Source organism: Lactuca sativa, chromosome 5, assembly GCF_002870075.4.
Source record: "Lactuca sativa cultivar Salinas chromosome 5, Lsat_Salinas_v11, whole genome shotgun sequence".
NCBI classification, from domain to species: domain Eukaryota; kingdom Viridiplantae; phylum Streptophyta; class Magnoliopsida; order Asterales; family Asteraceae; genus Lactuca; species Lactuca sativa.
Window position 1 is genome coordinate 251357392 of NC_056627.2, and position 72089 is coordinate 251429480.

General features: G+C 38.7%; 1 long non-coding RNA gene and 1 other non-coding gene across 2 annotated transcripts; one reads left to right on the forward strand and one right to left on the reverse strand.

Annotated features, from left to right (window-relative positions):
* The first annotated feature begins 9586 nt into the window (after nucleotides 1-9586).
* On the forward strand, nucleotides 9587-9693 carry LOC111899587 (small nucleolar RNA R71). Its single transcript, XR_002853002.2, has one exon. It is a non-coding gene; the product is annotated as a small nucleolar RNA R71 (small nucleolar RNA).
* A 1771-nt stretch (nucleotides 9694-11464) lies between these two features.
* LOC128126287 (uncharacterized) lies at nucleotides 11465-32846 on the reverse strand. The gene is made up of 3 exons (XR_008224078.1): nucleotides 32604-32846; nucleotides 31177-31398; nucleotides 11465-11837 (listed from the first exon to the last, which is right to left on the reverse strand). It is a non-coding gene; the product is annotated as an uncharacterized LOC128126287 (long non-coding RNA).
* Between the last annotated feature and the right edge of the window lie 39243 nt (nucleotides 32847-72089).

Below are 72089 nucleotides of genomic sequence, written 5' to 3' on the forward strand. Positions count from 1 at the left end.
TATGTTGTACGAGCTGGTAGACTTGCATGCTAGTGTTGAGTAGTCAACGTTAGATTGGCCTGATATATGATGCTTGTAGCCTTGGGAATATTGGATGCAATTCTAGAATGAGAATGATTATTGGTATTAGTAACTACTAAGTGTATGCTTTTAACATTATATACGATTAGGATCTTATAGCCTTAGAAGAACTTGTTTGGCCTTATTTCCTATTCCTTGTCTAGTTGTGGTCCGAGGGTTGAGTCTATTATTCGACAGTCTATTAGATCTTGTTATGTGTATAATTTGCATGCATAAGGCAGTCGACAGTGAGGATGGATGGATGTGGATAACATGAGTGGTGGTATGTGGAATGAATGTTCTATGATAGTTCTTTAGATCGGAGTGCAATTGCACGAATTCTGCTTGCTTTGTGCTTCGTGGAACTCTTGAGTGATGGGAGTCAGCTATTAAGTGATTATGACGATATTCGGGAGGTAGATGGCTAGCATCATGAGGAGTTCTTCAACAGCCGATGGCAGGGCAAGGTTGGGAACCTAGGAAAGCCTAGGATATGCTCTAGTGAGTTAGTGTTGAGGTTGGGAACGTAGGGGGAGCCTAGGAGTTGCATTAGTGGGTATTGTGTTGATGTTTAGCGGATATTTGGTGCACCAGTGGAGTAGGTGATTTAAAGGATTCAGGAGGATTGTTGAGGAAAGTATATATAGGTGTGGAAGGTAGTATGGGCCTATACCACTGAAAGCACAAGATCCATACTCGAATCGGTGAGAGTCTTGGAGAATCTAAGAAGCTTATAGGAAGGAGATTTCTTGGTTATGCTCTGATAGTGAGGATAAATGCTTTTCCAGATGAGGATGAGCACACATGAGGAAGGACCAGGGTTTGGTCCCGAAGCCGGTGGTGAGCCAGTTAGTGGAAGGACTGCCAGGGTTTTGGGTTCTCCTAGGATTTCTTGTATCAGGTGGCAAGGATTACTTTTGCGATCTATTGCACTTTCTGGAATTGGAGACTAAGTCTTGGGGGTAGTTAGTAGCCTGTTTTAGAGCAGAGGTTGTTCCAGCTATTGCTGTTCAGCCATTGACGATTGAGCTGGTGAGTGCATCAGCGTGCGAGACCCGGAATGATATGGGTCCCAAAGCCTAAGGTCGGAAGATCAATTAGTATACCTTTATAAGAGAGGTTCAGGTCATGTGAATTTAGTGGAGGATCCCAGAAAGAGACCCACGAGCTCAGATCAGCTTGTGAGAGGCCAGCAAGGCCGGATGCAGTGCAACACTTGAGAGAAACTACACGATGGAGTTTTCGTTTCAAGGGTTTTAGTAAGTGTATCTCTAGTTTTGTTTCCCTTCTTGTGCTTGGGTTATACCTACAAACATTGTCATATTCCATTTGCATACCGTGAGTTATGGGGTGGTTAGTGAAAGGTCATTTCCCTCTTTGCTGGTTTGGAGTGTTCAATGTTATCTGGGTCTATGGTCAAGATCAGTTTAGGGACATGATGTGGAAGGTCTACGGTCAGGATTAGTGACTCATCCTTTGTACTTGGGTTGGCTTTTGGAAGCACCAGGGGAAGTGGTCTACTGTGGAGGCTTTGGTCTGGGCATCGATTATTTGGACTTCAAGATATAAGTTTGACATCATTTCATGGCGTCTGAGATTATTAGTCTCGCTAGGATTTGGGAAGTGTTCATATGATCTTTAGGAGTTGTGTGGTTGATGCGTGCAAATAGCTAAGCCTAATTTTATATTTATAACCTAACTAACTTAACTAACTAATTTGCACCTAGGCCGTGTACCTAAATGAGCAAAGTTGGCCAATTTTCTAATCCCCGTAGTTCAGAATCTTCCATAAAAGGCATCTATGTAACCCCGATTATATGACCAATCATATATAGAATTTTTTATTTTTTCATAAAAATTCTATTAGGACCCATTTTAAAATTATAGAATAGTCCGGTAAGTCGGGTGTCGATCACAAGGAATGGTTTTGACTAATTAATCTATCTACTACTAAATTAACCTAATTTTCTAGCAAAGCGGGGGGTTTTTATCTAATTTTGCAAGTTTAGATGAACTTAATTCTTTAACACAAATTCAATCAATAAACAAAACACGTCTGCTAGTTCGAATCCGCTTTCCCTCAATGGTTTATAAATTAGTTATGACAATTACTGTTGGTTACCAATTAAGATAGTATTAGCAATTCAGTTCTAAATTTACTAACATTAATTAGTTCATGTAGATCTATGTATGGTCACACAATACTTAACACAAAATCAATTATTTAATAATATTGGAGCCATGTAAGATTGATTTGGAAAACACACTTATGGTCATAATACGAGTTCTCTAGCACAACTTAATTCAATAGTTCAATTACTTATCTAAGATTGGTTCGATCTTAGCTCTAATAATCTAATGTTCACTAAATTACTAAGTGTCAAATTCATGCAAAATAATGGTCATTAACTACACAAAATAAGATGTTTAAGCAACTAAATTAACAAATCAAGCATTCCAGGTGATGTGCACAAAAGTACCCACTAATTTTAATATTTATAACCTAACAAACTTAACTAACTATGCACTTATAGGCAGTGTACCTAGTCAGATTACAGTATAGCTTAGGTAAGTCGGGTGTCGATCACAGGGAACGCTGTTCTAATTAATTTACTTACTATTAAATTAACCTAATTTATTGACAAGTTTAAAAAGGGTTTTATTTGGTTTTACAAGATCAGATGAACTTAAATCAAACTCAATAAATAAAAACACACTCTTGTTTAGTTTGAATCCACTTCTTCCTAATGGCTAGCTAATGATTACGGATTATTGAGTTGGTTTTTAGTTGTATTAGTAATTTAGTTCTAACTTACCAATAATTAACTAATTCATGTCAAACCATGTATGTTCACACATAATTAAACACATAACTAATTATGAATGTAAATATGCTATGTAAGATTTTGTTGTATAAACGCAATTATGATCACAATACACGTTCTCTAGCACAACTAAGATTTATTTAGTCTAATTACTAACTAAGATTGGTCAATCCTAGCTCTAACAATTCAATGTTCACTAAATCATTAGGTAAACAGGTTCATGCAGTTTAATGGTTACTAAGCTACACAGAACATGCAATCAAGCAATTAGATAAACAAATAATAGCATGCTAGGTTATTCAAATCAAACACAAGCAATTTTTACCAACTAAACTTAATCCATAAGCATATAACTATTCATAAGTTTAAAGCTTCATCTAGCTAAACAAGAGTAGCTAGATTCAACTTCTCATCATAGCAACTAAACCAACACAGCTAAAAATAATGAAAGACATGTTCTTATCTAACTAAAATATAAACCTTTACTCCTTTTGGTGTTGAAAACCCTCTTCCAGAACCTTTCTTTCGCTCTTAATTGTCTCCTGGAACTCTTTTCTTCTGCCAAAAGCTTCTCCTTTTCGTAATAATCAGGAGGACTTATATAATCCTCAAAACCCCGCGCCACGTCGAGGCCAGATGCGCCACGTCGTGGGCTTCAAGCAATTCGTATCCTTCAAGGAAATCCTCCGCGTCGCGATGTCTATCTTCTGGAACACCCGTGCCACGTCGTGAGCTTCATTGCCACATCGTGAATTGAGTGTTTATCGTGAATTTATTATTTTCTTGTCTTTCAAGCCTCCCATGTTCCACATTTTGGCACCTTTGGTCCCTCTCTTCACAAATCCTCTATATTGACTGAAAATAACAATTTAAAGTCATAAGTATCATTATTCTAAACATATTATCAATTTATTAATAAAAATGTACTTAAATATTGCCTAAAAATAAGTATAAATATGACAATATCAAAATGCCCCACACTTAGGCTTTGCTTGCCCTCAAGCAAATTTAAACTTAATTCTTAATTACTAACACCACATAGAACAATCAGACTCTAGTTCAACCATTATGCCAAGACCTCAACGCATGCTTTTGTGTCTAAAATTTTCCTAAAGTACCCCCCCATTCTTTAAATACTCACAATCTTCATAAACACTCGCCCACTTTTTCCGAACAATGCTCATTTTATGCAACCCTCTGAATCCATCCTCAGAAAACTTCCTTATCCTCAAGGTATTTTTAGTTGAGCAACCTAAGCATACATAATCTAGAATTACAATCATTGATACCACTATTGAGCTCTTTCGGAATTCTTCACTTCTTTGACATTTGATCTTTGATTTCTTTGAATTCACCACCTTATTTGATTTGATTTCTGGTATCTTCAACTTTTGAATTTCTTGGAATTTTGATCTTTTGATCTTCACTTTACTTGCTCCAAAATTCTTCACACTTTTCTCGTAATTCTCTCTCTTTTTTTATACATGTACCTCACTTTTATTTTCACTGAAAACCTACATGCTTAAGCAGAGGCGCTCAACCTCAACCTTTATTGGTTAATGGTAATAATTTTCCTGGATACATTTCAGGTTTAGGCTGCTAAACATATTGCATCCCTCAAACCAAGCGGGGTTATGTTTTTGTTCCATGATTTCACTAAAATAAGGGAGGCCACAAATGCACTATAACGTATATTGGCTCAACTAAACATTTGAACTTTCATCGAATCATCCCACATAATACTAGCAATTATAGCTCAAATTATTATTACTAGATTTAATTATTAAAAATTAAAAATTTTCAATTTTTACTATCAAATTCTATGATTAGCTAGCAAATTTTTACTTTTTCTACCCCTACCCCACATTTATTTCATACAATGCCCTCATTGTATTCATAAAAATAAATCAAAATTAAAGAAAAGGGAGAAAAAGGAACAGACTCCCCTGGGATAGTTGCGTGAGCATCTCCAAAAGTGTGGAAAACGTGCATTTGGACTTCCAAAAAATAGAAACTTGCTATAGAACTGGTTGAATACGTAAATAAACCACGAACATGAGTCAAAACTTCAATTCTTCAAAGTGGGTATTTGTAAGAAAAAAATGTGGGCAATGATAATCTGGAACACATCGTGGCAGGTGACTGGCCACGTCGTGATATGGGATGAAAGCGCGAACACCAAAATGCTGAATTTCTTCAAAGTGCAAGAACGCCACGACGTGGCGTAAGGATTCGACGTCGTGGAAACTGGGCATCAACAGAAAATGGCTTATTTGTTTTATTTACTCTAGCAACTTTGACCAATGGCTAACTGGTTTCAGACGCTTCTATGCAAATATAGTTCCCAAATGTAACCTCTCTCCTAATATACCCCACACTTATCTTGAATTGTGGGTTCCAACTCACGACTCTAAGCTTCCTTGACTAGACAAACACGACTCGAAAGTTAACCTTTTATGCTCCTTAGAATTCCAATGCTAATCTGAAAAATGGAACAACCCAAAAGAAAGAAAAAGTAACATCATAGTTTAAGAATGTTTTACATTACACATCAAATTCAAACACAAAACAAAAAAAAACTACTCAAAAACAAAAAGAAATAAAATCAATCATCATCTTGATCTTGTGCTCCACTTGGCCCTGCCCCGTCATTCTACGGACGCCATAGCTCCTCCTATGTCGGAAAATAGGGATACTGTGGTGGCATAGAAGGTGGTCGGGTCACACCCAAATGCGAATAAATACCCTCAGTAAGCTGGGTATGGTAAATGGCATGCCCCCGTAAATTATCCAAATACGTTCCCACCCGACTCTGAAAAGGGTCAGTGGGCACTCCCTGCACATACTGCGAAGCCGCACGTTCTCTCTCGACTTCTCCTCTAGCCCGCACATTCCGACGCCGCGGTCTGGCTGGTGGTTGCTGTCCTGGCTGCACCTCCTCTTGCTCGTCATCTATCGGCGGTATAACAAAACGACCCCCGATATTCACCACCGCTCGCATAACACCCAAGACTTGAATGGTCAAGTCTGTGTCCGGGAATCGAGTAAGATTCCACACAAAGTCATGGGTCAAAATATGATATGACCTAGCCAGGCGAGTAACCAAATGCCCCCCAGTAATCGGGCTCCCAGGCCTAGAATTGGCCGCTTTCTTCCCCATGAACCTTGCCAACATATAAGGTAAATCACAGCAAACTCCCGGGGTAATAAGAGTCCATAAATAAAATAGATTCTGAATGGGGACTTTATCACCATGATGCTTGTGATTTATTGAAAAAGTGATAAGGCGGTGCAAAAATCAGAAAACAGGATTCCGAATTTGTGACTCGCTCAAGTCACGAGTGTTGTACTCATGGTTAGAAATGCCCCGCCAGAACTGCACATCCATAGTACCAGGAGCAAAATCTCGAACACATCCAAGCAAGAACGGAATGAAAAACGGAGATTGTGTCTCCACTTCTGTATAGAGCCCCATACACCAAGCAAATTCCCGAAGACTACACTCTCGATATACACCACCCAAACGAAACACAAGTGCCCGGTTGTAGGTGAAATCAAGGGTGCGTTCCTCGAAGCATACGGTAGAGAAAAACTCTACCGATAATTCCCGGTATATAGGTTCTTGGATGGCAAACAAATTCCTCCACCCGTGACAAGTGAACGAAAATTGGTCCCCTTCGTATGTTTTCGACCAATAGCGTGTCAACTCTGCAACCATTCCCACTCCACCAAGCCATCCCCAATCGATAATTGGGGCTATTAGAAACTCCCTATTATACAGCCATCCAAGACGATTCTCGTAAGTAGTTAGCAACGGTCGGGGATTGTTTTGAGGGAACTGGTATAAGGGATGTATGCTTGCTACATCTATCGGGTTTTCCTCCTGTGGAACAACTCGTCGTGGTCCCATTTCTGCATACAAAAGCAAACCAAAGCAGCAAACAACCAACATATTAAAACAATTTAAATCTGTTTCACAGAAGTCACGACGTGGCCAGGTTACGCCACGTCGTGGGCCGCGATCGGTCACAGTTTCCAGATCGGTCTATGTGCATTCCGTTTCTACTAAAATTAATGCTTGGGGTTTGTTCCTATGGACATTTAAGGGATATTCAACCTAAAATCAACCACTAGATTCAACCAATTTCGTGAATCATACAAACCCTAACCATGAAAACTTGAAATTGAAAGAACTAACTACAAAATAATAAGTAAAACACATACCAAGTGGATTAATTGGCAAGATCTTGCAAGGAAATTGGAAGTAGATTAAAAAATTGGCTGTGGGGTTATGCTGTTCCCGTTCATGCGACAGCTTCTAAGCATGATTGGGGTTTATGGGTCAAAGGGTTTTAAGGAAATGGTCCCCCCTGATTTTTAAAGGCCACAACGTGGCTGGCTATGTTCACGTCGTAGACCTTAAATCCGCTTTATAGTCCCGTGTTTCCATTTCGACCCACGACGTGGCTGGCTATGCCCACGTCGTGGAAATTGCCAAATGCAAAATTTTAATAAAGTCTAACATATTAACTAATTACTTTGCATTTCATTCATTATTTAAAGTTCCCCACAGCTAATTCTTTACCAATTATCAGTTTTTAGATGATGAATTGATGTCTTACCTAATTAAAAGTTTGAAAAAAATTAAAAAGAAAAGGAAATGCAAACCAAGCTCGGGTTGCCTCCTGAGAAGCGCTTCTTTTTCTTGGAGTCTTGAGCTGGACTCCGTGCCTTCTACGTTGAATCTTCGGAAGAGTCTACCACCAGGATCTTTTGTTCCTTTAACCGCCGCTTGTAAGCTTGAACTCGTATTTTATATGCCTTCTTTGAATTCTCCTTTTTAGCTTTTCCATCTTCTTCAAGCTTGCGTTTTGTGCACTTCGTTTGTTCCTTGCACTCCATAGCATTCTCCTCCTCTTTCACCACCGGCCTTGTTACTCTTGAAGTGACCTCCTCTTCATCACTTGTCATTTCCTCATCCTCTTCGCTCACCCAAGAAGGCGGACTCTTGTAAGCTATGACTTCAATCAAATACGAAACAAATGCCCTCGGTTTTGTCCTTTTGACTTGATGAACTGCCTTTATCTCTTCTTCCATAAGATTTTCCAGTTCTTCTAGTTCATTCTCTTCATTAATTGTGAACACCTCTTCTTTATCTTCTTGAAAGTCATCTTTTATCCCAAAGACTTCTTGTTCATCTCCAACCCTCAAAGTGAGCTTAGACTCGCGGATATCAACAAGGGCTCCAGCAGTGTTAAGCAATGGCCGACCAAGGATTATTGGAACATCCGGATCTTCTTTCATGTCTAAGACTACAAAGTCTATTGGAAAAACAAAATTTCCAATTTTCACCAAAATATCCTCCACGATGCCACGGGATTGTGTCACCGAACGATTCGCCATGTGAATCTTTATTTTTGTAGCCTTCATCTTCTGAATCTCCAATTTTTGATAAAATGAAAAAGGCATCAGATTAATGCTAGCCCCAGAATCAGCTAAAGCATTAACCTTCATTTTATTCCCAAACTCACATGGAAGAGTGAGGCGTCCAGGATCCCCCATCTTTTCTTGTGTTTCTCCTAACACAGCTTTTGAAGTTTGTTCACTTAGAATCACTGTAGACTGCTTCTTTAATTTCCTTCGAGTGTCTATCAAGTCTTGCAGTAATTTCTGGTTCTCGGGAGCTTTGGATAAGGACTCGACAAAGGGGGTATTAATTGGGATCCCCTTCACTTGCTTTACAAACTCCAAATGCTCCTTCTCCAGTTGACTAAGTGTAGCTCGGGTGGGAAATGGCAAAGGTGGATGATAAGTTGGAACGGGCTCAAAGTATTTTTGATCAGACATGCGCCACGTCGTGGCGAGCCTGGTTCAACAATTTTTTCACTTTCGATCCTTGATTTCTTGGGTTGCTGCGGTTCTTCTTCCAATGCCTCCAGGAACTCAGATATTGCATCTTCTTTAGTATCGATGGCCATTACGTGAGATTGGGTCTTTACTTCGGGATTTTTCGGGGACAAATTTTCATGAACTAGAGTGGCTAGTTGACCAAATTTTACTTCAAGGTTATGGATGGAGGCTTGCTGGTTCTTTATCGAAGTTTGTTGTTCCAAAATGGCGGAATCAGTGGCATCGTGTCTATTTTCCGAAGCCTCCATAAACTTCATCAAAATGGTCTCTAGGTCGGGTTTCTTCTCGGCCGGTGGCTGCTCCTTTTGATAAAAGCCTCGACCTGTCTGCCTATATTTTTCTTCTTTTGCTTCTTATACTCTTCATATGGCAGCCACTCCTTCTTCGGTTTCCTCCAGTCCTAATCAAACTTATCCCCACTAGAGTAGCACACTTGAGCTTTTCTGTTCCCAAACTCATCTACATTGTAGTCCTTGGTCAAGTGTGGACCACTGCATCTCTCGCACCCTACTCTTATGGCATGTATCGACTGGTCCATTTGTGTTATCCTGCGATCCATGTTATTCAGCATGGCCATGACAGCTGCAATTTCTTCAGTTTGGGCCCCTCCACCGCCTTTGATTCCATCTTGCCTTGGGTTGTGGTATTTGCGAGAGTGTTTCGCGAATTCTTCAATTAGTTCCTTGACCTCCCTTGGATTTTTCTTTGTCAACGGTCCTTAAGAATCAAGGAGTTTTCTTGTCATCACATTGACCCCATCATAAAAGATTGACATCTCTTGCTGCATATTTAGGTCATGTTGAGGGCAATTTCTGAGCAAGCCCTTGTACCGCTCCCATGCTTCGTATAGTGAGTCCCCCGGCTGTTGCTCAAAGTTGGCTATCGCCTTCTTGAGTTTCGCTATCTCGGATGGCAGGCAAAACTGGTCCAGGAATTGCTCACGCATTTGAGCCCAAGTGGTGATTGTACCCGGTGGAAGTGCTTTCAACCACTCCTTAGCAGCTCCTTTGAAAGTGATGGGAAGCATCCTAATCATGAGTGTGTATCTGTTTACATTTGGGACATTGAAGTAATCCGCAATGTCGTTGACTTCATCTAGATGCTTAAAAGCATCCTCATGATCTTTCCCGAAAAATGGGATGTCCTTCAGTGCGGTCAATATGTGTCCCTCAGCTCGAATGTGGCAGTGGCAGGTATTGCGGGTTGGACTAAACCGGGACCCACATCTTCTCGGATCCGCTTCTTGTAAGCTCCCATGGACATTTCTTCAATCGCTTCCATCTCGTTCCTTGGCTCGTTCTCGGGTTCGCTCGTGTGTTCTTCAAATTCTGGCTCGGTATCGCTTTCGGACTCGATTTGGACGGGTGTATGGTCCAAATGCTCAGGATTGCTCTTGTGCTTTGCTGATGAACTTGACTCTCCTGTCTTTTTTCCCGACTTCCTAGAAAAAGCTGACTTCAATTCTTGCAAGGGCGTCTTTTTCTTGTGAAGTGCAGACTCGGGGTCTTCAAGTGGTGGCACAAAGTGTGGGTTTGAGCTTCTGGTCATGAACTCCTGCAACTTGCTAAACTAAAAACGTAAACTAAACTAAAATAAGAAAAACTAACTAAAAACTAAAAATTGAGTTTTCTATCTGTTCACGTCGTGGCAGGTATTACGCCACGTCGTGGACTCTGTGTCTGACATAATTTTTTTTTTTTATTTTTTTTATTTTGCTGAAAAATTAACTTTTTGTGATTTTTATTCCACAAAAAGGATCGATCAATTTAATGCAAATAAATAAGCTAAAAACTAAGCCGTTCCCCGACAACGGCGCCAAAAACTTGATGTGCACAAAAGTACCCACTAATTTTAATATTTATAACCTAACAAACTTGACCAACTATGCACTTATAGGCAGTGTACCTAGTCAGATTACAGTATAGCTTAGGTAAGTCGGGTGTCGATCACAGGGAACGATGTTCTAATTAATTTACTTACTATTAAATTAACCTAATTTATTGACAAGTTTAAAAAGGGTTTTATCTGGTTTTACAAGATCAGATGAACTTAAATCAAACTCAATAAATAAAAACACACTCTTGTTTAGTTTGAATCCACTTCTTCCTAATGGCTAGCTAATGATTACGGATTATTGAGTTGGTTTTTAGTTGTATTAGTAATTTAGTTCTAACTTACCAATAATTAACTAATTCATGTCAAACCATGTATGTTCACACATAATTAAACACATAACTAATTATGAATGTAAATATGCTATGTAAGATTTTGTTGTAGAAACGCAATTATGATCACAATACACGTTCTCTAGCACAGCTAAGATTTATTTAGTCTAATTACTAACTAAGATTGGTCAATCCTAGCTCTAACAATTCAATGTTCACTAAATCATTAGGTAAACAGGTTCATGCAGTTTAATGGTTACTAAGCTACATAGAACATGCAATCAAGCAATTAGATAAACAAATAATAGCATGCTAGGTTATTCAAATCAAACACAAGCAATTTTTACCAACTAAACTTAATCCATAAGCATATAACTATTCATAAGTTTAAAGCTTCATCTAGCTAAACAAGAGTAGCTAGATTCAGCTGCTCATCATAGCAACTAAACCAACACAGCTAAAAATAATGAAAGACATGTTCTTATCTAACTAAAATATAAACCTTTACTCCTTTTGGTGTTGAAAACCCTCTTCCAGAACCTTTCTTTCGCTCTTAATCGTCTCCTGGAACTCTTTTCTTCTGCCAAAAGCTTCTCCTTTTCGTAATAATCAGGAGGACTTATATAATCCTCAAAAACCCGCGCCACGTCGTGGCCAAATGCGCCACGTCGTGGGCTTCAAGCAATCCGTATCCTTCAAGGAAATCCTCCCCGTCGCGATGTCTATCTTCTGGAACACCCGTGCCACATCGTGAGCTTCATCGCCACGTCGTGAATTGAGTGTTTATCGTGAATTTATTATTTTCTTGTCTTTCAAGCCTCCCATGTTCCACATTTTGGCACCTTTGGTCCCTCTCTTCGAAAATCCTCTATATTGACTGAAAATAACAATTTAAAGTCATAAGTATCATTATTCTAAACATATTATCAATTTATTAATAAAAATGTACTTAAATATTGCCTAAAAATAAGTATAAATATGGCAATATCACTAGGTAAACCAATCAAACACAAGACATAACTAACAAGCATAGTCTAGTTTAACTAAAATAAAACCATGAGTTCTAGCTTCATCTAGCTAACAAAAGTACCTAGATTTAGCTAGATATGCTAACAAATAAACTAACACAAATCATATTCAAAGACATATTTAAATGTACCAAACTATTAAGCTAATTATGAACTCTTTCTTCTTCCTTGGTATGAAAACCAATTTCCATAACTTCCCCCCTTCTGATTTCTTTTCCAGGAACTCTCCAAATTAGCCAAAAGCCCCCAAGTCGTAAAGATCAAAAGTATATATAGTTTTCATAAAATTCGTGATTCACGTCGTGAATGATATATTCACGTCGTGACTTTTCAGGAACCCTTATCGGGCAAGGCTTTTTTACTTCACACGTACTTATCTTCCAAAATCTTCATGACATGTCATGAACTTGTGGTTCACGTCGTGAATATAGCTGATTTCGTGGGTTTCTTCTTCTTTTATTCTTCAAGCCTCCAAAGTTCCAAGCTTTGTTGTTTTTAGTCCCTTTTCTTAAAGAATGCTTCTATTTAGCTGTAAGTATAATTCAAGCCTATAAGTAGCGTTATTCAATACAAATAACCAAAATATTAATTAAAATGTACTCAAATATTGCCTAAAAACATGTATAAATATGGCAATATTAGTGGTCTTTAGGGTTTTGGCTAGTAATAGAACACTAGCACGGGTAAGCACAGGTAATTTGGTTATTTAAGAGTTAGAAGGATAGGGAATCCTTCAAATCTCATGTATAGTGAATAATTAGTCAAATCTAAGTAGGGGAGGATCGTGCAAGTATTCAGGACAGGATCAGACATGAGATTGGGATGAGTTTCTCATCCCCATCGAGGAAAAGGGTGGCTCAAGTGGCTATTTGGTTTAAGGGTTGTGCAACTTTGGAGTTCGGTAAAATTTCCCAGCATGTGAATCGCGTCTTTTTGGATCTTGGTGGCAGAATTTGGGGAAGCAGGTTGGGGCTCCGGTCATGAATTGAGTTCAGTTTGGGTGTTCGGTTGAGTGCGTGCTCGACTCTATATGTGTTACGAATTGGTAGATTAGGGGTAAGGCATTGGGTTGTAGTTGTGTTAGGGAAAAATGTTGTAAGACTATGGGGGAGCCGTAGCATTCACTAATGGTCAGTTAGGATGAAAGTGTTGTAAGACTACAGGGGAGCCATAGCATTCACTTATGGTGAGTAGGGTGAAAGTGTTGTAAGACTACGGCGGAGCCGTAGCATTTACTAGTAGTGAGTGGGGTAAAAGTGTTGTAAGACTACGAGGGAGCTATAGCATTCACTAGAAATCAGATAGTATGGAGAGTGTTGTAAGACTATAGGGGAACCGTAGCATTCACAAGCGGTCAGATAGTGCGGGAAGTGTAGAAGCACTGCAGGGTAGCTGTGGCATTCACATATTCATTTTGATGACTTAGGCCAGGGTGGGCCAGTTCGCAAGTTTGTGAGTAGGTCACAACATAATTGGAATCAGGAAACGGTAGGTCGAAGGAGACCGGGTATGATGTAAGGCTACAGTTATTCTGGTAGCATTCACCTTTTTGCGTCGGATTCAGTGACGACGGGTTGTCAGCCTATCATTATCGGATGAATCAAATGGATTGAAGGAGCCATGAGTGGTGGTATAGATAGGGCAGTTAATGTTAGACGATGTATCCTTCGAAGGTCGCATGGGATTGGTGCGTGTGTTTTTGGCCCAACAATCGGTTATTTGTCCGATGTTTCGAGTAGTTGATAGATAAGGTGAGATCAGAGAGGTCTCGACTACTTCGAAAACCAGCAAGTGGTAGCAAGAAGAGTTGAAGTGGTTTCAACGACTTGGGATTCGTGTGTGGATTTGCTCGTATTCGGTGTATACGCTAAGTTGTTTGCAGTTGCGTTAAATAATCTCAGAGTGGTTGATTTGACCCTGTTGCGCAACTCTCGTCTGAGTATAACCGTGCAGGGACAAGTCTCCTACTCGAAGGATTATCTGAGTTTTTTGTCGAGTATAAGTGTATTGCAGGAAAATTGGGCCTGTGACTTTGTTTTCTAGTGGGAACCTCAAGTTATCAGAAGCTGAGTAGCCATTTGAGAGATAGGTGTAGTGAACTCGACAATGATTCGATGTGGGCGGTCTGTCAGGGAGATAGACCATCTCGAGACTTCAGGTTCCAGATTAAGTAAATAGGATCATGTTGCTAGGAATTTGTTTCATCTTCGGGTTTTAGAACCCTGCGTGGTTGGTCTTGGTTGCCTTGGAAAGGCTGGGTATGCTTGTGGCTGTAGTCGTGTTGCTCAAGTTATTTGGCGTGTCAGGAGTGGTAAGGAATGATTTCGAGGACGAAATCTAATTTAAGTGGGGGAGGGTTGTAACATTCCGTTTAAAGTTAATTAAATAAATAATAAACTCAAAACCCTTAAGATGTAAATTTTATTATTATTTTATCCAAATCAATAATATTTAGCGGAGTGTTGGTTTTGGTGAGCCAAATGATATATTTTAGACTTTCGGGGGTTAAAGTGTAATTTTGGGATTTATTTTATAAAGATTTTTAGCAGACAGGGGGTGTATGGTGAGTATTGGAATTATTATGAAAGGGATTTTAGAAGGCATGGTATAAATGGTAAATTATGGACTTAGATTGAATAGATTTTTGGGGGTATGGACTAAAAGGTAAATTATCGGGCTTAGTTTGAAGAAAAACTGGTGAGGAGGGACTAGACATGATAAAAGTGAATGGAAGTTTGGAAGGAGCAGAATTAAATTGGGGCCATCCGTTCCCTCTCGCCGCACTATCTAACCCTAACCCTAAAGCATTTTCTCCAGCCACCACCACTTGAGGAGCCTTCTCACCCACTGACTTTGTTGAATCCGACCGCCGCCCAGCTCCTCCACTACCTGTCGAAGAGCACCACCACAACAACCCTACTGCTGCCAGTGATGTCGTGAACAACAAAGATCTTCACGTGCGTTGCTGTAAGCCATGAAGCGAGGTTGCTGCTGTATTGGGAGGGTTTCACACCACCATCTTCCTTCTCCATTTCTTTTCGACGTCCCATCGCTGCTGCCATTCCGAGCAAGTAATTTTCTACGCTTCAGTTGCGCTCTGCCTCTTTTTCCTCCATTGTTGCATTGAACGTGGCCACCGCCGCCAAGCGGCTGTTCCGCCGTGATCGGTATTCTTCGACCGTTGCACGCCACCAGGTGGGTGGTTCCGTTCGTATTGTCATATATAGGCATATATGCTACTGTTGCCGGTTGTGTACCTCGAAAGTGTGAAGGTTTGGCCGGAAAGACCCACCACTACCACCGTGACGTGTTGTATGTATGTTATTTGGACAGAAAACCCGAAAAAAAACTTATAACTACCACCGTGAGGTGGTGGCTGTGACCTTTTGCTGCCACCAGCCACCATGTTGGGTGGCGGTGTGCTTTTGCTTATGTTTAGATTACTTTTGGGATGCTTGGACTTTATTGGATTAGAATCATAACCACCACCACGAGGTGGTGGCCGCTGCCGTGAGCCACCGTTGACCACCACTACCCATGGTGGTAGTGGTGCCTGAGTTGTTTAACCCTTATGGACCGAATGAAGCCCTAATTAACCTAAAAACCTAATTTGGATTACTTGGTACATGATTGGGGTTGGAAACCCTAATTAGGGTTTAAAAAACCCTAATTTTGGAAATACCTATTTTGGATTAGTCGGGACCCGCGTTTGGACAGTTGAATTTAGAATTTTGAATTACACCCAACCACATTGTATGTATGGACTAGTGGAGTGGTGGGCTTAATGGATTAAGTCCTTAATGGGTTAAGTAGGAACACTTAACCCTAATCGTCATTTTATGTGAAAAACCCTAATTGGGTTTGGGTTCTTGTTGGGCCATTTATTGGAATAAGCTGCTGTAGGCTGACTGGGAACATATTTATGGACTAAGGAAATTATTGGACTTTAGGATAAGGCCCATTGGAAAGGCTTGGGTCCAATATGGAAAATTAGGCCATAAGTAGGCCATAATTGGGTCTTGATGATTATGAGATATTGGACCATCGGAATGCCAATTGTTTGGACTAGAATAAATGGTTGGGCCTCAAAATAAGTCCATGTAGAGGTTTGGGCCCAATTTGGAAAATTGGGCCATATGTTGGGCCTTGGATGATTATTGGGCTTTTGGGATTTCAGAGTGTGTGTTTGGAATTTGGTTTTGGACAAGTTAGGTTAAGGGTAAAATAGTATTTTTACCCCAAGAATGGATTTATGATTATGTATTGGAACCCAATTATTAATTGGGTGTTTTTTTTTGATGTTGATAGTTCGGGAATCTGTCAACTAGCAGCTAGAGTTTTATCCGCGAGACTTCTGCAGTGCGAGGTGAGTCTCCTCACCATACCAATGGTCTAATGCACCAAGGTTGTCCATTCAGTTAGTTGTAGTGTTTATTGTAGATTCACTACTGATATGTCTGGTATGCATGTATATGTGGTATGCTAGTGATTATGTGGCATGTATTGACTATGTGGTATGTGGTATGCTAGTTGTCTTTGTGATACTTGCGTGGAAGACCATGGGGGGAGCCCATGGCACCCGGATGTAATACCATTTGGAGAGCCCATGGCTTTCCTATTAAAGACCATAGGGGGAGCCCATGGCACTTGGATGTAACACCATGTGGAGAGCCCATGCCTTTCCTATTAAAGACCATGGATGGAGCCCATGAAACTTAGGTGTAAGACCATGTGGGGAGCCCATGGCATCCTAGAGTAAGACCCTGGGGGGGGGGGAGCTCACGACATTCATATATGTTTATATGCATGGCTTGGTGATTGATATGGTTATGTGATTGATATGGTTTATGTAGCTGTTATAGTTAATATGGATTATGTGATTTGAGTGGGGTATTGTAACACCCTGTTTATTTAATAAATAAATAAACAAATTAATGAATGAGTAGTAGCCCAAAAATCAATAATTATATAGCAGTGTGTTGGTCTCGAGGAGCTAATTGTCACATTTTTAGAAGTTGGGGTTAAAAGTGTAAGTTCCGAGATTTATTTTGTAAAGATTTTTAGAAGACAGGGGGTGTTTGGTATCATTTGGACCTAATATGAAAGGATTTATGGAAGAATGGGATAAAGAGTAAATTCTGGACAAAATATGAAAAGGATTTGTAGAAGGAGAGGTTGTTTTGTAAATTTCGGACTTAATTTGTAAAAGGTTTCAGGAGGCAGGGTTTAAATGGTAAATTATAGGCTTTATTTGAAAGGAATTGGGTTGGAGGGGCTGATAATGTAAATATGGGAAAATAGTTCATAACCAGGTACATAGCCCTCACCATGTCACAAACCCTAACCCTAATTGAACAATAGCAGCCGCCACTTACACCCTCCACCCTTCAGCCGCCACCTCCTAGCCTCGCTGGAATCAATGAAGCTACAATCGCCACTCCTTTCTTCAACTGCCAGCGCCACACCACCAGTTTCGCTCACCTTCCAACCACCCATGGCCGCCAAACGCAGCTAATTCCGACCTATGGTGCTACCGTTAACGGGAGCCTTCAACCATCCGGTCCCGACGTTCCTTCTGCCGCCGCGCTATACCTGATGAAGACGGAGCCGACGACTGTTAGGGTGCTATGGCCGCCTCTTAGTGTCATTGCCCACACTCTTCGCCTCTTCTTTCCTGTTGTATTGCCACCACTTCAATGACAGTTCCATCGCCATCTTTTGTCGTTGCTGCTACCGTGTTCGTGTTTACGAAGTGTGTGTATGTATTTGCTCGATTAGGAATCAAAAGAACTGCCGCCACCACCGTGAGGTGGTGGTTGTCATCGCAATATGTTGTCGCCGTCGTGAGCCATCGGGTGGGTGGATGGGGGTACATCTCACAAATCTATAGGGTTGTGTGTGTGTTTTGTGTGGCTGGAAAACCAAGAACAGCCACCACCACCACCACAGTGAGGTGGTGGCTGCCACCACGTACCACCACCGGCCACCACTAGGGTGGCTGTGTGTGTTTGTATTGGTATGTGTGTTATTTGGGGTTTAGCTTTGTAAATTGTAACTAGAAAGTAGAATAATGAAAATAAACTCAAAACCACCACCGTGAGGTGGTGTCTGCCGCCACCAACCACCGTGTTGGGTGGTGGTGTGCTTTAGCTTACGTGTAGTTGCTTTTTGGATGCTTGGACAAAAATGGACTAGAAACCCTAACCACCACCGTGAGCCGCTGTTGACCACCACTACCGAGGTGGTAGAGGGTGGTGCCCGATTAGTGAAACCCTTATGGGCCTAGTGAAAACCTAAAGGGCCTAATGAAACCCTAATTGTCCTAAAGATTTAGTTTTGGGCCTATTAGGATATGATTGGGTTGGAAACCCTAATTAGGGTTTAGAAAACCCTAATTTTGGAATCATGGGCTTGGACTTATCGAGACCCGCATTTTGGGCCGTTGGAATTGGACTATGTATTAAGCCTAATTACACCATATGATTTGTCTAGTAGAGTGATGGACTTAATAGATTTAGTCCTTAATGGGTTAAGTGAGAAACACTTAACCCTAATCGTTATTTTATGAGAAAACCCTAATTTCACTTGGGTTTTGAGTTGGGCCTTTCTATTAGACTTTGGTGATTGGGATATTGATGGGCCATCCAAGAACAATCATACGGACTAGAATAATTTAATGGGCTTTAGGGTAAGGCCCATGTGAATGTTTGGGCCCAATTTGGAAAATTAGGTCATAGATGTACCATAATTGGGCCTTTATGAATATGAGATATTGGACCATTAGAAATGCCAAATGTTTGGACTGTACTAAATGGTTGGGCCTTAGAATTAGACCATGTAAAGGTTTGGGCCTGATTTGGAAAATTGGGCCATATGTTGGGCTTTGACTCATAGTTAACTTTTAGGCCTTTGGATTGGGCCTTAGGCTTGAATCAAGCTAAGATAGGGGTAAAACAATCTTTTACCCCAAGCATGGACTTATGGGTATATGTTGGAACCTAATTATTTATTGGGTATTGTTTTGATGTTGACAGTTCGGGAATTTGTCATCCAGCAGTCCGAGTTTTCGTTTGCGGGACTTCAGTAGTGCGAGGTGGGTTACATTCCAGTAGAAGTGGGTCTAAGGCCACAATGTTGGCCCAATAGTAGGAGTTGTTTGTTAGATGATTGTCTTTGTGATAATTATCTGGTATGTCATTATCCGTTATGATTGTGTGCTAGGATGCTATGTGATACAAGTTAGTAGTAGTAGGGGTGAAATAGTCCTTGGATACCGGTTGAAAGATACCGAAGGGTTCATCAGAACCCATGCATGCCTAGCAATATGTTTATGCTATGTTATTATGTGGTAGTGGTAGGGGTGAAATAGTCCCCGTTATTTGGTTGAAACAGATCGAAGGGGAGGCCAACACCCAAATATGCTAGGTAGTTATCCGGTTGAAAGAGACCGAAAGGGAGGCCAACACCTAGATATGCTAGGCAGTTATCCGGTTGAAAGAGACCGAAGGGGAGGCCAGCACCCAGATATGCTTGGCAATGTATATGTTGTATGGTATGTGGTATGATGGGGGAACTCACTAAGCTTCGTGTTTACGGTTTTCAGTTTTGGTTTTAGGTACTTCGTTTTTCAAAGGAAAGGAGCCGGCTCGATCGCAACGCATCACACTATGTTTTCCGCACATGAGATCTTTGGGATTACACTCTGATATTGTTTTATCTTAATATGTTTTGATTATTTACACTTTGGTTTTGACATGGGATGTTATTATGGAGGTTACTATACTAATTAGTTTTATAATAACTTATTTAAAATCGAAATTTTTGGTCTTGATTTTTAGGATGTTACAGGTATGCCCTGGGGAACTCACTAAGCTTCGTGCTTACAATTTTGTTTATGGCTTCAGGTATCATTGTTTTGGAAAGGAAGGGCTCAGCTGGTTCGTAGCGCACACACCCGTGTTTTCCGCATTATATGATTTTGGGACGTAACTCTGATAAATGTTTTAATTCATCATGTTTTTGGGATGTTTGGATTTAGAATATATACGTGTTTGACTATAATAAAAATACACTTTTTACCCTTGATTTTTGGGTCGTTACAAAGTAAAGCTAAAAATTTAATATAAGCCTTCTTGTGGTGCTTTAAAAGGTGGTAATCCACTCTGTCAATGTAACATATTGATTTCCAGGCATTCCATTTTGACCCTTGGTTTGAGTATTGTTTGTAAAATTAGTCTCGACTGGCAATTTTGTAATTTTGAGGCTTGTATTCGTACGCTGGGCATATGTATTATATGCCCAGGTGCAAACACTAATTTTTAGGGTTTAGACCTTATTTAAGCATCATTATAGCCCCATACCCTTTCTTAACTCCAACCTTCATCCCTCTTAGCTACCATGTCGAAACCCTAATGTGTGTGAGTGTGTTTTGAAGCTTTGGAGTGTTATTTTGGTGCTCTTGGTGGTGAAGGAAGACTCTTTGTGTGGTAGTTTTTCACTCAAGCCTTTGGATCCAACAACTACTCTCCCTTGTGCATCTTTTGAAGGTATAAAGCTCCAACCTTGATGAGTATTCCTTTAGATATTGTTCTAGCTTAAAAGTTGCACTTTTTTTATCCCAAATCTTGATCCTTGTGAGTATGGAATTGTAACGCCTGTGTTTCCGGGCTTGCCATATTTAGCAATATAATAGTCTAGGTTAACCTTTGTAACCCGTTTTGAAATAATAAGAATGTATTATTTGAGTATTATGTGTTTTGTGCTTAATTGCTTAATTATGTGGTCTGATTAATTAAGAATAAAAATAAGCGTCAAAATTTAAGTGTAAAATAAACTTAATATCTTTGGTTAATGTTGTAGTAGTCGGAACGAGGTTTCCGAATATATATAGAACGCCCAAATCTGACTTCGTATGAGGAAGTTATGATTTATCGAAGTTCCGGCTTAGCGGTATACAGCCTGAAATACTCGAATTGAGATCGAGCGGTTGTTAGCCGAAGCAATCTAAATGAGAATCGAAGATCTCGTTGTTGGTATCGAAGCGATAAAAAGTTAGGCGAGAACGGACGTCAAACGAAGAAGTTATGAATTTATAACGAAAGTTTCTGTCGCGGCCTATTAAAAATAATTAATAAAAATAAAGTCAAAATTAGCCGACGGAGTCTAAACGAAAGTCGTAGAGCATGGTCTCACCTTTCCGTGGATATAAAGAACGTCGAAAACAGAGTTCGTATGAAGAAGTTATGAATTTCCGAAGTTTATTAATCATTTTGTATTTAAATTTAAATCAAAATTCGGAAGCATTATCCGAAGGAGTCACCGATCTGATCCGAGGTACGCCCCGCGTACTCTGAGGGATGTCGACACTCGTACTCGAGCACTTCGGATACGTAAGCAATGACGTTTTGGGCAGTACGCCCCGTGTAACGCAGTACGCCCCGCGTACTCCGAGGTTCCAGCCTCTATATAAAGGATCCGAAGACAGCCTCATTTCTTGTTCATTTTCTTCTCTTCTCTCTAGTCTTTTGCATCTTTTTTCGTGCCGAAGCTACCCCGAAGTCCCAGTATCATACTCTAGCCCCGAGGCAAGTCCCGAGATCCCGAAGATCCCGAGAAGCGCAGTTCCCGAGTCGAAGCTCTGCCCGCGAGAAGTTCGATTTTCGAGGAGATCTTCCAGATCTGCTGTGGATTACTACTTCTATAAGCCGTAGTGCTGTCGGATCGTCTTCTGATCAAGTGAGTGTGTAGTTATTTCTTCTAATACAATAATACGAAGTATTTTATATAAAAATACGTGCTATGTGTATATATTTGGTTGTGTTATGTGTGAATGAGTATTCACTCTCTTCTATCTTATAGATCTGCTTATTTCTTTATGAGATATGTGTTATGTGTGTGTGTGCCTCATCTGTTATGTGATATATGTGTTGATTAAAGCATGCTATACAGGTTTTCTTTAAACTACGTATGAGAATATATATTTTATCTACTAATATGTTGGGTAGAACATGGGTAGATAGTTGGTGTGTAATAAACAGATGAGAGGCCTCGATGTTGTTGTTGTTGTTGTTGATCTAGTTATTCAGCAGAGTATGGATAACGACCACGGACTCTTTCTAGACAGTCCAGTGGAACGCTAGCAGGTTCATAACCTGTAGGTGTTGTGAACGATGTGTTCACCGGTGTACTCTATCCCCCTCATGGTTGCCTTTAGGATATCTATTGTTGAGGAAACCCCTTCACAGTGATGTCCGTCCCGATGAAAATCCTAGATTAGGTCCCTTGAGATAGTTGTTTTAGGGACGTAAAGTGAGGATAACGGGAATGGGTAATCGGGATAGTGTTTGGTTGGTGAAATTAAATATAACTTATTTATTGTGGGTTGAAAACCCTATATGCTCACCAGGCTCCCAAGCCTGACCCACTCAGTTTTATTTGTATTACAGGAAGTGGCACAAGGGCGTAAGATGGATGGATCATCTTGTTGTTTTGTTTACAAGTCTGTATATGTATATATTTGTTGAATGACTTGTAATGTTTATCGTTTATGCTTTATGGTCTGTATCGGAACATGACATCCCGAGTTTTGATTATATAATGAAATGCATCTCTTGATGAAATGCTTTGATAAATATTATTTTATCATGTTTTGTTTTGGGAACAAATTCCGCAACTCTTTCAAATCAAAAGGATTTACTCTGAAAATATTTAAAAGCATAAATGAAAATCGGTCTTTTCTGGCCGAGATTTTGGGGATGTCACAGTTGGTATCAGAGCATTAGTTTAAGCGAACTAGGAATTTGTAGGATTTCTAGACTTAAACTTAGAATGCTAAGTGGAATTTTGAGATGTGTGTCTGTTGGATTTTAGACACGAGCACTAGTTTATTTTAGGAAAGTTGCCTAAAATGCTTTTATGTGCTAAATGTTATATGTTGCCATATATGATATTATTTGTTTGGATCTACGGTCTGTTGCCGACCAGATCTGGAAACCTTATGTGTGTAGGATTCTAAGCGTATGCCTACGTTATTAGAACTAGCATGTAAACGTTTCAGAGTGATAAGGGTGATTTGAATATCTATCGTGAATGAGGATCTAATTTCACCTTATTCGGTATGTAGATCAAAAATGGTGAGAACAAGGAGTGGCGTTGGAAACGCGGATGAAAACAGGAATCAACCGCCAGTGATTGAGCAGATACCTGTTGTAGCAGCAGCACCAGAACCAATAACAATGGCTGCGGTGCAAGCCATGATTCGGGCTATGCTAGCCGAACAAAGGGAGGAGATGCGACAAATGTTGCATAATAATAGGGATGAACCTATCATACCTATTGAGGAACCTGAATTGATTCCCGAGCAATCGGAGGAAGGGAACAATAGTCGCATGGTGAGTCAAGTTGGGACTCAAGAGGAACGAAGGAACGATCCAGAAAGGAGAAACAACAAGGATGGGCGAATGTACAAGAACTTCTTGGGTGCCAAACCGCCAAGTCTTTCTGGGAGCCCAAAGCCTGTTGAGATAATGGATTGGATCTCCGAAATGGAGATGGTATTTGAAAGTTGCAACTGTAGCAACAAGCAGAAGACCGTCTTTGCAGTTAGACAACTGAAGACTGGAGTCTTGAGTTGGTGGAAGTTGTTGGCAGATACTATGCCACGAGGAGAAGCCCTGAAAATGTCATGGGAGGAGTTCTTGGAACAGCTGAGGGTGCAGTATTGTTCAGAGATAGATCTGATTGATCTGAACAATGAGTTCCAAAACTTGAAGAAAGGGAAGATGAGCATAGATGACTATGCTACTGCATTTACTGAGAAGATGAAGTTGTTTCCGTACCTAGTGCCAACGGAACTCTCCAAGATTGAGAGGTTTGCTAACGGACTGCCTGCTGACTTTGGTCCGACAGTCAAAATGGCAACCACTCTGAAAACGGTTGTTCGTGCAGCTAAGAATGTGGAGGCCCAGCAGAAGGAAAAGGGTCTGGAAAGAATAGATGTTGGTGAAAAGAGGAAGTTCGATGGAGCTTCAGGGTCCAACAAGAAAAACAAGTTCTCGAAGTCTGGTTCGAGGGGAGGTGGAGGTGAAGCGAAATGGTGCGACAAATGTAAGAAGAAGCATCATGGAAAATGTGAGGTGGCGAACACATGCTACAAGTGTGGAAAGCCAGGGCACTATGCCAATGAGTGTAACCTCACGAAGAAAGTTTGCTATGGTTGTGGTGAGGAGGGTCATATGTCGAGGGACTGCCCGAAGAAGAAGGAGGCAGCTAGACCCAACATTCCGCCAAAGCCAAAGGCGAGAGCATTCCAGATGACACTGGAAGCTGCTAAAGATGAAGCTGATGTCGCTTCAGGTACCTTTCTCGTTAACGAATTGCCTGCCCAAATTTTATTTGATTCTGGAGCCAACTACTCCTTTATATCGCATGAATTTGGTAGAAAGCTAGCTTTGCCTGTTGTTAGACTAGATAATGCTTTATTAGTCGAAGTTGCTAGTGGCAAGTTTGTACCTGTTAGCTATCGCATGAAAAACATCTTAATTGATCTGAATGGGAATAAGTTCCATGAGGAATTATTGCCTATCGAACTTAATGGTTTCGACATCGTATTGGGAATGGATTGGCTTAGCGCCAACGACGCCGAAATTTTATGCAAGAAGAAAATAGTCAAAGTAAACCCGCCTGGGAAAGATTCGTTTATGGTGTATGGAGATAAACGCAGAGTGAATTCTGGAATCATTTCATTGATGAAAGCCAGAAAATGTTTGACCAAGGGGTGTACATCGTATTTAGCATTCGTGATTGATGCTAAGAAGGAAAAGAAGGTGATGCAGAATATTCCAGTTGTGTGTGATTATCCTATTTCCCGAAGATCTTCCTGGATTACCGCCTGATCGACAAGTGGAATTCCGTATTGACTTGTTGCCAGGAACGACGCCAATTGCAAAAGCACCTTATCGATTAGCACCGACGGAGATGAAGGAACTAATGATGCAACTTCAGGAGTTATTGGACAATGGTTTCATTAGACCTAGTTCATCGCCCTGGGGAGCTCCGGTGTTATTTGTAAAGAAGAAAGATGGAAGTATGAGAATGTGCATCGATTACAGAGAGCTGAACAAGGCAACAATAAAGAATAGATATTCGTTGCCGAGGATTGATGACCTGTTCGATCAATTGCAAGGTTCGAGCTATTTCTCGAAGATCGATCCTAGGTCAGGATATCATCAGCTAAAAGTAAGAGAGCAAGATATCGAGAAGACTGCATTTAGAACTAGATATGGATACTACGAGTTCTTGGTTATGTCGTTTGGACTAACCAATGCTCCAGCAGCGTTCATGGATTTGATGAATAGGGTTTGTAACCCGTTCCTTGATAAATCCGTGATAGTGTTCATAGACGACATTCTGATTTACTCGAAAAGCCAGGAGGAGCATGGCAGACACTTGCGAGAAGTGTTAGAAGTCTTGAAGAAGGAGAAGTTGTATGCTAAGTTCTCCAAATGTGATTTTTGGATTCGTGAAGTCCAATTCTTGGGTCACGTGGTCAACCAAGAAGGGATAATGGTTGATCCAGCGAAGATCGAAGCTGTGACGAAGTGGGAACAACCGAAAAGTCCCACGGAGATTCGAAGCTTTTTAGGATTAGCCGGATATTACCGAAGGTTTATCCAAGGCTTTTCTTCGATCGCTAGTCCATTGTCAGCTTTGACCCACAAAGGAGCTACTTATGCTTGGGGTGAGAAGCATAAGGAAGCATTTGAGAAGCTAAAGAAGAAGCTATGCGAGGCACCGATACTTTCTCTACCCGATGGAGTTGAAGACTTCGCTGTCTATAGCGATGCGTCTGGTGTTGGTTTGGGTTGTGTTTTGACCCAAAGAGAAAAGGTGATAGCATATGCGTCTCGACAACTGAAAGAGCATGAAAAGAACTACCCGACTCATGATTTGGAGTTGGCAGCGGTAGTTTTCGCTCTGAAAATATGGAGGCATTACCTCTATGGCACGAAGTGCAAACTTTTCACTGATCATAAGAGTCTCCAATACCTCTTTAATCAGAAAGAATTGAATATGAGGCAACGACGCTGGCTAGAATTACTTAAAGACTATGACTGCGAGATACTTTACCACCCCGGTAAAGCTAATGTTGTTGCTGATGCTCTCAGTCGGAAAGTCAATACTGAAAGGAAAAGGCCAAGAGCGTTGAGAATTGAATTTGTCTCAACTATTTTGGAAAGTATAAAGAAAGCTCAGAGCGAAGCTTCCGAGAAGAATGACAGAAAAGAGGAACGTTTGGGCAAAACATTGGTGTTCGGTGTAAACAGTCATGGACTGAAGGTGTTCCAAGATCGGATTTGGATACCTAAGACAGGAGGAGTCAGAGATCTTCTGATGGAAGAAGCTCACAAGACCATGTACTCGATTCATCCGGGTAGCACTAAAATGTATAGGGACCTGAAACCCTACTACTGGTGGCCGACGATGAAGCTTGATGTTGCAAAGTATGTGGCCGAGTGTGTGACTTGTGCGAGAGTCAAGACACAACATTAGAAACCGTACGGGAGTTTAGAACCTTTGCCTGTGCCTATGGGTAAGTGGGAAGACATTGCTATGGATTTTGTCACTAAACTGCCCAGAACAAAGAATGGTCACGACATGATTTGGGTGGTCGTTGATCGATTCACTAAGAGTGCGCATTTCATAGCGGCCAGGGAGAAATGGTCTATGGAGAAGCTTGCGAATTCTTACGTGAAGGAAATTGTGAGGCTTCACGGTGTTCCGTTAGCGATTGTGTCGGATCGTGATAGCCGTTTCACATCGAGGTTTTGGAAAAGTCTACAAGAGGAATTGGGTACCAAGTTGTGTTTAAGTACAGCTTACCATCCGCAGACTGATGGTCAGAGCGAACGAACGATACAAACGCTTGAAGATATGCTGAGAGCATGTACTCTGGAATTCCTAGGTAATTGGGATGAACATTTACCGTTGGTAGAATTTTCCTATAATAATAGTTTTCACTCGAGCATTAAGATGGCACCTTTTCAAGCTTTGTATGGACAGAAGTGTCGTACGCCGTCTTGTTGGCTTGAGGCTGGGGAAAAGTAGTTTATGGGACCGGAGTTGGTTCATCAAACTGCTGAAAAGTTGAAAATAATTAGGAAAAGAATGTTAGCGGCTCAGGATCGTCAAAAGAGCTATGCTGACAAGAAGCGGAGACCGATAACTTTTGAGGTTGGGGATTCGGTTTGCTTAAAGTCTCACCGTGGAAGGGACTTATAAGATTTGGTAAAAGGGGAAAGTTGAGTCCAAGGTTTATTGGACCATTTAAAGTTCTTCAGAGGATTGGGAACCAAGCTTACAAGCTCGAACTACCAGAAGAACTGAATGGAATTCATAACACTTTTCATGTGTGTTATTTGAGGAAGTTCACGGGGGAAGTTCCCGACATGATTCCACTTTCGGAGTTGAGAATCGATGAGAACAAAAGGTTGATTGAAGAACCAGAGGCAATCGTTGACCGAAAGACTAAGAAATTGCGACGCAAGATGGTTGGGTTAGTGCTTGTCCGATGGAAACACACGAATGGGCCGAATCTCACCTGGGAGACGGAGAGTGACATGATGGGTCGCTATCCGCATTTGTTTGTTGATGTGTGATTCCGGGGACGAAATCATTCTAAGGTGGAGAGAATTGTAACGCCTGTGTTTCCGGGCTTGCCATATTTAGCAATATAATAGTCTAGGTTAACCTTTGTAACCCGTTTTGAAATAATAAGAATGTATTATTTGAGTATTATGTGTTTTGTGCTTAATTGCTTAATTATGTGGTATGATTAATTAAGAATAACAATAAGCGTCAAAATTTAAGTGTAAAATAAACTTAATATCGTTGGTTAATGTTGTAGTAGTCGGAACGAGGTTTCCGAATATATATAGAACGCCCAAATCTGACTTCGTATGAGGAAGTTATGATTTATCGAAGTTCCGGCTTAGCGGTATACAGCCTGAAATACTCGAATTGAGATCGAGCGGTTGTTAGCCGAAGCAATCTAAATGAGAATCAAAGATCTCGTTGTTGGTATCGAAGCGATAAAAAGTTAGGCGAGAACGGACGTCAAACGAAGAAGTTATGAATTTATAACGAAAGTTTCTGTCGCGGCCTATTAAAAATAATTAATAAAAATAAATTCAAAATTAGCCGACGGAGTCTAAACGAAAGTCGTAGAGCATGGTCTCACCTTTCCGTGGATATAAAGAACGTCGAAAACAGAGTTCGTATGAAGAAGTTATGAATTTCCGAAGTTTATTAATCATTTTGTATTTAAATTTAAATCAAAATTCGGAAGCATTATCCGAAGGAGTCACCGATCTGATCCGAGGTACGCCCTGCGTACTCCGAGGGATGTCGACACTCGCACTCGAGCACTTCGGATACGTAAGCAATGACGTTTTGGGCAGTACGCCCCGCGTAACGCAGTACGCCCCGCGTACTCCGAGGTTCCAGCCTCTATATAAGGATCCGAAGACAACCTCATTTCTTGTTCATTTTCTTCTCTTCTCTCTAGTCTTTTGCATCGTTTTTCGTGCCGAAGCTACCCCGAAGTCCCAGTATCATACTCTAGCCCCGAGGCAAGTCCCGAGATCCCGAAGATCCCGAGAAGCACGGTTCCCGAGTCGAAGCTCTGCCCGCAAGAAGTTCGATTTTCGAGGAGATCTTCCAGATCTGCTGTGGATTACTACTTCTATAAGCCGTAGTGCTGTCGGATCGTCTTCTGATCAAGTGAGTGTGTAGTTATTTCTTCTAATACAATAATACGAAGTATTTTATATAAAAATACGTGCTATGTGTATATATTTGGTTGTGTTATGTGTGAATGAGTATTCACTCTCTTCTATCTTATAGATCTGCTTATTTCTTTATGAGATATGTGTTATGTGTGTGTGCCTCATCTGTTATGTGATATATGTGTTGATTAAAGCATGCTATACAGGTTTTCTTTAAACTACGTATGAGAATATATATTTTATCTACTAATATGTTGGGTAGAACATGGGTAGATAGTTGGTGTGTAATAAACAGATGAGAGGCCTCGATGTTGTTGTTGTTGTTGTTGATCTAGTTATTCAGCAGAGTATGGATAACGACCACGGACTCTTTCTAGACAGTCCAGTGGAACGCTAGCAGGTTCATAACCTGTAGGTGTTGTGAACGATGTGTTCACCGGTGTACTCTATCCCCCTCATGGTTGCCTTTAGGATATCTATTGTTGAGGAAACCCCTTCACAGTGATGTCCGTCCCGATGAAAATCCTAGATTAGGTCCCTTGAGATAGTTGTTTTAGGGACGTAAAGTGAGGATAACGGGAATGGGTAATCGGGATAGTGTTTGGTTGGTGAAATTAAATATAACTTATTTATTGTGGGTTGAAAACCCTATATGCTCACCAGGCTCCCAAGCCTGACCCACTCAGTTTTATTTGTATTACAGGAAGTGGCACAAGGGCGTAAGATGGATGGATCATCTTGTTGTTTTGTTTACAAGTCTGTATATGTATATATTTGTTGAATGACTTGTAATGTTTATCGTTTATGCTTTATGGTCTGTATCGGAACATGACATCCCGAGTTTTGATTATATAATGAAATGCATCTCTTGATGAAATGCTTTGATAAATATTATTTTATCATGTTTTGTTTTGGGAACAAATTCCGCAACTCTTTCAAATCAAAAGGATTTACTCTGAAAATATTTAAAAACATAAATGAAAATCGGTCTTTTCTGGCCGAGATTTTGGGGATGTCACAGGAATACTCCAAGACCTTTGAGTTGTCCTTTCAGATGTTTTAGGGTGTGATAAGTCATAAAAATGTGATATTGGGCATTAGTTTCCTTCCATGCATGATCTAGGTTGTCTTAATGAGTTTAAAAGTTAGGTTATTTAGATTTGGGCACTTAATAGCCATGCTAAATCATAAAGTTGAAAACAATATGATTAAGGACATCATTTGAGGACTAGATCTGGGTTTTGGATGATAAGGCTTAAGGGATTAAGCTCTTAATAGAGAGGAGGGATGGCAGACGCGTACGTTGGGCGTACCAAAAGGTACGCTCCACGTACGTGGTCAACTCCATGATCCTTTGTTAAATGTGTAGTACGCCCTGCGTACAGGTTCAGTACGCCCTACGTACAGGTTGAGTACGCCCAATAGACTCATTGTGTTGACCCAATTGACTTTTGACTTTGACCTGTATTTTGACCTAGGGGTACTTTTGGTATTTTGAGTTGTAGTCTGAGTTTTGGTCACTGTTATTTGTAAAGCTGACCAATAGAGTTCGTTTTCGGAGCAGCGTATTGTTCAACTTCTTCATTCTACTGTGATGTGACTTTTCTCACTGTATCCATGGGTCAAATGCACCAATGCCAACCCATTATTGTGTTATGTAGGATGATAGTTGTTATGTGGTTTATATATGTTTGCTTGTTCGGGTTGAAATAAACCCCAGGGCGGGGCCCACTATCGTATGTTCAGGTTGAAATAAACCCCAAATAAGGGCCCTTTATTTTATGATTGGGTTGAAATATACCCTAGGTCAGGGCCCCAGGCCAGGGCCCATATGTTTTGATCAGGTTGAAATACACCCCATGACATGGCTCTAAGGCTGGGCCCATATATGTGTATCAGGTTGGAATACACCCCAGGGTTAAGCCTAGTTGTATGATTGGTATGTGGTACTTTGGGAAACTCACTAAGCTTTGTGCTTATAGTTTATGTTTATGGTTTCAGGTACTTCTGGTTCGAAAGAGAAAGGGCCTGACGTGATGACACATCATCATCCCCTCATGATTTCCACATATTGAATAATTATACTTTGATATTTTGATATTATACTTGGTGATGGTTTTTGAAACAAGTAATGATTGAAATTGTTGGTCTTTCACAAAAAATCTTATCACGACTTTTCGGCTGTGACAGTCAATGCGTCTACAAGCCATTCGAAAGGATTCTTCAGAAAAAGTCTTTAGATTGGCCACTGCAAATCAAAAATCATGTGCAAATCATGATACATTTTCTTTACCTCTTTTTCGAAAATTGAATGATGTAAATATGTAAACTTTCCGAAGTAAAGTAGGGGAAAAAACTATGAAAGTATAATGATATAAATGGATGGGGTTTTAAAATTACAAACCTTGACTTTCCGGTAATGGTTTATCCCCTTGACCTTCGATACCTTTTGTAGACGTCCGAACAACGATCGTTCTTATTCTTTGTTCATCACTGCTTCATGTATTTTCTTAAGTGCCCTAAGATCCTTCTCTTATGTTTTAAACTCAATTCCACTCGATCTTTTTTCCATCTCATCCTATACATCAATAATGTGATCAAGGGGCTGGCTTTTGCACAAAGAAACCTATACATAAAAATAACAATTGGATAAAAGAAGGGCATTGTGTAGGTTCCTTAAACTCATAGATCTTCAAGCATGTTTCAACAACCGATAAATTTACCAATGGGAAAATATAATAGCATTTAACACATAATCATACTAAAAGTAGATATTTCACTCATCAAACCTCGTGGTATATTTGTGCTTGAGAAATTCCACAACAAAATTCATACCTAGGTAGAAGTTGAACAGTCTCAACAAAGAAAACCATATTTTTAACCCTACGAGAAGGACGAATTTGTAAGTTAATCTTGAAAATACTACACCCCAACATTATTATTTTTATCAAGGAGAATAATCATCGAATTTTTAATTAAATTTATATAAACTAGATGGCATCATGATGCATAAACAATCACAACATGTTGTAGAAATTAAGCCACTATGAAGTCGGAGATTAATAATAGTTCAGGCAAAGAAGATATCGTAATCCGCAATTCATTCTACACCAAAAACTATAAGCTTTATAAAAAATTATGCGTATGAACAAATTTATGAAAATAGAAATCCATACCTGCAACAGTGGCATTATTTCATCTTCAATTAAATAAACAGGGGTGAGATTACCAATGTTACACATTGACAAATAAGAACGGGTAGTTGCAAGAAATTGGCACAAGACACATTCAAACCCACTGCTTTCAATTTTGACAACACTTATTTAAGATTTCAATTTATAGCTTTACAGTTACTCAAGTTTTTTATATCAGAATAGGCCGTGAAAACTTAAATTTCTACTTTCAACCTAATTGTTGTTAGGTTAGAGTTATTTACCTTTTTATCTATTAAATGAGTTTTATAGATGAAATACAAGTGTGATTCAATTCATAAGTTTTAACTTTTTCATCCTATTTAATTACATTATAATAATCAACAAAATTTTCAACTTACATATAGCATTTTTAGTAAGATCATGCCAAACAATAATAAATATCCAAACAAGAGTAAATTTAACGACGAATTTCAAAAATTCCAATTCTTTTTCCGAAGATGTTTTCAAGCAACCTAAAAAATATGTGTTTAATGTTCCACTATGTTCATTTTTTGTTTTGGTTCAGGAAGATCATTGTTGTGTGTTAGATTTCATTCTCCAATTCTTACCACCTTGAAGAAAAAACATATACAAATAAATGGAATTCGCAAAAAAAAACCTATGGTCATCTTTGTACCTATTGTCATGTTGATTTTCAGACTTTTTGGGAAGATTTATGCCCTTCGATATCAGTGTCTTCTCTTGTGGAGGTAGGACATCATTTTTTTGCTGAAAATAATTAAAAAGTTACATGACATTAGGCAAGATAATCTCATATAAGCTCATGATAAAATTGATACTTCCCTATAATATCCAAAACCCATATCCATTTCACACAATAAATACATAAAATTTGATCGTTTTCATTTCAGTGGTGACCACGAAAGAATCTTACCAAGCCAACTGCTTACAAAATCATATTCTCCGGCATATACAAGCATGTTAATTCTCTCGTCCAAATGGCCGACAACTAGATCTTTTCTCACTCTTTAATGTTCCAGGTTTGGTGTTAAAAGGTTAACAACTTAATTATGTTGTTGCCTACTTGATCAGAATCCGAGGATCTTGATAAAAAGAAACAACCACCATTTAGATGTAAGGAAAACATGAAAATATCATCGCTATAAGATATATATTATGGACCATAAGACATACCTCCATGTAGAGTCAAGATTAGAGCCTTTGCATGCCCTCAAAGCTTCATTGCTTTTGAACCGTCTCTGGAGTTAAACACACTTGAACAAAATAAATTATAGTTGCATTTTACATGTACATAGATTTCCTTGTCTACATGAAATGTATTCATGACTAGGTGTGCACAAAAAAATCAACCTAACCATTATAACAAACATCTTCTAATAAAGACTAGGGTGCTGTTTGTTTTTTTGAAGCCAAAATGTATGCAGTCTGCGGACCACATCTGCAAGCCTCTTCAGCAGAAGAGGTGGACAAAACGTCTGCAGTCTGCAATAAAAAGACTGTTTGTTTTTTAACGTCTATAGACTACTGGAATAAACTGAATTTTAATTAAAATGATTTTTCAACACCAAAATTTTAATAATAATAGTCATATAACATTGAAAATAAAATTCATCTACATTAGTCATACAATAATAAAAATGGTTTTACAATAACAATTTCATTTAAAACCCATCAATCTATATTGTGCATCAACTGATCACCAATTTCATCCTGTAACTGAATCATATATTCACGGTCTACTGCAGTACCATGTGTTGGAATTCCGTCTTCATCATCATCATCAATGGCCACATTATTATTCCGAAACAAGGCATTGGGTTCATCGTATCGTGCAAAATATTCATCACTCAGTCCTTCTCTCCTTATAAAATTATGAAGCGCGAAACATGCCATGGCAATGTCTCTTTGTGTCACAAACGGGAATGCTGCCATCCTCTTCAATATAGGGAAGCGTGCTTTCAAAACACCAAAAGCACGCTCAATGACATTTCGAAGTTTTGCATGTCCATGGTTAAATTTTTGTTTATTGGTTAATGCACGTCTTTGACGAAAATCTCCAAGCCAATACCTCACATTACGATAAGGGGCCATAAATCCTCGAGTGTGTGCATATGCGATATCACAAAGATAATATTTTTCTGTAAAAAATGCAAAAAACTAATCAATTTTCAAACTAAGATAAAAATATTAAAAAAAAACATACTTAGTGGTGGAAATGGGAATGATGCTTATGGATCGACTACTGCTTCTGATAATATTCTAGAGTCATGCGCTACCCCTTCCCACCTGGCCACAACAAATGTAAAAATCATATTGAAGTCATAAATTGCCAATATGTTTTGGTAGCAATCTCCCTTTCCGCTACTTCTATATAAGTCTTGTTTCTTAGCATGGACAACAACAAGTATCAAAGTGCCATCAAGTGCACCAACCGCCCCTTTGAAAACCCATCGTAGCCTCCTATTATGCACTGAAATGTTTGGATTCGGATTAAAAGAAGTAGGTACGATGACATCTTGTGCGAAAAGCATCATTTTTTCTAACAAGAAATTAACATCATTATGTCATATTTCAGAAACCAAAATAACAACTTCCTGCACATTCTAACGACAATTTCAGCAAAAAAAGAGTATTTTCAGCAAACAATCAACAACAAATATTCATCATTATGTCATATTTCCAAAACCAAATAACAATTTTCAGCATATCCTAACGACAATTTCAGCAAAAAACATGAGTATTTTCGACAAACAATCAACAACAAATATTCATCATTATGTCATATATCCAAAACCACATAACAATTTTCAACACTTTCTAACAACTATTTCAGCAAAAAAAGAGTATGTTCAGCAGATTCTAACAACAATTTCAAGCAATAAAGAGTATTTTGAGCAAGAATCACCACATTCTAATCATTATTTCATATTTCAACACATGCTTTTATATTGTAATCAAGAAAAAAGATTGATTTCTACCAATGTTATAGATTTCCAGCAACAATCAACACGAAATTTAAGCAAGAAAGGTAATTTTCAACATTATTTTCGGATTTGTAACATCTAACACCAAATTTAAGCAAAAACAAACTTTTTCAGCAAAATCAAACAACATATTTAACTTGATTAGAGACTTTTCCAGCAAAAGTAATCACCAATTTCATGTTTGAATTGAAAAACAAAGAAAAAAACTGACCAGTGAACGAACGAGACATGAAGCGTAGGAAGTGAAGAGGGCAGTTGAACTCCGGTAGGCGTCGTTGAGGCCGAGGGTGGCGACAGATGACGGCAGCGGCACCTGATCGGAGAGGAGTAGCAGGTCACTATTGGAGTGACGCAGGGAATCGAAGGAGAAGTGTGGAGGCGTGATGGAGAATGCAGCTGGAGTAGAGAACGAGCGTTTTTTTATGTCAAAAGCCTATAGACTTGAGAAGTGGATAGTCCATGTCTGCGTGGTGAAGACCTCGCGCAGATGTTTTTATACTTGAAGACTTCGAAAAAACAAACGCTATGCGGGGATATAAGTATGCGCATTGTCTGCGAGGTGCAGGCAAAAGTTGTGCTGCAGAGCTTTTAAAAAAAAAACGACTCCTAGATGTTTGTCCACGCAAAGTGGCGGTGTTAAATAAATTTTTTGGCGAATAGTTTCTTACAAGGAAATTATTATTAGATTTTATTATTAGTTATTATGTAATAAAAAATTACCACTTTTAAATAAAATATTTATGTTTATACCTTATATTTATATTGTCAGTTTATACTATTGCAGTAAATTAATTAATACTGGATCAAAATCCTCCCTTAAAACTACTCTACTTGGTGAAGGCTTTTTCACTTCAACAATTATACCAGGAAACCCTGTTCGTTGATATGAAGCCTTTAAAGCTTCTATAAAGTCTCTGGTAGGATGAACAGTTTCAAGAGCTTTCTTCAGTGAATATATTGTATGTTTTTCTTTCATCTGAAAATGGAAAACGAACTTTATTAGCATGGAGAATTTAACAGTACCTAACCACAATCGTCCTAAGATATGCATGTATCTATTCAACATGTTGTACATCATTTTGTTTAATAAACAAACTAAAGCCCCATTTATATATAAATTAAAAAAATGATAATTCATTAACAAATAGTCCACCAATTAAACTTGAATTCATAATATTAACTTCAGGAACATCAATAGAACCAAATGACACCAGGAATAACATAAATTGGTAGGAATCCCACTTCATAATATGATACAACACAGGGGCACTATGGTAATTTTTCCTGTGCGGTACATTATAAATGAGTACAAAGTTATCAAACTATTGGCGGTGACAATTTCTGTAATCTTAGTATGCTACATCGTCAAATTTAACAAAAATGACCATTCTGCCCTTGCTTACCGAAACAACAATTACAAACACACAAACCATAGTTAACTCACAAACAGAAAGCTATTTACAAATTTGAATTTAGATAAAGAATAACAACCAACTTTGATTAAAGTCATCATAATATCAGTATATTGCAATAAGCAAATTGATTTTTTTTAGAGTTATCATGAAAAATAAAATATTTTTTTCAAGTTCTTATCATCATACATGAATGGAACAAACAAATACTTTAAACACAATCCAAAGATTAACAGACATAAGTTAAGAAACCACAACAAAATTGATGATAAGAACTTTAACTTGCAAAGATTCCAAATGTCTTCTGAATGACTTCACATGTAATTTGGATGACAATTCAATGGGAGGTCCGTCCTCATCCGGGTTGATTAAAAAGGCTTCAAATGTATATTTTAAATTGTAATAACAATTGACACAAAGAGATATCGAAACAGAGAGATAGAAAAGAATAAATCAATGTTGTATACGACAAAGTAGAATCGTATATGTTCGATCAATATAAGCAGTAATATTTTGTATTGTATATATATTCAATTGTAAGTAACACATCTAACCTTGTTTAGCTGCTGCTATAGGCGAGGAAGATTATGGAGAAGAAACTATATGAAAAAACAAGAAGTAATCCCGATTCAGAGAGGGAAAATGGATTAAATAGATTAACCTATACATATCTTTGGAATTGATTACCATATATAAGAAAACTTTCTAAGATATCAAAAATATCATATTTAAGGAATAAATTATGAAAGAATTTGAATTTTGAATGTAATAGATTAAATATGGTGTGTGATTTTCTATATGAACCAAAATTATAGATGACACTTTTGAAGGAATTTATTGTAATTGATTTTAATAAGATTTTGCATAAATTATTTAGTGACCTGTCAATGAAAATCTATTGGAACAAATAAGAATAAAACATGTGGAAAATACATTTTTATCAAAAATACTTAGAAAATGTCATGTGTCCAATGTAAGGAAAAGAGGACATGTGGCAATAAGTTCTTTATTTATTAGAGAGGATAATATAAACAATCAAATATATATATATATATATATATATATATATATATATATATATATATATATATATATATATATATATATATATATATATATATAAGATTTACACCAAGTCGAAACTAAGATAGGAAAATGATCGAACACAAGTTGAGAAGCAAATGCTAACATGATGAATGAAATCAAAATCATGTATATTAACGAAAACAAATCTAACCTAGATTGTGATTTCTTAACCTTTCTTGTTTGATTAAGAGAAAAATACCCCTTAGCTATCCTTAGTCTCCGTAATCTTTAACCAACCCAAAATCAAGAAAATAAATGAAGTAAACCTTATGTATAGAAGTCAAAAATAACATCTTCAAATATAGACTTGAAGACAAACGAGAAGTATCCTGCGACGTCAGCTGCCTTTGAATCGATATCATGAAAGATTAAAACAAGATGAAATTTAACACCCAAACTTTCTTAGATATCAAATAATGACCTTAACATTTGCTTGATAATCGATTCTACTTGTTGAATAACTACAACTAGCACCGCCACACACTAATAGTACCGGAAGAAAGCAAGAACGAAAAAAAACTAAGTTAAGGAATTAAAGTATTGGGAAGTGCCCTTTAGGGTCGGTTGAAAATTACCATACGTTTTTGGATATTCATGTTACTTGTCCCAGACCAACATCAAAGACGTTAAAAGCTAAAAGACGATGTTAGAGAAACATCATCCAATTACTTTAATAAAAAGGAAAAATTGATAAAAAAAATTCACACGTGATTAGAAGTATCCCCTAATAGCAATTCATGAATCAAACATAAGAGTATTTCACATCAGCGGCAAACAGTAAGATAAAGGTAGCACTTGGTATGGGTTCGCATTGTTGAGGTCAAACCCATTATGGCCATTTGAAAACTGAATATGGTTTGTCTCGAACGATTTCTTTTTCTTGAAATTACACTAGTAAAATTGTCCGCTGATTTAAGACAAAGCCAGTTTCGTTTTTTGTGCACAACTACCCAAAGAAACTCCTTGTCAAAAGGTTTGTTGTATTTTGCTTGGTAAATGGCTCAAGCATTTGCAATGTAGTTGTAACCCCCTATCCTGAGTCGTTCCCAATTGGGGTGTGGGTGACGTAATTTGGAAGATCTGGGTGTTTAGTTTGTGTTTTTGAGCCAAGGGGTATTTTGGTAAAGTGTCAGCTCGGCTTTGATGGATATTGAATTTTTATTCGGGAAGTTTTAAGCCATTAGATGATTAAAGCATAGCGCTTCTCATTACCTCTTCGTGGATATAAGGGTTGTTGGGTTATTTAATGTGTTGTGTCAAATTTACTATGTATGTATTTAGCCTTTATTAAACGGATTGGGCCTATCCATCCGCATTTATGCTGCTAGGGTTAGGCTATAAATAGTGCATGCATGTATTGTATTAGGGTTTATCATTTATGTGATTCCATACATTGTCTTTACAGAAAAGTTATAGTCGAACTCTTCTAAGGCATTGATTATTAATCATTCAGCACAACTTCAATCATTTTTCTTGTCATTTGATTCACTTTACTGTTATTGAATATATCGATCTGTTATTTATGGTTTCATCAATTGGTATCAGAGTAGGATATTGTGTAACTCATACGCAATTCTTCTGTCGAGTGTTATTAGGTTTTTACAGTTTTAGTGGATCTGTTCTTGTCATCTTCATCGTTTTCATCGATTGTAGACATTGGATCTCGGTCCTTATTTTGCCCTATACTCGATTATTGTTTTACACATCTGATTCTAAATAGGTTTTTGCGAATCGACATCATGCAACCAGAAGATCCTCATACTTTTTCCTTCAATCTGTCCAACAACATTAGATCTACTACCAGAATCCCAATCCTTTTTCCGCGAGATTATGAGGTATGGGCATTGCACTTCAAAGACTACGTTCTTGGCCTTGAAGATCATGGCACCTTGATATGGGAAGCCATGACCCAACAGACGTTTAATCACACTGCTACGATGAGGATCACTTAAACTCAAGCCGAATACAATGCTCTTCTTGTTGACGTTAAAGATGTTCCTCGAGATGAAAAAGACAAGCTGATAAGTAACGGCAAGGTGATGAGAATAATCATGTTCGCTCTTCCTCCAGGCACGTTTCATTTGGTAAGTGCTTGTGATAGAACGAAGGATATATGGGATAGGTTGAAAGAGCTTTACTTAAGTGATGCGCATCTAGAACACTCAGTTCAAACATTACTTCTTTATGAGTTTGGTGCTTTTGCTCATAAGTCTGATGAAAAGCTTGATCAGACCTTCAATTGTTTTAACCATCTTTTGAGAAGCATTCTTAAACACAAAATTAGACATGAAATAATAGAGCAAAAGGTCACGTTTATGAATGGTTTGAGGTCCGAATGGAAGGCAGTGATGTCAACAGTAAATGCTTATGAATAGTTTAAGAGCTACACTTTTGCGAAGCTGGTGGGAATTCTTAGATCCAACGAAGATGACGTAACATATTGTGTCTGGAATGGGATCATTAGCCATGGTTGCGAAGGGTAAAGCAGAAGAAGATTCAGAGTCCGATCTCTTAGATTGTGAGCTTACGAATGAGGAATACACTCTGATGGTGTCAAATCCCAAAAAGTTTGCTAAGAAGAATTTTGGACGCCTCAAAAATAGGAATTGGCAAGGGAACTACAGTTCAGATAAAGCAAATGATGAGAGCCTCAAGAACTCTCAAAAGGATGAGGTGAAGAAAGATAAGAACCTGATGGGAGATTCCGGCTATGAATGTAACTATTGTCATGGCAAGAATCATTTGGCCAAAGAGTGTATGTTGAGAAGAATGAGTGAGTAGAAGGATGAAGAAGACAATGAAGCTTACTATCTTCGAAAGATAGAAAAGCTTAGAAAGAAAAAGAGTGCTGATAGTGCTAAGCCTCCTTTGATTGTGCAAGAGGATGGTGATGAGTTTGGATGTGTTGAAGCCTGGTCAACTGATTCGGAAGATGAGGAAGTTCAGAAGCCCAGACATGGTGGATATTTTGTAGTGAAGTCTGAATTCCCTAAGAACGAGGGAAGATGCTTGATGGTTTGCAGTGATGTGTCGGAGCAAAGAGGATACGCCATTGATAGCGGCCAGGCCTCTGACAACTGTTTTGCTGCAACACCTGTTTCTAAATAGGTCAGTGAATGCGAGAAAGACATCAGTAAGGTACAATCCATACTGAAATCTCTTAATATTCAAGTCTCACGATACAAATCTAAATTAGATGATTTAAGTTAAACTTTCTCTAATTTTAGCGATAGTTTAAAGAGAACTCGTCTAAGCAATTCTAACCTAAGTGATCAAATTAGCAGGATAACAAATAAGAGTTAAGAGAGGAGAATATGGATAGAGAAGCTGGAGTTAGAGATTAGTAGATCAAAAGATGATGTTATTTATTTAAAAAGAGACAATTTAGCGCTTTTAAAACAAAGAAATATTTTATGTTTGATTGCGAAGCGGTTATATTTTAACATTATTCAACTGCATCTTGATTGTGAAATAGGTAAAAATATAGACAAAATGATTCTACCCTTTCTTGAACTGAAAGAGGATGAAATCGATGTAGAATGCTATAAGCGCAAAGCCATTGTGTCATCAGATGATGTATCTGAATCTTTCAAAATTGGACTTGAGAAAATTGAAGCATATATTCAGTCCAAAGAACATAAAAGCATATTAAAGAAAATGTTGGATGAAAATGATAAAGAACATATTAAATCTGATACTATGCAAAAATTTGACTTTTTCTGCACAAAATTGAGTTCGGAAAACACTTTCGATGTTGAAAATGTTTCTGAATTTGACGAATGTGACATGAGTGAGATTTCTGTAGAAGATGAGATTTATTGTTCAACATTTGTACAAAATGTGTCCGAAACAAAGAAAAAGTTGATTTCTGAAAACTCAGTTGAATATGTTTGTGTTGTTGAAAATAAGGGTTCAGATGTTTTAAAAGCAAAAGCTACAATATTTCCGAAAGTACAAACCGTCCCTAATCAAGTTTTCGTAAAAACTGGAGTGAACAAAAACATCACATCAGAACTAACGTCCATTGTGAATGACTATAATGCTGATGGATGTGATGAATTTTTGCGGTCTGGTCCAATAGACAATTCGGATGAAACAAAAGATCTTTCTGAAATGACCTCTTGGAAAACGAAAGGAAATACATTTCGGAACCTCTGAATTGTGTTGAATTTCGTTGTGACCATGCAGGTCCTAGTGGCACTAAGAATATCTCTAGTGAAACCTCCTCCGAGTAAACAACCACGACCATTAGAAAACAGAAACCTAGAGCTAACATTCATAAGTCAGCTGACGAACATATTGCTAAGAAAAGGCAACTAAAAGCTAGATATCAGAAAAATTTAAAAGAAAGAAAGCGATTCTAGAAATCTAAAAATTCCAATTCTGTTAACCAAGAAAGATCTGCAAATCAAAATGCGAAATCCTCTTCAAATCCGAAACCTAAATCGTTTTCAAAGCCACAGTCTTCAACTCCATAGGTTTAAAAACCAAAAGTTTTTCCAAAACCATCATTTTTAAAACAAACGAAACCTTTGGAAAAGACAAAACCCAATTTTTCTCCAAAAACAAATGTTTCAAACTCTGTCAATACATCAAAAGATGTTAAGGGCAAAGGAAAAGTTGTTTCGGAACCTGAAATTTCCTTCAGGGAATCCGAAGCAAAATTGAAAAAGGAGCAAAAGAAATTTATGAAAAAGGTAGCTAGGCCACACATAGAATCTAAACAAAGACAAATTCCTTTTAACGAAGAGAATCCTAAAGATAAGAGGATTGTTGTTTTCAAAATCACAAAATGAGAGAATTCCACATTGATAAAAAGATCTTATTTGGTTAATGAAGCTATAAGTTTACCTGTTCTTAAGAAAACCTCACGAGGACCCAAACCGCTTTGGGTTCCTAAATCTCTCTAAATTCTCTAGGTGATCAGTGATGAACAATACAATTCCGAATGATATATTGACAGTGGCTGTTCGCATCACATGAATGGAATGAGAGAAGAGATGAGGGAATTCCAATTGTTGAAGGACGAAGGCAAAGTGAAGTTTGGAAATAATGCCACAGGGGAAATCAAAGGATATGACATGATCACGAATGGCGAATTCTCCATTTGGAAGGTAGCATATGTGGAAGGCCTGCAACATAACCTGATAAGCGTTTCTCAACTGGTTGTAGGTACAGGGCTGAAAGTATCATTCGATGATGAGTGATCAAAAATCATAAAGAAGAAAACAAAGGTAGTGCTTATGAAATACAAACGAAATAGAGAGATGTTTCCTTTGAATATAAAGCCAGTCACCAAAAAGTCTTCAATTTGCCTACTTACGAAAGCATCTTCGGATGAAAGTTGTTTATGACACCGAAGGCTATCGCATCTCAACTTCAAGGACATCAACAAACTTGTATTTGGCGATATTTTTTGAGGACTCCCTCTTCTAAAGTTTAGAAGGAACATCTGTGTGCTGCTTGCGAGCTGGGAAAGCAAAGTCGGAAGAGTCATTCGACTATCATCAAACCAAAGTGATCGAGCCACTTGAACTACTACATATAGATCTTTGTGGGGTCCATCTACCATCATAATTATTTGTGGTAACAAATACATTCTAGTTATTGTTGATGACTTTTCCAGATTTACTTGGGTTTATTTTCTTAAACAGAAATCAGAAGCAATTTCTAAGCTAAAGGACTTCATCAAGTAGATCGAACTTCAATTGTGAAAGCTCGTTCGAAACTTTCGCAGTGATAATGGTTCTGAATTTAAAAACCAAGTGTTTGAAAAATTCTTGATTGAAAAGGGAGTTGCTCACAACTTCTCTACTCCTTACACTCCTCAACAAAATGGTGACATTGAAAGACGCAATCGATCTCTTTGCGAAGTTGCAAGGACTATGCTATCATTTGCGAACCTTCCATTATATTTGTGGGCTGATGCGATCGGAAGTGATTGTTTCACTCAGAATCGTTCTCTAATTAATAAGAGATTTCTTATCACTTCTTATGAGATTCTGAATAAACAAAAACCTAACATTAAGTTCTTTCATGTTTTTGGTTCCAGGTGCTTCATACTTAATTCAAAAGAACAATGGAACAAATTCGATGTGAACGCTGACGAAGGAATCTTTCTGGGGTACTATCTTACTTCTACGACATATAGGGTTCTGAACAAGAAATCCAAAAGGATAGAAGAAACCTACTATGTCACATTTGAAGATAAGTATCTCAAGAAGTATTAGAAGATTGATTATCAAGCTGAGGAAATCCTCCTTTCATCAAATCCGATGACGATTCCTCTTTCAAATCTTCATGAGGAATTCATGAGTTTCTTTGATGAGCCCGAAAAGGCTATTTCTTCTGAATCAAATTCCCTAGATAATAAGGAAGATAAATTGAAGAAAATCATCGACGATGCTGCTAAAGATCTTGGAAATGAACCACCTACTCTGAAAGGTTCTGATATTTCGAAGGACTCTGAAATTCCACCTTCACCATAAGCTACTAATTCACATGTTTAGGGGGAGGGTTTTACTTCATCCCCCACATCCGATTCACCTGTTCAGGGGGATAATTCAAAATCTGGAAGTCACCAATGAAATTCCCATCCAGAAAGAAAATCTTATTTCGAACGTAGAGCCACATGCACTATTTTAGGGGGAGAATGAGAATGAAAATAATGACTCAGACGCTCAGTCGGATTTTGAAGACGTAAAGGCAGAATTAGATCCATCTTATGATCTGAATTACCCTCCTTTCGAAAAATGGACCAAAGACCATCCCAAGTCTCAAGTTATTGGAGAAGCTACTTCTGGAGCTCTCACTAGAGCTAAAAAAAGCGAATCAGACTACATTTTTTCCGAAATGGAATTTTGCATGTTTAGTTCTTTCATCTCCAAAATTTAGCCAAAAATAGTACAAATTGCTCTTGATCATTCTGATTGGGTGTAAGTAATGCATGAAGAACTCAATGAGTTTGATCACAATAAAGAAGGCAATGTGATCATAATCAAAGCACGATTAGTTGTGAAAGGGTATTGCCAAGCGGAAGGTATAGACTACAAAGAAACATTCACACCAGTTGCATAGCTAGAGTCTGTTCATATTTTTGTTTCTTATGTAGCTTATAAAAATTTCGAAGTCTATTAGAAGGACGTAAAATGTGCGTTTCTGAATGGTGAATTAGAAGAAAGAGTCTATGTGGAATAGCCACCCGGTTTCATAAACGAGAAATATCCAATTCATTGCTACATTTTGGATAAGGCTGTGTATGGATTAAAACAAGAACCACGTGCATGGTATGAAACCCTTACTCGTTTCTTAAAGCAATATAAGTTTAAGGAAGGCTCGATCGACCCAACCTTCTTTCGTAAGAAAGATGGTGACCATCTAATGATCGTCCAAATGTATGTTGATGATATCATTTTCGGATATACTAATCCTAGATTAACTATTGAATTCTAAAAATTGATGGAAACTAAATTTGAGGTGAGCTCAATGGGTCCCATTAACTTTTTACTTGGTTTAAATATTAGACAGAGTTCAATGGGCATTTTTATCAAACAGGAAACCTACACGAAGTCCTTGCTTGCAAAATTCGGAATGGTGGGATATTCAAAGATCAAGGTTCTTTTGGCATTTAGAACAAAGCTTACACCATCATCGGACAAACCAGTAGCTGATATGACTCTTTATCAACAAATGATCGGGTCTTTAATGTACCTAACAACTAGTCGTCCATATATCATGTTTTCTGTTTGCTATTGTGCCAGGTTTCAGGCGAATCCACGAGAACCACATATGACTGCTGTAAAGAATATCTTATGATACTTAAAACGAACATCCTCTCTAGGAATATGGTACCCTTCCAACTTAAGATTCTTTGTGCAAGCGTTCTTTGATGCTGATCTTGGCGGATACGGTTTGGATAAAAAAAGTACAACCAGAGGATGTCAGTTTCTAGATGGCAAACTTGTCAGTTGGCAAACTAAGAAGCAAAAATGCATCTCCTTATTTACCACTGAAGCTGAGTATATTGCAGCTGCCTCATGTACTTCTCAAGTGATATGGATTCAAAGTGAGCTTAGAGATTACAGGATTAATATGAAAATGATCCCCTTATACTGTGATTCTGAAAGTGCTATTCGCATTTTCTACAACCCATTACAACATTCCAAGACAAAGCATATAACATTGAGGTATCATTTCATAAAGGATCACGTGGAGGATGGCAATGTTGAAATTCACTTTGTACGAACATCTGATCAACTAGATGATATCTTTATGAAAGCCTTACCTGAACAAATGTTTATTCGAATTCTACAAGGCTTAGGTATGATAGAAGCAGATTTTGTTCAGAATTTAGCATAGTAAAGTAAAGCGGTGTTCTTTCTCCGAACTGCTCCGAGCCCTCGGAATGATTCAAAATTTATATCTCATGTTCCGAATGGTTGCGAGCCCTTGGAATGACTCGGAGTCCACTATTCATCTGATGGTTCGGAAGTTGTATCCTTTATATATTACTGTGCATTTCTATTTTTGAGTTTATGTTTTTTTTTATCTTTTTCATAAAAATCCAAAATCAAAAAAATATTATTTATTTCCGTTTTATCCTTTTTCAGAAAAATTCAAAATCACAAAAATATTTTCATTATTTCTGTTTTTTTAGAAAAACCCAAAATTACGAAAATATTTATTTATTTTTTGTGTTATTTTCAACATGCTCTCAATTTTGAACGATGGGGAAGGTATTTAATTCCGAATCTTTTCACTAGTTAAGTGTCCCTATAAGCATGCTGCTACATGTTGTCCAAAGCCTTTGAGACTCTATGTTTGAAACCTTACTGAATGGATAACACCAATCGTTTCTTCCCAAATAGGCTATAAATTCACATAAGTGATTGAGCTACCTTACTCTTCTCAAATAAGTTAAGAGTTTACTGCTTGTTCATTCTTATATAGCAGAGGTACATTTTATCCTCGGAACCAACACTTATATTTCTCCATCATTTTTGATTTCGCAAAAGTAACCCTCGAGACTCTCAGAAATTACCATTGAGGTTTATGGTTACACATCATCTATGTTCATGATCTTACATTCGTTATTACAACGAACTGAGTGAAACCCAAAATCCGACACCAATTTCTAAATTGACGGTGAACAATCAATAAGTTCTAGATATTTTCACCACTGAATTAATGAGTAAAACCTTTATGGTTAGTACCCTTCATGTTTCAAATCTCATTTTTTGTAGTGATCTTTACGTAAAGTTCTCAACCTAAGACTTTTCTTCCCAAAAGATCTAGTTTTTATTTTTCTTTAGGTTTCTACACTATCCAGCCACTTATATACATCTAAATCATACTTATTATGATGGCTACACTTGTCAGACGAGTACTTCTTCTAGACTCTCAGACTCATGTTGAGATTTGGACTTTGGTTGAAGCTTAAGCCACCCTTTAAAGCCTAAATGAGAAGAATCCTTTCACTGTTTCTTTAGAAACAGATGATCGTAATTCAACGAGATACCACACAAACACTTCCGAGTCTCTCTTGATTCAGAAGGAAGAGATCGTTGCCCAGGATCCATCTATTTTTATGTTTACTTTGATATCTCATATTCCCTCATATATTTTGATTTATTTCATTATCTTTGGCCCACTCTTGCACGATAATCTTTATGATTTTTCAACAGTCTGGTCTCACAATTCCGAATGGTTACTTTTTGCTCCGAACGTAGTTTATGGTGATTGGTAATTCATTCCGAACGCCCATAAAAGAAATGGCGGTTTAATGAAGATAAGATTTCAAAAAGGCGCCTTCTTTTCAACAATCCTAACATCATGTACATCAGTTACACCGCCTGATGTCATGCAACTGTCACAATTTTAAAGGCACACTTTACAATATATTGAAACGTCCACAAGTAATTTCTCTCTCAACTCATACTGTATAAAAGGTAATCGACGCTTGATTTCCTTTACCACTTTCAATGATTTCAAAATCTCTCAAGTGAAAAACGTTCTTCTCTCTCTGCACTGTTCATCATCTTCTCCAACTGTTTCCATGACGGCTTCATCTGAAACTCCTTCTGTTGCTGAAAAAACCACTTCATCGGTCATGCTGAACATCAAACCAAACCAAAACCTCACTCTTGATCTTGATTCCTCCAAGTATACTGACTCTATCAAACCAATGATCGAGTGCCTACGTTACTTTCCGTTGGATCAAGCCCTAACAATGGCTAAGAATTTACGATTGGTCCATCTGTACAAGGTGTTCTCCACTGCAAGCTACCAATAGAGTCACGCTATGATTACCATTGAGGTTGACTCCAACAAAACCTCCATCTCCAAGTCCCGATTCCGAAGGATGCTAGGGTTTTCTTCATCAGAGGGTCTTGTCAATCCTGAATCGATTTCTTCGTATGTGATACTCGAGATGTTCTATCTAATGGGGTATCTTGGGAATATCTCTCTTCTGTCGAAGTTCGAAAAGCCCAATCTTCCTCCTATGTGGAATAGGCTTTTCACTTTGTTATTTAAGAGCTTCTCAGAATGTGTGACTGGTTCAGACAACGCCAACAAGCTCTTTTGCACCATCATCTATGGGTTGTACTCTGGCATATACCTTTATTACGGTTCTATCCTCTGGGCTCAACTGGTTCAAAGCACCCTCTTGAATTCAAGGCAATCAGAGATTTCATGCGCTCGCTTTTGTTCCGTCATCATTAAGCATGAAATTGTTCACCTTCAGATTCAGGTACCAAATAACTCTGTGATTGCTGCAATTCCAATCTTTGATACTTCCAACTTTATCGTGTCCGATCGTACCAAGTTTTACCTTTTTGGATATATTCCAGAAGCTATTCTCCTCAATGTTCCAGCAAACAATGTGCTTATCAATGAGTATCGGAAAAACCTACCTAAGGTCCTCATCCTATGCCTGAAGATTTGCAAAGGCATTTGAGGAGGGTAATGAGCCCAAAAAGGGAGGAAAGCAAAAATGGAGAGCTGGACCTTCTGAACGAGCTTAAACTCCAAAAAAGAAGATTAAGAAGGTTGCTCGCAAACCAAGATCTTCTTCTCCTGTCGCTCAAGAGGATTTGGGTTCTCATATTGTTTCAGAGATTCGGAGGACTGAACAAGTTCAGAAGGAAACTAAAGATACTACGACAACTTCACAACCTTTGGTCTTGGAACCAATTCCAACTCAGTCCACTACAAAGGTATCTTCTCCGATTTCAACTTCCGTTCCATTGACAGATGACTTCTTTCATGTTCCCTCTCCTCCACTTTCTCCAGCCCTTACCTCTACACCAATAACTATTGCTCCTTTCCTGAATGTATATGTTGGGGTTTTGCAACCACAGATCACTATTGCACAAACTACTCCACTTTACACCAATTCCACCGCAACAACAACCATGCCACCACAAGTTAATTATCTCAAGTGACTGTAAACGTATCTGATACGGGGAAGGTACTTTTGTTAGCCCTAACACCTCTCCAATTTTCCCATCATGGGAAAATGATCCAAATCTTGTTTTTGGTGATGCTCAGGATGATTTTCAGGATTTCCATTACAGCCCAGTCACTGTTCATCAGTCTACCGATGACAATGAAGCACCAACGACAAAACAGAAGTTTAAGGCCCTCAATGAAAAAGTGGATACTCTGCACGAGTCGTCCAAATCTATGTCCAATACTAAGTATTCTTTTCTGACATAGAAAGACCTAATCGATACACTCACCAAGGAGCGTGCTAAAATCCTTGTCGAGTCCTCTAAGGCCGTAGAAAATTTTGAGAAAATACTTCTGGATACGACCGAAAAAGTCGAAAAACTAATTTCTGATGTTACAAAGTTCATAGAAGAATTTCGTACGTCTTCATATCGCAATACTGAAAATGCAAACAAAGCTATTTTGTAGGTCTCGGAATCACCCTTCAAATTGAAAAGAAAGCTCTATGTAAGGTTCGTTCAGAACTCAGGGTGGATAATGTCGAGATGAGTGCTTCCATAGTGTCCACAATTGAGAAGCTATAGGAGGATCTTGCCACAGAAAATGCCATCATGGAAAACTGGCTTAGAAAACTAAAAAAGTTAAGGTTCTCTCTTTCAAGTTGAGCTCTTCAACCATGTGTATGGATTCCCTCGAATTTGAGAAGGCTGTCTTCCGAAGCTGCATTTTTTATATCAATGAGTATCTGCAAAGATTGTTGGAAACTCATGATTCGATTCTCACCATTTCAATCAGACAACACCTTTTCAAAAAGCTCAAACCCGTGTTCAAATTGCTTAATGTTGAAACAATAAAATAAAGATCGATAGATTCAAACCAGCTTAAATGAAACAAACAATAAGAATAGAGATTGAATGTGACTGAAAAGGTGTCGAATGCTTAATTATCAATATCTTAGAAGAGTTCGATGGAACTTCTCTATAAAGATACGTAGGGCTTACAAAAGCATTAACCCTAAAATGATACATGCATGCTATATTTATAGTCTAACCCTAGTTGCATAAATGAGGATGGACATGCCCAATCTGATAACAATAAAGACTAAATACGTTGCATATTCTATATTGACACAACACCATAAATATCCCAACAGTCTCCCTCTTTATGTCAATAAGGAATGAAGCTTCTTCATTGCTAAATACAGTTCTGAACCTTGAAATGTTTCGGCATTCGACCAAGAAGGGTTTTGTGAATCAAAATATACCATTTAATCATATTAGCGAAGCACTTCTTATCAGTAGCATCGTTTCCTTTGTTCTTCTCGGTGATATCCAAGACATAGTTCAGACAGGATGTGGAATAAAGATGCTTGTCTGGTAAACAGAATAAACATCTCTGAATGTCTGTACCATCTCTTGAACTTTGTTGGAATGCCACACTTCAATTATCTTTCTAAATTTTTCCCAACGTCATCTTGCTAATGTCATTCAGAGCTTCCTTAGGAAGCACTGTGAGCTTCTTTCGAAGCACGGTTGCAATCTACACATCAATCTTACCAACTTCTTGGATGTAGTAGATCAACATCCTTTTTAGATGTACCACAATGGGTTTGAATTTCTGTTCATCCTTTAACAAGAGATGTAACATGGAAATCCAGTTGTATGGGTTAAGGCATGGCAAGTTTGCGAGTGTAAACTCAAAAACTGAACTTTTTGCTCCACGGACAACTTTGAATTTGGTATTGATAAAGGTTTCCATTTCAATTGGCCCAATGACTTTCACGGCTGTAATTTTCTTCGAACTCTAGGTTTGGTATTGAGGCTTTCCGTGCTTAAGATAAAAAGAGATAAGCATCTGATGAACATCATTGTCTGAATTAGGTGCACTCACAATCTTGTCAAAGCTTCTAAATAGGAAAGCTTTCAGAGTTATTGGTAGATCAAGTTGTGAATTCAAAGTGTTCTTTAGATCAAATGAAGTAGCTGGATCCAACCAGTAAGTACTTGGATAGTCTAGAGCTTCGTTTATAATCCGCTCCATGGTCCAGGGAGGGAAAAGAGTCTTTTGAGTTTCCAATGTTACCTATTCATCACGAAGCTCTTTTTCATGAGCATCAACTTCTCTCGCAACTCACACGTTTTCATCAAGCTCTTTATCACGAGACTTGTGTGAGAGCTTTTTCACCTTCATCCTCTTCTTCTTCCTCATCATCGATCAACTTCCCTTTGCCTTTTGATCTTGAAACTTCATTACCCTTTGGTTCGTTCGGATTCATTTTCTATTCTTGTTCACCAGAACCATCACCAGCTGGTTTTCGGACTTCTCCCCCTTGTTTCGGAAGTGAGATAGACTCTGAAACACCTTCTATACGATTAAGCATTGAGAAGACGGGTTTAAGCTTATCAGCCAAATGTTGGCGAACGGAGATCGTGAGTAAAGAATCATGAGTCTCGATGAGATGTAGTAAGTGTTGGTTAACATCTTCAACATAACGTTTTATCACAGGCTTTTCAGAATTGAGCTCCCCATTCTGCTGTAGTGCATGCGATAGTTTCATAGAAAGAACTTTGATCTTCTCGGTTTTCGTGGCAAGTTTATACATAAGTGAATTTTCAAGAGTAAGGTCCTCTTGAAGCTTATCAAGCCGGGAAGTAATAGAAGTTTGAAGCTCAGTATTATCAGCCTAACTTCCAGTGCGGAACTTTGAAAGAGCAACTTTCTCAATTTGAAGAGTCGATCTAACACTCGTAATGACCTTATTTGTAGCTTTAGTATTTTTGTCTGAGGATCTATGACAATCCACCATAAACTCAGCAACATTATTCACTAGTTTTTCGACTTTTTCGGTCGTGTCACGAACGGTCTTCTTGGAATTTTCCACAACTTAAGTAGAGGAATCAAGACTTTTGGAGCGTTCCTTGGTAAGAGTCTCGATTAATAGCTAACTAGACTCAAAGGAGTAGTAATTTCCAGATGATGACTTGGAAGACTAAAGCAAATTGTCCAACTTCTCATTGAGGGCTTTGAATTGCCCCTTCGTCGTCATAGGTGGATCTTCATCATCACTGGATGGTTGAACATTGAATGGACTGTAGTTAAAATCTTGGAAATCATGATGATCATCTCCAAAGATGTCCGAATCATCATTTCCTAGTGGTGAGATTGGAGTAGATGTAGGAACGATCGTAACGCCAGAAGCACCTGCCCCTGTATCAGAGACGTAGACAATTACTGGCAGTGTACTCGTGGTTGTGGTGGTTGTAGCATTGGATTCAGTGTAAAGAGGAGTGGTTTGAGCAACTGAAACCTGAGGTTGTGAGACTCCAACAGAAACATTCGGACATGGAGCAATGATGATTGGTGTGGAAATAGGTATAGAATTAGCAGGAGGAGAAGGTAGAGGAGTAAAACCACGAAAACGATCTTTTGTTAATGGAATAGAGGTGGGCATCAAAAAAGTTACCTGAGGATTGGATTGAGTAGATGTATCTTCAGTTTCTTTCTGGACTTGCTCCGTTCGTTGAATGTCTGAAATTGTATGAGACTCAGAATCCTCCTCGGCAACAGGAGTAGGAGACCTTGGCTTGTGAGCCGGTTTCTTTACTTTCTTCTTCAGAGTTTGAGTTGGTTCGGAAGGACTAACTTTTGTCTTTATCTTACTTCCCTTCTCAGGCTTGTTTACTTCCTCCAAAGCCTTTTGCATCTCTGGTGTCAAAGGGCGAGGACCTGATGCATGTTTCTTTTGATACTTGGTGATGAGATCGTTGTTTGTTAGAACATAGTTGAGCATTGCCTCTGGAAGAGATCCACTAAATGTGAACTTCGTAGGATCAGACACAATGAAGTTCAGAGTGTAAAAGATCGGAATATCTGCCACTATACATTCCTCAATAACCGGAATGTTAAGTTTAGAGATAGATCTGTGAATAATGACGGACCAGAACCGAGCACACAAAATCTCTGAATGCCGTGTAATAGAGAGAGTACTCTGAACAAGTTGTACCCAAAGGATGGAACCATAGTCAATGTTGATTCCATGGTAAAGTCCATAGATTATAGTGCATAAAATCTTACTTTCACTGTCCAAGCCCGTGACCTGCTCTGAAAAAAGTTTTCAAGAGAATGGTAAATAGGGCATTCCACATCGGAGGTAGGTTGGGTTTCTTGAACTTGGATAAAATTAAGAGATTTCCCACAAAACCCATCTGGTAGAACATCTCCAGAATTGCAAAAGAGGAGATTGACTCTAGATCAACGTGATCCCTAGCTTGAGAAAATCCTAGCAATCGACTGAAACAAGACTTGGAGATTGATGTTTTGTGGTAAGCGATCTCAAAGGTAATCACAGACTCACCTTCCTGATAACTTGCAGTTGAGTATGTCCTGGATAGATGAACCAAGGGAACACCTTCTGTCACTGTGAGGGCTTGAGACAACGGAGAGTGACGAAAACACTTGAACATAGGTTGGAGGACATCAACATACTTGAAGGAATCAAGATCAAGACTGAGATTTTGGTTGTGTTTAATATTCAGAAGCGCCGATGAGGCAGTCTGTTCTATATCAGATGGAGTTTCTGATGAGGCAGCCATGGAAATCCTTGGAGAAGATTATGAATAGTGTAAATAGAAAGAGAGTTTTTGCGCCGGAGAGTTTTTGAAATCTTTGGTAGTGGAAAAAGAAATCAATCAACGATTTTCCTTTTATACGTCAGGCTTGGAGAGAGAAATACAACTAGAGAATATTCCTTTTCCCTTAAAAAGCGCCTAAAAAGTTGTGGTAGCTTTGTGTGTGTCAGGTGGTGTAACTGATGTCCATGATGTCAGGGTTTTCTAAAATTCCCACGCCAGATTTGAAAGCTTATCCCTTGTAAACCGCTGTTTTAGTTTTGGACGTTTGTAACTGCTTGCCAATACCTGCTCTCCAAATCTGAAAGTAACCATTCGGAATAAGTGAAACCAGACTGTTTGAAAATCATGAGGATTTTCATGCAAGAGTGTGCCAAAGATAAAGAAATAAAACACATATATTTGGGATTCTATGATGTTAATTTAAAATTAACACAGAAGCAAATGAATCTTGGGCAACGATTTCTTCCTTTGGAGTTAAGAGAGAGTTGGAAGTGCTTGCGTGGCTTTCCATTTAATTACGATCATCTATTTGTTGAGAAATAGTAAAAGGATTCTTTTCATTAGGCTTTAAAGGGTGGCATAGCTTCAACCAAACTACGAAACTCAACATACGTCTGAAAGTGTGGAAGAATTACTTGTCTGACTAATGTAGCCATAATAACAAGTATGCTTTGGATTTATTTGAGTCGCTAGATAATATAGAAATCTCAAGGAAAAATAAAAGTTGGATATATTGGGAAGAAATATCTTAGATCGAGAACATTTCATTAAGATCTCGCAAAAATAAAATTAATGAGATTTCAAGGTACAAAACCATGAGGGTTGATATTCGTTAATTCCTTGGTGGATAATCTTGAACTTGCTAAATGTTCACCGTCAATTCATATATAGGATTTGGATTTTGGATTTCACTCAAATTGTGGTAATAACAATTCAAAGATCATAAACACAGAAGTTGTGTAACCATAAACATCAGTGGTAAATTGTGAGAGTCTCAAGGGTTATGAGTGTGAAAGCGAATGTGATATGGAGAAATGTTAAAGGTGGTTCCGAAGATAAAAATGTGCCTCTGCTATATTGCAAATGACTAAGCTGTCAACTCTTAGCTCGATATGAGAAGAGTAAGGTAGCTCAACGACTTATTTGAATGTTAGCATGATAGGGAAGGAACATTCGGAGTAAAAGTTGATGGGTTTTGAGCATTACAATATTCCTATGTGCACATGCAACCCTATTTTCTTTGGATCTACGTTTTTCTCAAGTTATACATGCAAATTAATTTTCCAAAGCAAGAACCCTAGAGGTACTATATAAAATCGAAATCTATACATGTTAGGGTTTAGAAGAATACCTTTCTTATTAGCTAGTAGTAACAAGTAATCCTTCTTCAATTCCTTGACCTTTGAAAGCCTAGTGCCCCAAGCGTTGAACCTCTAATGGAGTCACAAACACTACAAGCAAAGAATGAGGTAGAAGGAGTAAGAAATCGTTTAGGGTTCCTCCTAGGAGTCAAGTGATCAATTTCTAGAGGCTAAGGGGTCTTCATATACTTGTGGCTGCTAGGGTTTTAGGTGGAAACCCTAATATGATTGTTTAAGCCTTAAGCAGTCCATAGAAACTTTCCAAAAGACCCCCTAGGACGAAATCTCTAACGGTTTCCAATAGATTTCGTCCAACCCTTCCAAGGTGATCCAACAACCCATTTTGCAACTATCAATGATTTGCAAAACCAGTCCCCTTACCTTTAATCAGTTCCTTTAATCCTGGAATTAATTCCAAATTAATTTTTGATTAATACTAATCAAATAATATGTTTTCTCAATTTGTATATTATTCTTATAATATATTAATAAACCATTAATTAACCTCTTTCTCCAAAACTCATCCTGTCCAGTTGCTACAGTGAAGGCAACCCCAATGGACCATGCTGCAATAAAATTAAGTACATGCCAATTATAGTTATTGGCTTAGGCACCTAATCCAACAGTCTCCCACTTGGGTAAGTCTAATAACTATAACTGAAAGTATGACTCCAAAATCCGATTAGCAATCGTAGCTATCAAAAGGCGCTATCGAACTCTGACCTAGTCAATGACGCGTCCTTTTGATAAGGGATCATATAATCCTCTGTTCCACAAGATATCATGTGGACAAAGACATGGAATAGAGTCATACTCAATGTCTAACAATTTGCTTCCCAATTTCTGAGTTGTTTGACATAGAACTTAATTGAACACATCAATTCTATCTTGACCAGGCCCGACACATAAGTCAACACAAAATCATAGAGGGGCCCAAGATATCGCTTTTACCGTCTTAGGATAAATGGAACAGATAAACTATGATTTATATTCTTGTACTATTTACTCATCAAATCGTAAACAACAACACGTTTTATAACATTAAGTTACTGATGCGTTTACGCATTATCAATGCACAACCAACTCTTAAACAACTCATATATCTCAGTTTAAAGATTATACCATATTATCGTCTCACAATCACTCGTGATAAATTCCATGAAGTGATTCATATAAGCGTGGGTTTAATCCAATACTCAAATCTTATTTCAGAAGTACTAATGAACGTTGCAACAAACATTTTCTATGCCTAATCACTTAGACAATCTATAAACCAATTCATGGCAGTCTATCCTCATAACTTACTTCCAAAGTAGGATCAATTGTGGATAATTTTGAACGATCCAATTATTCAGGAAGTAAAACATGCAAAAATGAAACAATAGTAAACAATTGACACAAGATAGTAAACAATACTTATATATATATATATATATATATATATATATATATATATATATATATATATATATATATATATCCATTATATAATCACCAAAATTTCAATTACGTTTATCTATTACAAGTCTAGAAACATCTATCTAATCACTAAAACTAATATCGTCCTTAAGACCAATGCTCCGCGCATGCTGAACGTGCTTGATATTACTTAAACCCTTTGTGAGGGGATCCGCATGATTTTCTTCTGACGATACCCTCTTGATCACGAGGAGTCCTTCTTCTACCTGATGTCTGATGAAGTGGTATCTTCTGTCGATATGTCTGGATCTGCCGTGATCCATTAATTCCTTAGTTAAGGCAGCCGCTCCTTTTTTATCATAAAAATGATGGGTTTTGGTCCTCAGAACATCCTATGTGCTTATACAAACCCTAATGCTTGGATCTAGGTTTCTCTATTGTACATGCAAGTTATCCAAGACTATAAACCCTAATTCTAGCATTCAAGTAATCATATTAACATGAGAATAGGTTTAAGATATTACCTTGATTGTTATGTAGCAATAACAATCCCAATTCCTCCTTGTATTGACTTTAGAAAGCTTAGAGTCACAAATGTCACTCCTCTAATGGTTCACAAACACAAAAAGCAAGAGGATGAAGAGGAAAGAGGATGGAGGCTGCCCTAAAACGTGTGAAACCCTAGAAGGATGCTTAGCCACGTTTTTGGGTCATAAGGGATGTATATATAGTTAGGCTATTAGGGTTATCTAACAAGGAAACCCTAATTTGGATGCTTAAGCCCTAAGCAACCCATGGATCCCTTTCCTTAAGGCCTTGGACGATTTCTTCATGGGTTTCCCCATGGAATTCGTCCACTCCTTAATATAAGGCAATCCATGGCCCAAATTGCAATTATCTTATAATTACAATTCCAGTCCCTTAAGTTTAATTAATCTCTTTTAGTCACAAAACTAATTACCAATTAATTATTGACTAATATTAATTAAACAATATGATTTCTCCTTTAATATATTATTCTCATAATATATTAATAAATCATATTTAATCCTTTCTCTCCATAATTCATGCTATCAAGTTGTTTTGGTGAAGGCAACCCAAAAGGACCATGCACCATCGGGTCAAGTACATACCAAAATAGTTATGGACTTAGACACTAATCCAACAAGAAAATCTCCATAGGCTCCTTTATGGCTGGTATAACTCCAAGGTCTCCAATGAAATTCTTCAACCATATCGCCTCCTTCGACGCTTCACTCGCTGCTATGTACTCTGATTCGTACGTTGAATCAACCACAGTCTCCTGCTTGGAACTTTTCCATGTAACTGATCCTAAATTTAGGTTAAACACCTAGCCCGAGTGAGAGCGGAAGTTATCTCCGTTGGTTTGAAAGTTGGCGTCACTATACCCTGTCATTCTCAAGTCATCACTCCCACCAAGTATAAGGACCCGCTCCTTGGTCCTTCGCAGGTACTTAAAAATGTTCTTAACTGCTGTCCAGTGAGCTCTAACCGGGTTCTTTTGATATCGGCTAACCATGCTCAATACAAAAGCCACATCAGGGCGAGTACATGTCATAGCGTACATGATCGAGCCAACGGTGGAAGCATATGGCACTCGACTCATTTCTGCTATCGTGGCATCGGTACTCGGACTCTGAGTCTTACTCAGCTTGGTATTGCTCTGGATTGGCAGCTCACCTTTCTTGGAATTTTCCATGCTAAAATGTTTTAGCACCTTGTCCAAGTAAGTAATTTGACTATGTCCAATTAGTCTTCTACTCCTATTTCTCAAAATCCTTATCCCTAGAATATAACCAACCTCTCCTAGATCTTTCAAAGAAAAGCACTTTCCAAGCCAGGACATGACTTTCTGCAAGTTTGGAACATCATTTCCTATGAGTAGTATGTCATCCACATACTATACTAGGAAGCTAACTATACTCCCACTAGCTTTGACATATACACAGGACTCTTCATCGCTTCTCGAAAATCCAAACTCTTTAACTTTCTAATCGAAACAAAGATTCTATCTGCGAGATGCTTGCTTTAGTCCATAGATGGATTTCTCAAGCTTGCACACTCTATTAGGGTACTTCGTGTCTACAAAAACCTTTTCCTGATACATGTAAACATCTTCAACCAACTTCCCACTAAGGAAAACAGTTTTGACATCCATCTGTCATATTTCATCATGAAACGCAACTATGGCCAACATAAAACTTATAGACTTGATCTTGGCCACTAGTGAGAAGGTCTCATCATAGTCAACCCCCAAGGTTGAAGGAAAGCCCTTCGCAACCAGTCGTGCTTTGAATGTATACTTTCCCATCGATGTCAGTCTTCTTCTTGAAGATCCACTTGCACCCGACCGTCTTACGACCTGGTACATTTTCAACCAAGTTCTAAACTTGATTGTCATACATGGACTGAATCTCGCTGTCCATTGCCCGCTTCCACTTTGCAGACTCCGGGCCTGCCATGGCTTCCTCGTACTTGTTAGGTTCATCCGAATGTATCAGTGTAGTATCACTGATAAAGGTATCACCTTCAGCAGTTATATTGAAACCATACAACACAGGTGGAACACTAGCTCTACTGGAACGTCTTAGAGGTAAGGACTCGTCAACTGGTTCAACATGAATCTCTTCCTCTGGTTGAGTGTTAGTTCTAGAAGTTCCTTTATCGCTTGAATATTGAAGCTCTTCAAGATCAATTTGCCTCCCACTGTCCTTTTGGCATATGAGTTCTCTTTTGCGGAAAACCCCCTCCTTGTTACGAAGACAACATTATCACTAGGTCTGTAGAAAAGATATCCAAAAGATTTATGTGGGTAGCCAATGAAAATACATCCCGCGCTACGAGGTTTAATCTTGTCGTAAGTCTCTCGTCTTACGAAAGCCTCGCAACCCCAAACCTTGATATGTGCCAACGAGGGAACCTTCTCTGTCCACATCTCGTGAGGTGTTTTGGCAACCTTATTAGTTGGGACCAGATTAAGGATATGGGTGGCTGTCTCTAAGGCATAACCCCAGAATCAGATTGCTAGCAAAGCTCGACTCATCATGGAACGAACCATGTCCAACAAGGTTTGATTGTGCCTCTCAGCCACACCATTAAGTTGTGGTGTTCTAGGTGGCGTCAATTGTGAAACAATTCCACATTCACTAATATAGTCGTCGAACTCGATACTAAGATACTCACAACCCCTATTGGATCTAAGCATCTTTATCTTCCTGCCCAATTGATTCTCCACTTCTTGCTTAAACTCTTTGAACTTTTCAAAGGTTTCCGACTTGTGCTTGATTAAGTAGATATATCCATATATGCTATAATCGTCAGTAAAATTCACATAGAAGCGGATAGCATCCCTTGTGGTGGATTTGAAAGGTCCACACACATCTGTGTGTATGAGATCCAACAATCCTTCACCTATTTCACAAGTACCAGTGAAAGGTGATTTAGTCATCTTTCCATGTAAACAGGATTCGCACGTGCCATCTAACTTTAGGTCAAATGACTCCAAGACTCCATCCTTTTGGAGTTGGGCTATGCGCTTCTTTTTGACATGTCCAAGACGAAAATGCCACAAGCATGCCTTGTATAAACCATTAGACGAATCAATATGCAAAAGATTATTTCCTATGTTATCTACAACCATCACAATTTCATATACACCATTACAAGGTAATGATTCAAAATAAAAAGTACCATTATAGAAAGCATTAATAGAACCAAATTCATTATTAATTGAAAATATAAAACCTTTTCTGTACAAACCATGAAAAGAAATAATATTCCTCGTCATCTCTGACAAGTAGCAAAAATCATTCAAGTCTAATCCTAACCCACTATTAAGCACTAGAGAGTAAATCCCGATCTTGATGACAGGTGACGATTTCCTATTCCACATTGTCAGGTTCATTTTCCCATGCTCCACATCCCTACTTCTTCATAGCCCCTACAAATCAGAACAAATGTGAAACCACATCCTGTATCAAGGACCCAAGAACTAGCATGTGATGAGTTATTAGATAGAATAATATAAGTACATGCGAAGGAGGGCTTTATCTTCCTATCCTTGATGTCCTGCAAGTATTTCGGGTAGCTTCGTTTCCATTGCCCCTTCTCGTGACAGTAGAAGCACGTTGCTTATTTAGGATCAAACGAGGGAGTGACAGAACTGGATATACCTTTGGATCCATTTGAAGAAGATCCATCATAGGACTTTCCATTGTGGTTCTTAGAGGGAGCTTTCCTATTTCTCCCTTTTCCATGTCCTATGGCCAGGAATGGGGCAACAACAGTAAGAGTGGATTTAACACCTTTGCCTTTCAATCCACTTTCGGTAGTTCTCAACATTCCTTGAAGTTTTCTCAATGTGACCTCCTCGTTCATATGATTACTCTAGCTTAGTTTGATTAAATATGTAGATCAATGTCTATAGATCCTAATTCCCAATGTGTAAGCTTCTTCTCCTAGATCCTTCATAGCGAAACAATTTCCAAGCCATGTTCTGACACTTCTGCAATGTTGGGATATTATTTCCTATAAGGAGTATGTCATTAACATGCAATACTAGGAAGATTTTAACTATTGGGACATTTTGGATCAATGAAACCCTCGGGTTGTGTCGTGTAGAGATCTTCTGTCAATTTCCAATAATGGAAAGCAGTCTTCACATCCATTTTCCATATTTCATAATTATAGAAAGTAGCTATGCCAAGTAATATTCTAATAGAATTAATCTTGTCTATTGGTGTGAAACTTTATACATGTGCACATTCCCATCCATGTCAGTCATCTTCTTGAAGATCCACTTGCATCCAAGAATTTTGGTTCTAACTGTAGCATCAACCAAATGCTAGAATTGGTTATCATACATGGATTTCATTTCACTTTTAAGATCTCCTTTTATATAGTAGCTTTGGTGCTTGTCATCGCTTCCTTGTAGGTAGATGGTTCATCTATACCTACCAGCATGCAATCACTATTTATTACTTCTCCTTCATTTTCAATATGGAAACCATTACACTTGGAAGGGTATCGAACCCTATCAAATATACGAAGATGGGGAGTTAGAAATATGTTGTTTTTCACAACAGATTGATCAACCTTTGGTTGAGTGCCAATTTCACAAATGTTATAAACATCAAAACTGAACATAATTATATATTCTGGAAGTTGGTTCAAAACATGCAAAAGTGAAATGGGTCCTTAGGATTCTCCTCAAATGATACACGACTCACGATGATGTCATCATCTTCTACAGGATGTCGAACATAATGATATTTCCTTTGAATGTGCCATGGATTTCCATGGTCCTTATGTTCTTTAGTGAAGGCGACTACAACCTCACTATCACAAAAGATCTTCAGAGGCTCTTCAATGATTGGCACAAATCCAAGATCACCGAAGAATTTCTTTAACCATGTAGCTTCCTTTTCAGCTTCACTAGCCGCAATGTACTCAGACTCACATGTCGAATCAGCCACCGTCAAAGATATGGAACTTTCCACGTAACAATCCGTCCACTAATGAATAACATCCATCTCGATTGTGAGCTCTGGTTGTCTCAGTCTAGAAACATGCATCAGTGTAACATGTGAACATATGGGACTTGAATCACTATTTCTAGTACTTTTTCAGTTCTCGGTGATTGATCATTACTCAATATTATGCCCAGTTGGATAGGTAGAGACCCTTTCTTTGAATCCTGCATTTTGAATCTTTTTAAAACCTTATCTAAGTATGTACTCTAGCTTATTTTGATTAAATATTTAGATCAATGTCTATAGATCCTAATTCCCAATATGTAAGCTTTTTCTCCTAGATCCTTCATAGCGAAACAATTTCCAAGCCATTTTTTGACACTTCTGCAATGTTGGAATATTGTTTCCTATAAGGAATATGTCATGAACATCCAATACTAGGACGATTTCAACTATTGGGACATTTTTGATCAATGAAACCCTCAGGTTGTGCCGCGTAGAGATCTTCTGCCAATTTCCTATAATGGAAAGCAGTCTTTACATCCATTTTCTATATTTCATAATTATAGAAAGTAGCTATGCCAAGTAATATTCTAATAGACTTAATCTTGTCTATTGGTGTGAAATTTTACTCATAATCAAATCCATAATTTTGGGCATAACCTTTTGCACATTGCCTAACTTTATACATGTGCACATTCCCATCCATGTCGGTTATCTTCTTGAAGATCCACTTGTATCCAAAAATTTTGGTTCTAACTGTAGCATCAACCAAATGCTAGAGTTGGTTATCATACATGGATGGCATTTCACTTTCAAGATCTCCTTCTATTTAGTAGCTTTGGTGTCTGTCATCGCTTCCTTGTATGTAGATGGTTCATCCATACCTACCAGCATGCAATCACTATTTAGCACTTCTCCCTCATTTTCAATATGGAAACCATTAAACTTTGGAGGGTATCGAACCCTATCAAATATACAAAGATAGGGAGTTAGAAATATGTTTGTTTTGCACAACAGATTGATCAACCTTTGGTTGAGTGCCAATTTCAAATGCTGGTCCTTCTTCGTTTGACTCTTGAATTTCTTCAAGATCAATTGGGATCCCACTAGCTTCTTTGGACACAAGATCCGTTTCGAGGAAGAAGCTTATTCGAGAAACAAATTATTTGTTCTCAGAAGCATTGTAGAAAAGATATAAAAGAGTATTTTGAGGATACCTTACGAAGTAACACTTTTCTGATATCGGTTCTAGTTTATTGCTCACCTCACGATGCACATAAACTTTGCAACCCCAGATTTGAAAATATTCAAGACTAGCTGGTTCCTCATTCCACATTTCGGATGGTGTTGTAGCAACCTTCTTAGTTTTTTTTTATGGAAATTATCATCAAATAAGAAAATTCAGGGTTGGCTAAATATTAATGTTGTTAGGATTTTAAGCACTTCAACAAACACTTCAACGATTTGAATTTACGTGGTTCACATAGTCAAAGTGATCGGCTCTGTCCATGAGCAAACATGATAGATAGAGATTATTACTGCCAAATAGCATGGGTTACACAAATTCAAGAGATATATTTATACTAGTAAATTGACCTAAAATCTATCAATAAAGTCAAACTCGAAAACTATGACAAATCTGAACCATGACACATTTTAATGTCGAATATGATAAAGGAACTGACCCACTAAAATATGTAAAAATTGTTAAACATACTCCACAACTCAACAAGTGTTTCATTGTTTTTAAAAAAAACATAAAACTTAATTATTTTAGATATTAGGAAATTAACAATGCACTTTCATTGTCAGTGATTACTTTAGTGTGTCATTGTTTCTTTTCTCTTACACCATACACCATTGTTATGGTATATCATTTTAATATGTATCATTGATAGCGGTTACACATTCGATTTAGTAGGTTGTTACGATTATACCACTATAGTATGTTGTTGGCTTGTTGTTCAAAACTTTAAATATGGTTGATTATCCTTGGATGGTAGTGTTTGAATAGTATATGACTATAGAAGTGTCCCATGTCTTTTTTGTTATTAGAAACTAATCTTAATTGTCATTATATATTTTCTATTTCCAGGTACCTTCACGTTTTTTCTGAACGAGAAGTTAGTACTTTTAGTTTTGTTATGGACTTGTTATTGTTTTTTTAATGGAAAGTAGATTCAGTTTGGTATATATATATATATATATATATATATATATATATATATATATATATATATATATATATATATATATGATTTTCTTTATAGAAACGAACTTTCAATAGTATGAGTCTTGGCCATGATGGTTTGAACCTAGAAACTGGAATACCAAAAGCCTAAAAATCAGAAACTACAAACCTGTATAAAACCAAAAAAACAGAATATCCAAACTAGAAAAAACTAAAACCAAATAAAATTTCAAAATACAAAAACATAACATTTTTAGTTCAAGTAAGTAGGATTTTACCCAAGAACCAATCAATGTTCACCCATAATTTGATTAATTAAAAGTAATCATGGTAAAAAGAGAATTCATATCTAAACAACTAGATCCATCATCCATTAGGTCATCCACAATACTCACCACTAACTATTATAGTGGTGGGTGTCAGAAAAACCCCATATCAAACCACTAAAAATATGACATACAACCACTAAAAACTTCACTCCACAATATTTTTTTTAAAAAATTAATTCAAATATACACTAAAAATAAGAATAAAACATAATATTTTTAACTAGTTTTTCATTGAATAAAAAACATTACATTAATTTAAAAAGCTACACTACTTAAAAAATAACAAGAATTAAAAAACCAATAAACATAAAGATTCAAAACATAAAAAAATATTCGTTCATGTCTCGTTGGTATAAATGCTATATGATATCTTCTCGTAGATTGAAAAACGTTTCATTGTTATGAATGTCATCAACACGTGCTATGAACCATATTTGTACGAATGACCGTTCAACATGAATGATATATTTGTCGGTCCAATTATCGTTGAAAATAAGAGATTGACCAAGAACATTAATGTCGTTGTTAGATCCCATAACTCCAAAGAACGAATGACATATCCACAAATACTGATATGCAACAACTTCTAGTATTATACCTGGCTCACATAGATCACCTTGAATAAATTTCCCGTGCCACACATTTGGACACTTTTCCCACGCGATATTTGTACAATCAAGGTTACCAATCATTTCTTCAAATACAAGTGTAACATCCATAAAAATCAGACCAATTTTAAACTTTTTCAATCATTCAAAACTATTAAATTATTACAAAGTGTTTTCGAAATAGTTTAAACATCAGAGTCTCCTAGAAATCAAGATCATAAAAATGTGAGGAGGTGCACGATCACGCCTACGCCTTCCCACGATCATCTGAGGTACCTGAAACAAATCCAAAAACTATAAGCCTGAAGCATAGTGAGTTCCCCCAAAATACCTATACACACAACAATAAACATATAATAACAAACAACATAATATGGGTCCAATAAACCAACATGTTGGAATACCCCAAGCCCTCAACCATATGGTTGGAATATCAACATACTATGGGTCCAATCAACCATCGGGTCGGAATATCCCTGGACCTCAACCATCGGGTTGGAATGCCAACATACTATGGGTCCAATTAACCATCGGGTTGGAATTCCCCCGACCCTCAATCATCGGGTTGGAATGCCAACATACTATGGGTCCAATAAACCATCGGGTTGGAATGCCGACATACTATGGGTCCAATAAACCATCGGGTTGGAATGCCAACATACTATGGGTCCAATCAACCATCGGGTTGGAATACCCCTGACTCTCAACCATCAAATTGGAATGCCAACATACTATGGGTCCAGCCAACCGTCAGGTTGGAATACCCCCGACCCTTAACCATCGAGTTGGAATGCCAACATACTATGAGCCCAATCATCCTCGGGATGGAATACTCTCGCTACCAATCAAACATGTCCATCTATATCAGATAATCATATAACACTCCACAAAGACAACATACTAGGGTCCAATCATCCACATGATGGAAAACCCTTAACTACCTATCAAACATGTGCACATATAACAGATGATCACATAACAGTCTACAGACAGTCAAACTGATCTTCAGATCTTAAATCATAGCAACATCCTATTTACCAGGATACTGATCTAACCGATCTCACTAATAACAAAACAGGATAATAATCCAAATGGTCGGCCTTGGTGCCTTCGTCCCTTCAGTATAGTCAATAAAACTCACCTCACAATGTCTAACTGTAGTGATAAGATCAAACTCCCGAATCACAGCCACGAATTCCACCACTTATATCCACCATAGGACTAAGTCCATCAAAATCCTAAATTACCAGAATACCCTTAGGAGTCAAACTTGGTCAACCCTTGGTCAAAGTCAAAGTCAACGGTCAAGGTCAACAGTCCATGTTGACCCAACTCGTCGAGTGCAACTTACTGACTCGCCGAGTTCCTTCAGAACTCAAAAACCGTGAAAACTCAAGTCAACTCGCCAAGTTACCATCCGAATCGTCGAGTCCATGCAGAATCCAAAAAAACAGGAAAACCAGTCTCAACTCGTCGAGTTGGCCATACAACTCGTCGAGTTCTTCAACCAAATTGCATTCAGCCAATTTCAGTCGAGTCCAAAGCTCCAAATTCTAGATCTAGCATCCTGGAGTGGAGTTACCATGTAAAGTTGCCAGCTTTACGTGCATGCAAGGCCTTAAGAGGCTTATAACACCAAAACCAGGTCCGAGATGGGGTTTAAGGCATGGAGACGAGCCAAAGCTTGCTAAAGTCAGGAACTTTATGCTCTAGGGCCTAAAAGACTCCAGATCTGAAGCCATATCCTTGGGACAAGCTCAAACCCGAAACTAACTCCATTTTGCCCTAAAAATGACCATTTTCTTTCACAAGGGAAGATCTAAACAATGAGAAGTCAAGGTATTAGCTTTATAACTCATATTGGTTGCCAATACAAAGTAGATAATGGACCTACAACCTTCTTCTTGATCAAAGCTTCTAAATCTTGAAGCCTCTTCAACAATTGCACCCAAAACACTCTGTTAGCCTCACAAACACAAGGGAGCAGTAAAGAACGGATACATTTTCCTTCTCTAGGTAATGAAGTGATAAGGGAGGCTAATGGATGCGAGTTAAGTCCTTTAAATAAGGTGCAAACCCTAAAAAAATTACGGTTTTCTCGTTCAGTTTCCTACTCGTCGAGTTGGGGTCCTCCAACTCGTCGAGTAGACCTCATAAATCACACATGTTGGCTTCCTCCAACTCGTCGAGTAGGCTACTCTCTACACGACGAGTCGAGGCCTCCAACTCGTCGAGTAGGCTTCCTTATTTGCTATAAAATCACTAAAATCACACTCTTGGAAATTGGGATGTTACAACTCTCCCCCACTTAAGCTAGGTTTCATCCTCGAAGCCTGTTGCGGCGAACAAATTCAGATAATGCTCTTGCATCACAACCTCCGGCTTCCAAGTCTACTTAGATTCCCTCCGATGCTCCCATTACACCCTTTCCAAAGGTATTTCCGTTCTACGTAGAATGTTCATCTTCCTTTCCACGATGGCCACTGGTCTCTTTAAGTAGTCCGGGCTCTCTTCGACCTAAGTATGACTCAATGATATAACTGCCTTCCCATCCAATATGCATCTTTTCGCAGCTGCGAGACATGAAAAGTGATGTTAATCTAACCGAACTCCTTTGGCGGGTCTATCCTATATGTTACCTTTCCAACCGTGGCAAAATCCTGATGAGCCAAAGTACCGGGGACCCATCTTTCCCCCTTCCTGAAGCGAATCCTTTTTTTGTGCTGACAGGATAATGCGTCCTTTAGCTCTCGAAACAACACACGTAAAAAAACCACCTAACAAGCATGAACACTCATACCTAGCCCAATCAGCCTCGGGCTGGAATACTAGGCATGCCTACGACGGGTCCAATCATCCATAAGATGGAATTCCCTCGTATCATACATATGTTTGGCCAAATCAACCCTATGGTTGGAATACCAAACACGTCAGGTCCAATCAATCATAGGGTCTGGTCATCCTCATGATGGAATACCCTATATTGGAATACCACTATCTATGTAACTTGGGTCTCAACCCCTAACTTGAGATCCAAGGACCTATCCTTGCATCTTGCCCAAAATCCTCTGATTTGTCGCAATCGATTACAACTCACCCGAACCTCAACAATACATCCATTTCGAAAGTGCTCTAGCAGGAGTGATAAACCACTACAATCTCTAGGCCTACAGCCTCTGACTCGAAGGCTCCCGATAACCCATCGACGCTGTCATCTTCTCGTCAGTTGCCCAATCCTACAACCTGAAGGCACCCACCTTCCTCCGTTGTCCAAAGGCCTAATCAAAGTTCCACACATAACCAACAAACACCGTAATACTGAAACTCTACCATGCGCGATTTCCTTTTTGGGACAAGCTGCTACCCAAGAATTTCCATGCTCTCCTTACATAACCACCGACAGTCCCTACGGGCACTTTATAAGTGATAACTCGCAAGCACAGATAACGTACGATTCCACAGGTTGTTATCACAAAAACAACATGCTCAATACCAGAACGTAGGTCTAAAAAAATACATGCTGAGTCTTTAGCATGTCTGGACGGCCTCTTCGGGCCTTCATCCTACCTGGACCACTCTCAAAACCTTCAGTATGTTTGGAACGCCTCTGTGGGTCTTCATCCTGTATGGACCGTTCTCCGGGCCTTCGGCCTGACTGGTACGCCCTGTTGGCCTTCAGTCTATCCGGGCTACCCTAGGTCTGTTAAGCATAACCCAGAACCCATCTTGGTGCCCTCTATATAAATAGCGAGCTGTCCCCCACTTAGGGTTCGAACTCGTGACCCAATTCGCAGACTATAATCCCGACCTAACCATACACGTAAGTCGTACCAAACACCAATGCTACCTTGAACACTTAAAGATACACTCGAAAGAATCACCACCATGCATGTACTTGGGGAAACCCTTGACATCATGTTTGATCGCCCAACCTCTCTGGAAACCGTTATCCGGACAGGAACAGACAAAGCCTTCAATGACTGATGCTCCATCTGAGAATTCTCAATTCCCCCCACTTAGGACACTAACCCCTACCTACTGGTAGCGAAGCCAAAACATGACTTAACCGTTCCAACCAGGTATTACCATACTTCACCATGAAACAATTAATCCTGGAATGAATAGCCTGCATAGAACAATCCTCCCGGCACGGAGCAACCGAACTTCAAGAGTAGGGGTGAAAACGAGCCAAGCTACTCGTGAGCTACTCGAGATCGGCTCGTTAAAATCTCAACTCAAAACTGATTTTAAACGATCCCAGCCGAGCTCAAGCTTAATATTAAGCTCGTTTATTAAACGAGCTCGAGCTCGAGCCTATGTCACTAAGCTCGATTAGGCTTGCGAGCCTAAATGAGCTTTTATATAATATAATTTATTATTATTTTTATATATTAAAATAAAAATATATTTGGGGAATTAGGAATTTATGGGATTAATAAACGAGCTTCTTAACGAGCTCGAGCCCAGCTTAAGCTCATTTAGGCACGTCGAACAAAAACGAGTCAAGCTCGAGCCCTATCCGAGCTTGTATAATTATTTACGAGCTCGAGCTGATCTCGGTACAAGAAAGCTCGAATCGAGCCGACCTCGAGCTCGAGCCTCGTATAACTTAAACGAGCCCGAGCCGAGCTTGACCAGGCTCGAGCTCGGCTCGTCTCATTTTCACCCCTATTCAAGAGAACCCTGAATCCCAAATGAATACTTCCGAATCTCCAAATTACAACTACTGACCCTGGAATGACGATTCTCTACCCTAACTTCTCATCCTCAAATGCGTCCCTGGATCCTAACCATCTATAACCCTTTGATACTAAATTCCCCTGACCCTCCTATGTCCTAACATCTCATGCAGAAGGCAAATTAATGTTCACAATACAACAATAAACAATAAGATAAGAGGTAAACACATACCAATCGCCACATTAGGTGCTGTCCTGACGTCCTTGGAAGTAAGCTGGAAGGCATGTCCACGAGCCCTCGGGGGGCTCTGCCCTACTCTGACTCCCATTAGCAATCCTCAAGGTAGCCGGCATTGGAGTCGGGGCTGGCCTCACAGCTAGTAGGGGACACTGGGCCTTCATATGAACCAACTGCTCGCAATGGTAACAAAGTATGACACCAGAACCTAGAATCTACTATCTACAATCCTTCGCGATGTGACCCTCCTTGCCACACTTGTGGCATCCAGAAGAAGATCGGAAAACCCCATCATGCACCTTGCTGCACTTCCCATAAGTGCGACCCCACTGACTCTCTTTCCTGGAATCAGTGGCCCTAAACCGTTTCGGCGCAGGCTGTGACTACACCGGGGCCTGCCTCTGCTCCCTCAATTGAAGCTCAATCTCCAACTCACGTCTCCTAGCGGCCTCCTGTAACTCTAGCAAAGTATCACATACTACGTGGACACGAACTGTTTGATGTCTGTCTTGAGCATGCTCAGATATCGGGTCATCTGAGCCTGCTCCGAAGCAAACTTGGGGCAAAACATCGCCCTCTTAGTAAACATGCGGGTGATCTCCATCACCGACTCCGTACCCTGTCTCATCTCCAAAAACTCCTGAGCCAACCTATCCCGTTGAACCCGCAGAATGTAACAAGTACGAAACAACTCCCTGAATTGATCCCACATAATCGCAACTCTCTTCTCGACAGAATACAACCCAATAATCAACCTCCACCAATCCTTTGCTCCAGACCTCAGCAGGTTTAGAGCACACCTGACCTTCTGGCCAGCAGGTAATGAACATGTGAAGAAGCATCCCTCCACATTAGATAGCCACCTCATGGCTACGATCAGATCTTGAATCCCCTCGAAGGTCGGGGGCTTCATGTTATCGAAGTCCCGGTACTGAAAGGCCCAAACTATCCCTACACCTACAACCGGCACGTCTACGGAGGCTACAACATCCTCAGTCTCAACAATGGTTGTGTATCTATCATCAAAATACTCCATCATGGCAGTCTTGATAAACCTGAACATCTCTGGAATCTGACCTTGGACTATCTCAATCACCTCCTCCCGGATGATCTCCCTTACGTGATCCTCTATCACCGCTGGCCTATCTTGGCTGCTAGTTCCTGATCCGGACCCGGATCCGGACTCAAATTGTCTCGTAACCACCATACTGAAAATACATACCATGAAGATATCATACATTCCGTGTAACAACGGAAAACCAACTACCAACAAAACCCTAGGGGTTGTGACTTCCATGCTACGCGTATGGGTCCTGTGCTTTGAGTAGTATGGGCCCATACTACCTTCTACACCTACCCATATTTGTCTCAATTATCATCAGAACGCCCTAACAATATACATTAGCATATGCAAGTGCTCAATCCTCACTCCTAGAGGAAGGCTAAATATCTCATAACTGGCAAACTGACCCTGCACAACTCATTCATCCTACCACTAACTGACTCATGACCCTCCATTGGTGCCAGATGACTATCGCACGAATACGATCACATACCCCACAGTTTAAGCAATCTTACGCTAAAAGATTCAATCCTACAACGGTTGGACTCAGACAAGAACTGTGCAGCAGTACCAAACCTCTCAGCCTAAGATCCTTTAAACCATGAAGAATGTGACTTAAGGTATCCATTCAATAGCCAGTTCATACGCGAAAGAGTTACAAATCATCTCAATAAGAGAACCCTATAGGAACTAAGGCATCATATAATCGGGCAATTCTATCATGCAATTCCTGAAGATCCCTAGCCTATCACTAGCATGTTGTTCTAACATATCACAATATCAAATAGTCGCATGGTATTTTGGGGTCCACTTACTAGCTCTGGCCGATCGTACACTCTGAATCCTTTTAGTATTTTGAAAATCTCTTCCTTGGTTTGAGACTGGATTCACACGAGTGTTCCTCCAATGCACTCAAACCAAGGCTCTGATACCATCCTGTAACATCCATAAAAATCAGGCCAATTTTAAACTTTTTCAATTATTCAAAACCATTAAATTTATACAAAGTGTTTTCAAAATAGTTTAGACATCAAAGTATCCTAGAAATCAAGATCATAAAAATGTGAGGACGTGCACGATCACGCCTTCGCCTTCTCACAATCATCTGAGGTATCTGAAACAAATCCAAAAACTATAAGCCCGGAGCATAGTGAGTTTCCCCAAAATACCTATACACACAACAATATACATATA